Genomic DNA, 72,089 nt, shown 5'->3' on the forward strand with positions numbered 1-72,089 from the left:
ATCAACTATTAAAGTTATTGGTAAGGCCTTCAGTCAATAGTGGGCTACTAGTAGTTATATTTTTGGTGAGTAATAATCATATGCAGATTTTTGACTGCAAGGGACATCAGCACCCCTAACAACAACATCGTTCAAGGGTCAATTTTAGATACATACACATATATAAAATGTAACCAAAAGATATTTGCACTTCCGTGTTTATTGCAGCATTATTCACGACGGCTAAAATGTGGAATCAGCTTAAGTGTTTATCAAAGGATGAATGGATAAAGAAGATGTGGTGTATGTACACAATGGAATATTATTTAGCCATGAAAAAGAAGGAAATTTTGTCATTTGCAGAAACATGGATGGAACTGGAGGACATTATTTTAAGTGAAATAAACCAGGCACAGAAAGACAAATATTGCATTTTCACACTCATATATGGGACCTAAAAAAAACTGATCTCATGGAGTTAGTGAATACAATGGTGGCTACTAGAGGTTGGTAAGCGTGGTGGGAAGGGGTTATGAAGAGGTGTTGGTTAATGGGTAATACTGCTAAATAGAAGGAAAAAGTTCTAGTGTTCCATAGTGCAATAGGGCAATAATAGTTAACAATAATTTATTATATTTCAAAATAGCTAGAAGTTTTCAAATGTTCCCAACATAAAGCAATGATAAATGTTTCAGGTAAATCATGTCCCAATTATTCTTACTTGATCATTATTCTTTATGTCCTTGTATCAAAATATAACATGTACTCCATGAATATGTATAGTTTTTATGTATCAATAAAAAATAAAATAAAATAAAGGAGGAAAAAGCTACTAAGGACTAGTTTTTCCCTCCCGTCACCCTTTCTCTGCCATCAGGAATCCATGCACTGATGTATTTTTAACATGTTGAAATCTGTCAGTTCAAATGTGTTGCTCACGGCATTTGTGGCCTTGGCTGACATGAAGCTGTTCTGTGAGGTTTGCTTATCAACTAATGACTTAGCGATCAAACTGTGTGCCGTACCTTGTACATTCTGGATTTTAAAATTTTCTTTTTCACATTTAACATGTATGTATATATGGGAACCCTCAGAAAATGAAGATTCCTTAAAAGCATTTTATTATGCATTATATCAAATGTTACCACCATATGAGTGGAAATGAAGATTTTATGTAGTTTTTATATGTTGTAATATTTCTTCAAATAAATCTCTCCTATAAACCAAAAAAAAAATTTTGTAAATTATGTTTGAGATGATCTGACTTAAAATATACGCTGTTTGAATTACATCAAAATTCTCTTTTGGTGGTTCTGGGGAGCACCTAGAGAGACAGAAAACAATCTTCCAGAGTAGCTGTAGATATTGATTACTAAAATCTTTGTACCTGCAAAGCTATACAAAGTAAGCAAAGGTGTGTAGCAACAGAAGGAATTTAATTATATGTATTCTGATTTAATTTCCTATGTCAGCTTGGCTAGATGTCTGTTCTGCCAGCTAATCCAGATTTCATATATGCCAGATGCCAGAGACCGTTAAATAAATCTGTCTCAGTCTCTCTTCCTCTCTCTCTCTCCCTCTCTCGACAGATAGACACACACATATATATATATATCTATATAAATATATACTGATATCTATCTATGTATCTATGTATCTGCCTTTCTATCTATCCTATTAGTTCTGTTTCTTTGGGGAACCCTAATTAATAAATTTGAAGTTCATGATTTTCTCCTCTGATAATTTTCCTAAGCTACATGGGAAGATGAGTGTGTGCTGTGTGTGTATGTGCACATATGTGTGTGCATTACACTGGTAAAAATAGCAGAATATGAATGATATTGACGCTTGCTTGATGGAGAGATTATATATTTTCCTTTACTCTTTCCTTCAAAGTTCTAGTTTTTACATTAAGCATCTGTCATTGTTTATTTTCATTATTATTACTTTTAGAAAAATTTAAATATAAAATGATAAAAATATACGTAGGGTTGAAACCATCTTAGCAAATACACTGTCAACTTCTGTTCTATTAATTAACTCATTATCAATATTCTTTTCTTTGTGATAATCTGGGAGTGATTTTGTATTACACCATAATTTATGTTAAACAAAACAGACTAAAGAAATAATCACATTACTGATGAAACAAAAGAATAATTAGGAAATGTAAAACACTAAATAATAGGTAGTATTAGAAAGTGTTGGTTAATCAAGATTTGAACTGATACTTGATAACATATACAATATGCCACATTAGATTCTATATATACACACACATGCACTATAATTCACAATTTTAATTCTAACATCACAATTGTTAAAAAACTGTAAACCATTCCAGTAAGGCTCTTAAGAGAATCTAGAAGAATAAATATCTTTTTTTTTTTAGGGGAATTTTTGTAAACTAGAAGGCCCTGCAGCTAGTCCTCCACTGCTGTTGCTGACACTTTATTCCCCAATATCACAACCAATGCCTACATACGAAATTAACCTAAAACATTAAAACTTAAAAAACCGGGTTAATCTACTGAATGATATTTATTAAAAAAAACATTGTGTGACTTAGCCATGCTACAAGAAATCCCCAAAATATTACCCATTCTTGATTTCAACTTCACAGAGTCTGGGTGAACATCCTGCTTAATCTCACCACTATGCTCTTTGTATAAGTCATAGGGCCCTACATTCCAAGCCTAAAGGCTATTATCAAAAAATTCTTATTCATATATTCTACTTTTCCCTATATCATATGTGTGTTTGGTTAAAAATATTTCTAGAAATTAGATAAATGGTATTTAGAGGTAAAGTGAGGGTGTATCATGTATTTCAATCATCTACAATTTAACCATGAGCTCAGTAAAGTAAGAAAGAACCATGACACCCAAGCTTCATAACTTGGCCTTGATATTAATATTTTGTTTACAGAAAGTAAGCTAATAGGTGGATGCTTTAGTGTGTTTTGTGCTGCTGGAATAGAATATCTGAAACCGGGTAATTTATAAAGAATAAAAGTTTATTTTTCACAGTTTTGTAGGCTGGGAAATTCAAGATCAAGGCACTGGCAGGTTGGTCTCTAGTTCCAAAATGGCTCCTTGTCACTGTGTCCTCCAGAGAAGAGGAGCACTGTGTCCTCACATGGTGAAAGGGCAGAAGAGAATGAGTTCACTCCAATAAGCCTTTTATATAGCAGCATTAATCCTTTCATGAGTACATGTGGTGCTTGTTCTTCCATTCTTGTGATACTTCACTTAGTAGAATGGGCTCCAGCTCTATTCAGGATAATACAAGAGGTGCTAGATCACCATTGTTTTTTGTGGCTGACTCACTATCAAATTGGTACTAATGGATCAACACTTATGTGAACATATAGTAGTAACATTCATCAGGTGTTGGACAGGTGGGAGATGGGTATATTCACACCTAATGGGTGTAGTATGCACCTTCTGGGGGATGGACACGCTTGAAGCTCTGACTTGGCCAGGGCGAAGGCAATATATGTAAGCTAAACGTTTGTACCTCTGTAATATGCTGAAATAAAAAAAAATAATTAAAAAGAGTTCTTTTCATGAGGGCAGAGCCCTAATAACCTAATCACTTCCCATTATGCCCCACCTCTCAACACTGTTACATTGGGAATTGTGTTTCCAACATGACTTTGGGGGACATATTCAGACCATAGCAATAGGTATCAATTTACATAGGAAAACATGCAACAAGTTTCTCTAATAAGTAAAGACTTCTATTTGATTACAATCACTTAGTTTTGCTTTATCTGGCCCAAGTGTAGTTCATTCAGAAGACAGAGTCCAGACATGACATTTATCATTTGTTAATAAATTGAATATACTACAAAATGGAGTTACCAACTCTAGGACTCAGTGTATACATAATTTCTTTTTTTTTATTTTAGTATATTATGGGGGTACAGAAGTTTAGGTTACTTATATTGCTTTGCACTCCCTCCCCCCCTGAGTCAGAGCTCCAAGCGTGCTCATCCCCTAGACAGTGCGCATCGCACTCATTATGTATGTATACATCCATCCCCTCCCCTCCCACATCTACCCGACACCTGATTAATGTTATTCCTAAATGTGTTCTTAGGTGATGATCAGTGAAACCAATTTGATGGTGAGTACATGTGGTGCTTATTTTTCCATTCTTGGAATACTTCAGAACATTATTTGCTGTCACAAATAAATGATTTAAATTAGAATATGTTTTACAGCACAGAAATACTCTTTCCCCTCAATTATCTACTGTTATAGACTTTAACTTCTTCTTAATCTCTTTTTAAGCAGAATTAATACTAAAGCATTTGTCATATTATATGTTATATTTTGTTTTCTATATTTCTCCAAAGACCATCATGGCAATTTAAATAATAGCTCCGATTCACTTTTAAATAGTACACTTTTAAATAGTTATGGTGTAATAATTATTCATACTGTGTTGTAAAGAGAATAGTCCTAAAATTTGTCATAGGCACGTGTTCATGTCACTATAAAAAGCAGTTTGTCTTTTAGTCTTTATGTTTCACATTATAGGAAATTGTAGTTTTAAAAAAGGCTTACTGATCAACACGCTGATTTTATATCCCTGTTAAGTCTTCATTCTATAGTACAAAGGAAGCCAATCTAGAATCTCAGATATAAATTTAAATCCAGCATGGCACAGCTGCAATTTGGAATTTGCTTGATGGAGATTCTACGTGTTTATTGAGCTATTTCACACTATTTTGCTGAAGTCATGAAGAAATCAATTGCATCGCAGCTGCAATACTTGACCTTAAATGTGTAGATACTAGCAAATAGCCTCAAGCTAGCCATACAAGGAATACTTACCTAGTCCCATGAAAGTTTTAATCAATATTGAAAGTGTAACTGACAGATGTTGCAAGACTTTCACACTATCGGTACTTAATAATGGTCTCATTTCATATATTTTCAGTTACTTGTCTAAGTGCAGCTAAATTAATTACAGTGGTTACATTGAATTTCTTTTTTTTATTTTTTTTTATTTTATTTATTTTTTTTTTTGTTGAGACAGAGTCTCACTTTGTTGCCCAGGCTAGAGTGAGTGCCGTGGCGTCAGCTTAGCTCACAGCAACCTCAAACTCCTGGGCTCAAGCGATCCTACTGCCTCAGCCTCCCGAGTAGCTGGGACTACAGGCATGCACCACTATGCCCGGCTAATTTTTTTCTATATAGATTTTTAGGTGTCCATATAATGTCTTTCTATCTTTTGTAGAGACGGGGTCTCGCTCAGGCTGGTCTCGAACTCCTGACCTTGAGCAATCCACCCGCCTCGGCCTCCCAGAGTGCTAGGATTACAGGCGTGAGCCACCGCGCCCGGCCCTACATTGAATTTCTTATCTTGCATTAAAAATAAGATCCTGTTTCAATTTGTAATAATGACTATCTGGGTCTCAAAAGATAAAAAATACTTTTATTCAAGTTGTGTTGGTGTATGATAATGTTTGTTCATTAAGTAGTTTTAAAAAGGAGGGATTCTTTCAATGAGGCAGCATTAGAGGAAGAAAACGTGTAAGAGTTTATTGTAAATATTTTATGATACTGCAGATTTATCTTTCATTGTTTTTTAAAAAAATCTGAATATATAAGGTTAAAATAAGAGTTGCCCATAATCTTGTCCTCCTGATTCCATGTCTTTGCTATTGTGAATAACTGCAATAAACATACAAGTGCAGATATCTTTTTGATATAATGACTTCTTTTCCTTTGGGTAGAAACACATTAGTGGGATTGTTGGATAAAATAGTGTTTATTAACGTATTTTTAGTTATTTGAGGAATATCCATACTGTTTTCCACATAGGTTGTAATAATTTACATTATTCCCACTAATAGTGTATAAGTGTTCCCTTTTCTTGGCATCATTGACAACACCTGTTATTTTTTGTCTTTTTAGTAAGCCATTCTAAGTGACGTAAGATGGTATTTCATTGTGGTTTTAATTTGCGGTTCTCTGATAATTAGTGATGTTGGCCATTTTTTTCATGTGCTTGTTGGCCATTTGTTCGTTTTCTTTTCAAAAATGTCTATTCATGTCCTTTGCCCACTTTTTAATGGGATTATTTTGTTGCAGTTGTTGTTGTTGTTATGGTTGACTTGTTTGAATTTCTGTAAATTCTGGATATTAGTCCCCTGTCAGATGAATAGTTTGCAAATATTTCTGCCTTTCTGCAGGTTGTCTGTTCATTCTGTTGATTATTTCCTTTGCTGTGCAGAAGCTTTTAATTGAATTAAGTCCCATTTGTTGATCCATTTGTCTATTTTTTTGTTGTTGCTTGTGCTTTTTGGGTCTTAGTCATAAAGTATTTTCCTAGACTAGTGTCTGGAAGAGTTTTCCCTAGGTTTTCTTCTGGGATTTTAATGGTTTGAGATCGTACGTTTAAGTTTCCAATCCATCTTGAGTTGATTTTTGTATATAGTGAGAGTTAGGGATCCAGTTTCAATCTTCTGCACATGACAATTTAATTTTTTCCCAGCACCATTTATTGAAAAGCATGCCCTATTCACAGTGTATGTATTTTTTTAATTTTTTTTTTTTTTTAGGAATTATTTTAATGCTGTACCAGGAAGGCTACTGCTCACTGTTCAGTACACAATGAATGTAGCCTCCAGGGCCATCATGGGCATCTCCCAGTCTGTCCTCCTCAGGGAGGACCTTGATGTTGGTATGTACACCTGTGGTCCCAAGCAGTGCAAAAGGGGTGGTGGCTGTTTGGGGCAAGGGGAAGGACACAGCATGGACATACAGACTGTGGACTGTGTTGTCCACTCACACACATGTATGTGAGACCACTCCCAGGGAGGGAAGAACTGGGGTGGGAAGACAAAGGTGGGCTTGGGGCCAGAGACTGAGGCTGTGTCCCTCTCCATGCCTCCAAACCACCCCTGAAGCCAATCTTGACACCAAATATTGAAGAGTTGAGAATTTTACATCATGAATTCCTTGCCTGGGCCAATGCCCAGAAGAGTTTCTCCTATGCTTTTTTTCTGAAATTTTTATGGTTTCAAGTCTTACATTTAAGTCTTTAATCCAACTCAAGTTAATTTTTGTATATGGTGAGAGATAAGGATCTAGATTCATTCTTCTACATGTGGCTAACCTATTTTCCCAGCACCATTTAGTGAAAAGGGTGTTCTTTCCCTAGTGTATATTGTTGAGGATCAATTGGCTGTAGGTAATTAGCTTTATTTCTGAGTTTTCTGTTCCATTTCTTGTCGACTTTATCAAAGATCAGTTGGTGTTAGCTATATGGCTTTATTTCTGGGTTTTTCTATTCTGTTCCATTGATCTTTGTGTCTATTTTTATACCAGTACCATACTGTCGTGGTTACTATAGTTTGTAGTATAATTTGACTTCAGGTAACATGATGCCTTCAGCTTTGTTCTTTTTGCTAAGTGTTTCTTTTGCTATCCGGGGTCTTTTTTGACTGCATATAGACTTTTGGATTTTGTTTCTAATTCTGTGAAGAAAGAGGGTCATTTTTATGAAAGTTTTTTCTAGATTAAGTTACTTCCTATATTATACACAACTATATGTCTCTTCCCTTTCTATTTTGTACGTGTGTTCCTGGCTTATTTCACTTAACATAATGTTCTCCAGTTCTTCATTAAGGGAAACCAAGAACAGGAAAAAAAAAACAACTAAAAATTATTGAAAATCATATGTTATTAAAATCTATTTCAACTTATACAGTACCAGAGGCGACCTCCCTGTGCTATTATAGTTTAGTTTGTATTCCACAGTTTTGCAAATAATTACTATAGCGCTCAAAAGTCTTTAAATTAAAGTAATTCCATTTCAGATGAATATAGTTTAAGGTTTAGAAAATCTTATTTTTAATCATCTATGTAATGATTCATTGATCTTTTCCCTCAATAATAGAATCCTTTACCATGAAAGGAAAAACTGTGTCTTATATACCACTGAATCCCTAGCACTTTGAATAGTGGTTACCTAATAGGTTGTAAGCACTCAATAATTATTTACTGTCAACTAATTTTTAATTTTGTTTAAGAACACTCATAGAAATAATAGGTATTGTATGTAATAAGCAGATTTTCTTGGATAAAACAATCCAATTCACCTCTGGAAAAAGTTATTAAAAACTTAATTAAATCTTGTTATTATATTCCACTAGACCAAGACCAAATTAACCATTATTTCAGTTCCACTAGCTTGATTACGTAATGAGGACTGGAAAGACAATTTATTGAAAACACCTAACCTGTAAGTCATACTGAACTAAATTAAATACATTCTTAGCGCAATAAATACCATCTGTTCATTTTTTCTAAGGGCTAAACTGTTTGAGATTAAGCCAATTTCAAAGGGAAAATGATGTGATGCTGAAGAATTGAAGACTATGAATTAAGCAGTTTAAATTCCATTGCTTCTTCAAAAGAATATATAAAACATATGAATATGTTAACATTTAACTCTATATATTCTGTTTTCTTTTAAATTCCTTTTGAATATTGTCAGTACCAAGCCCCAGGAATGTAAATCAGCACAAGATCCCTTAATGGTTTAAAATATATACACATATATATATATATATATATATATATATATAAAATGACTAAACCATTCACACATACAACATCATAATTACTCAATTTTGGTTTTACTTTTTATTACTTTTATATGGATTTGACTATTATTTGTGAATAAAATGTATGTTCACAAGTAAGAAGGCAATATTTTGTAGCTGGTCATCGAAGTTCAGAACTGGTAAAATTTTTCAGTCATCTATTAGGGGGTGGGAAACCTGCAGCCTCAAGTCCACATGTGGCCCTCCAGATCCCCAAGTGTGGCCCCTCAACTGAATCCAAACTTCACAGAACAAATCCCTTTATTAAACAGATTTGTTCTGTAAAATTTAGATTTATCAAAAGGCTATACTCGAGGATCTAGAAGGCCACAATAAATGAGTGACAAATCCTGGTAAGGGTCACCCATTCTATGTTAAATATGAATTTTAATATAACTGACCCTGTGATGTATCATATCATGAGAATATTAAAAATCAGTCTTAATCCAAGTCCGTTTTAAAGATTATTCTCTTTAACTTCACTGATTTTGTTCATACCTGGCCTCTAGAGATGGGGTCTCATTATGTAGCCCAGGCTGGTCTTGAACACCTGGCCTCAAGTGATCCTCCCAGCTCAGCATCCAGAGTAGGTGGGATTATAGGCACCAGCTACCACTCCTGCCTGGTATTATTTAAAATCAGATAATCAACAAAATTATAAAGCAATTAGAAACATAGAAAACACATTTTATGTTTAATTTCATTTCTCTATCATTTCCACCATCTTCACTTCATTTAAAGTTTCTCTTTGTTATCATATAACTTATGCCTGAAGATCTCCCATTAGCTATTCCTTTAGTATAATTTTGTTCATCATGAATCCTTCTAGTTTCTGTGAATCTAAAATTTTGTTCACCTTTCTTTCTTTTTAAAGCATATTTTTGCTGTGTGTAGAATTTTTGCTTTGTAGTTTGTTTAGATTTTTAATTTTTGTCTTTGGTTTTTCCTTCCATTGTCTTCTGGCTTGCAGAATTTCTTACAAGAAGTTAGCTGTAATTCTAAGTTTTATTACTCTGTATATAATGTGTGTTTTACCTCTGGCTTCCTTTAAGATTTCCTCTATGTTAATTGTTATAATTGGTTTGGACACTATATGTTCGGCTGTTTGTGTTTGTTAGTATTTTCTATTCATGTTTTTATGATATATAATAATATTTATTCTACTTGCGATTCTATAATTTCTTAGATATGTAGTTTGGACTATTTTATTATTTTTGCAAATATTAACAAATTCTTAGTCCTTATTTCTCTTAAAATCTCTTCATTCTTTATTCTCCATCTGGGTTTCCAAATACATGTGTGTTAAACCATTTGCTATTGTCCCACAGCTATTAGATGCTTGCTTTGTTTGTTTTTCATTCATTACTTTGAAATTATGTTTAGATAAATTATTTTGACATACTTTCATGTTGACAAATTCTTTCCTCAGATATGTTGAATTTCATCAAACGCATTTTTTTTTCTTAGTTTGTGCTGCTATAACAGAATATCATAAACTTTTGACTTAAAAAGCAAACATTTATTTCTCATCGTACTGGAGGCTGAGAAGAACAAGATCAAGTTTCCTGTAGATCCAGTGTTTGGTGAGGGCACTCTTCCTGGTTTGCAGATAGCTATCTTCTTGCTGTGTTCACACGTGGGGTCGGGGGAGGGAGAGAGAAAGAGAAGGAGAGAGATCATCTTTCCTATGTCTCTTTTTACAAGAAAACTGATCCTATTAGTGAGACTGCTACTCTCATAAACTAATTACCTCCCAAAGGCTGACCTCCAAATACCATTAAATGAGTGATTGGGCTTTAACATATGAATTTGGAGGGGGCACGTGCTTTCAGTCTGCAGAAACATTTTTCATCTATCTTTCTGTTACTAACTTGCTTTTATATCTAGCATTTCCATTTGACTCTTTCTCACAGTTTCCATATCTCTACTATAATCTCCAACTGATCCTTCATGTTGCCTACTTTTCCTTGTAAATCCCTTACCTGTATTAATCATGGTTGCATTACACTCTCTGTCTGACAATTGCAGCATCTAGGTCATCTTCAATTCTGATGTTTTTGATTATTTTGTCTCTTTGCAGTGTGTGCCCACATGTACACACTTACACATGTGTGTGTGAGAGATGTTATGTTTTTGTGCCTTGTACTCTTTATTTAATTTTGTAGCATTCTCTGTAGGAAAGTAGAGAACAAGATAAACAGCATTTATACTTGGAAATGGGCATGCCACTTCTACTTTTTTCTAGGACTTTAGTATTTTAGTATGTGTATGATGGGGTTTAGTTAAGCTAGTCAAAATGTATGTTGGATTTGGGGACAATGACTATATGGTTGCCCTCTTTACACTTACCACTTTCTTAAAATATTTCTAGGATTATCTTTTGCTTAACGTGGAGGCTGGGTTTCTGGAGGAATTTTCTCAAATTTCCTGTTCTAATCTCAGCTTGTGACTTTTTTCTATGTGCCTATGTCTCCAAGAAGGTCTCTTTCCAACCTCTTGCCTCTTTAGCAGTGGTAGATTGCTTTACTCATTTTGCTTGTTTACTTTTTGAATATGTTATGGGCTGAATTATGTTCCCCTAAATTCATATGTTAAGGTCCTAACACCCAGGATATTAGAACGTGACTACATTTGGAGATCAGACCTTTAAAGTGATGATTAAGTTCAAATGAAGCTGTTAGGGCAGGCCAAAATTCAATTTGATTAGCGAACTTATAAGAAGAGGAAATTTAGACACACAAAGAGATACCAGGGATGCATGCATACAGAAGAAAGACCATATGAGGACACAGAGAGAAGGTGGCCATCTGCAAACCAAGGAGAGAAGCTTCAGGAGAAACTTGATAACACCTTCATGTTTCGCTTCTAGCCTCAAGTACAGTGAGAAAACAAATATCTATTGTTTAAGCCACCCAGTCTATAGTATTTTGTTATAGTACAATTATACACTCAGGGTTTCCTAACTTGTATTGAGGGTATGAGGATGCCTGTGTCTTCCACTGATGTAGCAGAGCCTGCATCCCTGTGCCTTTGGTGGGCAGCTTTCTCAGTGATCTTTCTTTGCTCCTGGCCTTAGGAAATATTCAATAGTCTGCATGCAGTACATTTTCTTGTCCTTTCCCCAGATGTAGTGTTTTATTTTTGTTTGTTTGTTTTTACCTATTATTTTCCCAGCTACAATAGGTCTTCACTTGTGCTATCAGAATATCAGTGTTTACTGCCCTTTTATCAAGGGATTAAACCTTTGTTCCCTCAGGGAATAGGGTTCTGAGCAGGACTTTTTGCCCTACCCAGGGCTAATCTTGGGAGAATCTTTCCATTTTTCCTCTTTGCTCCTAATTCTTCTTAGAAACAGACAACGAGGTCCTTGGAGAAGAGCCTGGAAGTGGGAACAAACTTTCATTGTTTCTGCAACTCTCAGGGATTTCATAGTCTCAGATTAACTCACACTATCTTAGAAATTGCTTAAAAGCTTTAGCTGAAATCTTCTTACCCATGCTGTATCCCAGGTAATCTAGTGCTTGCAGCCCAACTCTATGTGATGGTACCTTTCTTTCCTTCGATTTAAGAGTAGTTGGCTACAGTGCATCCTTAACTTTCTAATGGTTTTAAGAGAAATTATGATTTTAATTTTATCTTTTTGTTGTTGTTGTTTTTAGGGTAAGAAGTATACTCTTTCCAGCTTTCTGTATCCTTAATGAAAGCCAGAAAAGAAAAAAATAAATAAAACAAACAAAACAGCTATCTTGATTAAGTCCATCACTAATAATTAGAAATTAAACAATGTTTCTTTCTGAAAAAATTAATGAATAAATAGGAAAAATGGAGTTAGACTTTACCAATATGTTTCAAATCTTGACAAACACCCAAAATCCTATATTTAAACTGAGCCCTACAGAAACAGCAAGATTTATGCTTACCAGCTTACCACATTGCTTATGCAAATTACTTTGTACTTTGCTCATTAAATTTGGTATTTTGAAGTTTGTCAGAGATTACTCACCCAGGTAATTCACCACTATGTGCTTTTACATCTATCAACTATTTGATCTGTCAGAAGTTTTTATAATAGCAAATGATTCACCGCAAATATGTAGCTACCTTACTCTTTTTTTAATATGGCAAATTTCCCATTTGTTTCTGAGGCAAAGATTTAAACATACCCCAATCTTTATAAACTAATGAACTCCAAACAGCTGCATTTATAATCTACTCCCATGTATTGTGTTTTTCAAAGGTACATCAACTTTAAATTTCTTAAAGTATGAAAGAACAAATAGACAACCTATAGAATAGGAGAAAATATTCACAAACTACATATCAGATAAAGGGCTAATAACTAGAATTTACAAAGAACTCAAGTAAATCAGCAAGAAGAAAACAAACAACCCTCTTAAAAAGTGGGTAAAAGACATGAACAGAACCTTCTCAAAAAAAAAATTGGCCAATAAATGTGAAAAAATACTCAATGTCACTAACCATTGGGGAAATGAAAATTAAAACCACAATGAGATTTCACACTACCCCAGTCAGAATGGCTTTTATTACAAAGTCCAAAAACAATAGATGCTGGCATGGATGCAGAGAGAAAGGAATGCTTATACACTGTTTGTGGGACTGCAAATTAGTACAACCTCTATGGAAAACAGTTCAATTAAAAGTTGAACTACCATTCGATCTAGCAATCTCACTACCAGGAACACAAAGGAATCTACCCAAAGGAAAAGAAGCCATTTTATCAAAAAGATATGTTCATTCAAATGTTTATTGTAGCACAATTCACAATTGTGAAGATGTGGTATCAACCCAAGTGCTCATCAATACCACTGGATTAACAAAATGTAGTGTATGTACGCCACGGACTACTACTCAGCCATAAAAAAATGGGGCACTAATACCTCTTGTATTATACCTGATAGAGTTGAAGCCCATTCACCTAAGTGAAGTATAACAAGAATGGAAAAACAAGCACCACATGTACTAGAAATTTACAGTTATGAATCTGAAGAGGAACAAAGATTGGATCTTAGAGAATGTCCCTAGAATTCTGACTGCCACTCCCACAAAAGTCTTTTTTTTGTGTGCCTCAGCACATAGACTTTAAATGTCTAGTTTTGCTGCTTTGACATGGTAGCTTGGGGTATAGAATGAAAGTCAGAAGGGGAAAGGGGGAAATGTAGATTAACAATGAACCCAGATTTTTCCTATCATCAAATCAGAAAAAATATTCATATTTTATTGTCAAATATTTTGACCTTCCCTCCTTGCTTCTGTCAGGTTCAAGTTTGTTTTTCCTAGTTCCTGGTCCCCAGTACCAAAGAATGCTTGCTGTTATCTAGTGGACAGAATGAATAAGCAAGCCAAACAGGAGCAGCAAGTTACACAGCAAGATTTATTAAGCACAGAACATCCCTGAGAGGGGACGTTCTTTTTCCACAAGTGGCGAAGACTCTGTGGAATACGAGTTTTGTTCTTTTTATTATGAATGTGGGGGTTGTAGCTTTGGAGTGGAGATTGCTCCCTGTGTCAGGGTTTTTCACAATCCTTTCTGAAAACACAGGCAGCGAGGGTGAAACCATATGCAACCATGTCATAAGGTTACATTTGGTCACCCTTTTCCTACTAATGTATATGCTTTGTGCAGGGGAAAGTCACTTAATCATAACTTCCCATTGTTGTGTTTAATCACTCCTTTTCTTATTGTTTGAGCCTGTGGTGTCTTTTGTTTAATCTGTTCAGTGGACCATTGCATGTGGGGGAAACTCCACCCTTCACCTACCTTCTTGCTGAGGCATCCCCTCCCCTAACTGCACCCTAACACTTCCTTTTTTATTTTGAATGGCACAGATTGCAGATCAGTACCAAATCATATTCTAAATTAAAACCACATCATAACTTTTATTTCCTAAAAATGTACATAATAGAAATTAAAAAATCTTGTTTATAGCAATTAGCTGGGAATGTGGTTTTATAAAATTTGCACAAATTTGCTGTTTCTTTTCTTTTATTAAATTTTTATTTGTTCATGTGGCAATATTCATATGTCTGGTTATCAATTATAGAAAAATCCTATGGTACTTTACTGATACTGAGAGGAAAAACATCAGGAATAGAAGATACAAAATTTGATGTGTTATTTTGCTGTGATTTTACTATTTCTTTAGGTATAATCTGAATAAAACATTTAAATAAAAATTCTGACACTAATGTTGGAAATGTCAGCTACTATGTCAAATCAGTTTAAAAGGAAGAGAAGAGAAATAGAAATTTGGTTCCCTGGGTTAAGTGTTAACCTCTCTTTATAGAGAACATCGTATGCTTTAATCATTCATTAGTTATTAACACAAGATTTTAAAAAGTAGTTTTAAAGAAATGTGTTCAGGATATTTCTGGAAATGGGAATACATGGAAATAATTTCCCTTTGAAAAAACAGAAATTGGTATGTATTTTAATTTTATCTCTAGTAAAACTTGGAGTAGGAAAATGGCAGCAGTAGATTTTATCTCTATCCTAGTGTATCCTAGGAACCTCTCCAAATTGGCAAAATAAAATAAAAGAAAGTAATTATTCTGAGAATTTAGCCTAAAGCAGCAATTTGGGAAATAAATAGCCTAACTGCTCACCTAATCAGTGAGGTAACTTTTTAACCTAAAATTTCATTTTTTTTCTGTTCACATATTGCATACTATATTCAGGTAAAAAATATTATGTGATCTTTTATCCAAGTGAAATGAATAAAATGCAAAATATTCATGTGAGGCTTAATGATGTTCCTAAAACTGTATTCATTCATTTGTATGTGATTTAAGACAACACATTTTACTTGAGGCACCATATTAAACATCCTGCAAATCTCCTAAACATTATATGGACCTCATCTCCTCCTTTTCTTATGCACCAAAAGCAAAAGTTTGGTTATGCATGAAAAACAGAATAGAAATATGAGACCCATTTTCCAGCAGAATGAGAAAACTGACAAAAATTCAATTTCTCTATGTGATGTTCTCTTTTGTTTTACATCTTTTTCAACCACTGATGAAAGAAACTGAGATTGTACACAACCTAGGTGTTCCTTTTGTCTTTGCTAGTAGGTCAAAATATACCTCAGGCAGCATCTTAGCAGAGAAAAGCATATATAGTAGAAGCTCTAAATATCTGTTTATGATTATAACAACAACTGCTAACCTTAATGTTCATTAACTATGAAGCAGTTACAATGCTAAACACTTTATGTACATTACTTAATTAAATTCTTATATAATGCTTATAATATAACTACTGTCATTACTTGGTATCCACAGGGGATTGATTCCAGGGTCCCCCAACAGATAACAAAATCCAGGGATGCTCAAGTCTCTTATATAAAATGATGTAATACTTGCATATAACCTACTCACATTCTTCTGTATTGTTTAAATTTTTTCTACATGACTTTTAATACCTAATACAATGTAAATGCTATGTAAATAGTTATTATTCTATATTGGTTATAAATTTATATTGCTTTTATTGTTTCTCTTTTTGAAAATTTGTAATCTGCAGTTGGTTGAACCAGATATCTGGGGATGCAAATCCCACTGATACAGAGGGGTGACTGTACTATTATAGATCATAAGAAGAGAAACTGAGGCTTAGGGTAGTGAAAGATTCATATCACTATTAAACTTAAATGTAAATGAAAAGCATCTGTGAGTTATACATTGCTCAACTCAGTGCAAGTGGGAAGGAAGGAGACCAAATACAAATTCAAAGAGGGAGGCCCTGAAGTGACCCTTGGAAATCAGAATTTTTAATCTCTGGCACCAGATAATAAGAGTCCTCCTTGCTCTCTCTCATATCACTCACTTGGGAGTGACCCAACTACCATATCTTTAGGACACTCTTGAATACCTAATGGCAGGGGAAATCAGTGGGAACTGTGGCTTCCTGCCTAAGTAAGCCATAGTGGACGTCACACCTGAAGTGTGTTGCTTATGTCTAGTCTACTCGGTAATCTCATTTTGGTTGCTGTAACTGAAGAAAGCCTTGCTTCACAAAGATAAGTTGTTGGAAATAGAAGCAGTCTTTTTAGTGCTTTTGTGGCAATCTCAGGATATCCGGCATTGACTTTAATCCAGAATGTATGGAGATTTGAATTTGTCACAAATATTCTTTTAAGGTGACCATCATTTTTGATCTCAAGCAGTTAGTTGATCTTCTTCTAGCATGGACAAAATCAATTCACCTGGCTTATTCACAAATGGGTCTTGGATCCATTCCATTCCAGTTTGGGAGACCTTTGTGGTTGGGTAGTAATGCTCAAACTCTTTTGAAAGCTGAGACAGGTGATCATGCACCCAGCTGGGAGAAAGAAGGCCCTGGATCAGCCTCTTTCAAAATCTCTGCTAATTTTTGAAACATGTCAAAAATCCCAATGTTCACTTGTCACCCCCATAATTCCAGTTTGGCATCCACTTTATCTGCCGACTTGAACACAGTTGTTATTCTCCTCTGAAGTGACAGATTGAGTTTGTAGAGCAGGTTGAATATGTCACACAAGTAAGCAAGTTTTGTGACCCATTCTGTGTCACTGAAATGTGCTGCCAGTAGTGACTGTTTTTCTAACAGAAATCTCTGGAGCAGCTCTTGCAACTCAAAAACTCTGGCCAATGATCTACCATTAGAAAGCCATCTCACTTCTGTGTATAAGAGAAGACATGTGTGCTCTGCATTCATCTCCTCACAGAGCTGTGCAAACAGACTTGAGTTAAGGGCATGTACTTTAATGTGGTTGATAATTTTAATCACATCCTACAAAATGTTGTTTAGTTCAGGTGACATTTATTGGGTAGTCAGCATTTCTCTATGGATGACACAGTGCGATTCAGAAGCGACCTCCTTGGCCCGAGTAGTGACACCAGAAAGCTGTCCAGTCATGGCAGCCACTCCATCTGTGCCTATACCAACACAAAATGACCAATTAAATTTTCCTGATATGTAATCATTCAAAGACTTGAATAGTTCTGCAGCTGTGGTGTTTGTTGTCAACAAAAGTGCACATAACAAATCTTCATGCACATCCTTCTAAAAAATATATAGCACGAAACCAAGCATTGTTGCCTTGTTGTCAACTTCGGTATATTTGTCAACCTGGATTGTGTACCATGGTGACACATTAATCCTCTCTAACAATTGTGCCTCAATATCCTCTATTTCATCAATTCATCTAGGTATGGTGCTAGCCCAAAGAGGAACATGTGCCACCTTTTGAACTGCAGCCTCTCCTAAATGTTGAAGGTAAATTTCCATAGCAGCAGGAGGATCAACTCTTCACCAATAGTAAAGGGCTTCTTAACTTTAGGGATGTGGTTAGCCACTAAGAATGAAGCTCTCAGTGCAGACACATTTAATAAAGTGGTGGCCTTCAATAATTACATCTGTTCTTTGTTTTCACTTTTTTTTTTTCTTTTAAAAAACTCCAAGGCTTTTATTTTAATGCAGAGTGCTTGGTTTCCATGTGGCAAGACGGTTTTGAAGGTTTCATGGCTTTGTTGGATAGCTGGTCATTACACATTATACAAAGTGGGCTTGGAGAATGTGAATCACCTTTTGCAATGAACCTGTAATTTAAGTAGGGCTCTTGATATTTTCTTTTAAATGCAGCATTTATTTTGCTGGCAGTCTCAGAGTCTTCTGCTGTTTCATCATTGGTCTGTCCCCCTTTTCAAATAAGGTCCTCAGCAACGTTTGTTTTTTACTCATTTTTGGTAGCTTAGCTTGTGGGCTTACCATAACTGTGACTGAGACAAGTATGCAGAATGGAGAAGAGGTATGGATGGAAGTGATAAATAAAATAATGCATGGGCCAGGTGCGGGCTACAATAAGGTTCCAATTCTTACTTATAGCCTGCCACTGGATGCAGCTCTACAATTGAAATACAGCAACTCACTTGACACTATAAATCCTGCCATCAGATGCAGCTTAATTGTCACTTGTCACTCACTGATAGGGTTTTGATATGAGTCTGCAAGCAATTGATTTATTATGGTCTCTGTGCAGTCAAACCTCTCTGCTATTGATAACCTGTATTTGCAGCCACTCCCCAGAGCTAGCATCACCACCTCACCTCCACCTCAGATCATTAGGCATTAGATTCTCATGAGGAGCATGCCCCCTAAATCCCTCACATGTGCAGTTTACAGTAGGGTTCTCACTCCTCTGAGAATCCAATGTCCCCATTGATCCGACAGGAGACGGAGTTCATGCAGTGATGTGAGTGATGGGGAGTGCAGCCAAGTTCCTGATAGCCCACAGACTGATACAGTACATAGCTTGGGGGTTGGGAACTGCAGCTTTAGATGACTGCATACCAGACTCACATATTGACTGCAACCTTATTAGAAAACCAGAGGCAGAGCCTTCAAGGTAATTAGATCTTAAACTACTGATCCAAAGGCACTGTGAGACAACAAATGTTTATTGTTTTAACTTGCTATGTTTTGGAGAAATGTGTTATGCAGCAATAGCCAACCATTACAGAGGGGATTATGAATGTGGTGCCCATCTCTTAAAAAAATAACATGAACAAGAAGCTTTTAAAAATAATAAATAATGGTCAAACTCTTCCTTTTCCCTATGGTATAAAAGAGGACAAATAAAACACTGGCAACAATTCAGTGGTGACAAGTTGTATTCTAGAAAACATGTAAGACAGAATAGGAAGACAGATACATGTACAAGATATTTTACCTGGGAAGATTAGGGAAGACTTTATCGGGGAAGTAAACTGAGATACAAGTCAATTATTAAACTCTCAGAAAGTTACTAGAATATTAATAAGATGATGTGCTTAAAATATAAGTCCCACAATAGATGGCTCTTCTTGAGATTTGTGAGATAAAGATGATTTATATGTGCTTCATAAAAAAGAAATATAGATACCTGTTCTATGAACTGCATGAAATGAAATTTAAAGTAGAAATTGCCAAAGGCAAACATTTGTTTCCATTAAACTAAACTCAACTAAAAATAAGCATATATGCTAAGGAAACTGGTTAATGTGTAATAAATCTGCATTTGAATAATTGTCATATAAATCATATTCCTTTAGGAGAACTCATTCTGAATTAACTCTTATTTATCTTGATTTGCTTGGATGTAAGATAATCTCTTCCAAAGATATTCTCTTGAAACCAGTCTGCCAATTTTTCTTTCTAAAAAATAATTCTAATTAATATTAAGGATTTTTAAAATTTCATTTCAGAATATCAAAGGGGTACAAACACTTTGGTTACATATATTGCGTTTGTACCACCTGAGTCAGAGCTAAAACTGTGCGCATTCCCCAGAAAGTACACACCACATTCATTAGGTGTGAATGTACCCATCCTCTTCTCCCCCTCCCACCTGCCTGACACCCAATGAGAGCACAGAAGTATTGATCAGTTAGTGCCAATTTAATGGAATACATGTGGTGCTTGTTTTTTCATTCTTGTGATAGTTCACATCAGAGAATGGGCTCCAGCTCCATCCAGGATAATGCAAGAGGTTCACCATTGTTTTTTGTAGACGAGTAGTACTCTATGGTATACATATATCACATTTTATTAATCCACTCATGTATTGATAGGCCTTTGGATAGCTTCCACATCTTTGCAATTGTGAAGTGTGCTGCTATAAACATTCAAGTGCAGATGTCTTTATTATAGAATGCTTTTCTTTTTTCTTTTGAGTAAATAATAGTGGGATTGGTGGATTAAATGGTAGTTCTACCTTTAGTTCTTTGAGGTATCTCCATATTATCTTACATAGAGGTTGTACTAGTTTACAGTCCCACCAGCAGTGTATGAGTATTCCTATCTCTCCACCTCCACACCAATATTTATTGTTTTGGAACATTTTGATAAAAGCCATTCTCACTGAAGTTAAGTGATATGTCATTGTGGTTTTTATTTGCATTTCCTTGATGATTACAGATGTTGAGCAATTTTTCATATGTTTGTTTATCTTCTTTTTAAAAGTTTCTGTTCACGTCCTTTGCCCACATTTTAATGAAGTTGTTTGACCTTTTCTTGCTGATTTTCCTGAGTTCTATACTAGTTATTAGCCCTTTATCAGATATGTAGCATTTGAATGTTTTCTCCCCTTCTGTAAGTTTTTTGTTTGCTCTCATGATAGTTTACTGGCTGTGCAGAAGTCTTTTAATTTGATCAGGTCCCATTTATTTATTTTTGTTGTTGCGGTGATTACTTTTGGGGTCTTCATAAATTCTATGCCTAGGTCAATGTCTATAAGAGTTTTTCCAACATTTTCTTCTAAAATTCTTATGGTTTCATACCTTATTTTTTAAGTCTGTTATCCATCATGAGTTGACTTTTGTGAGAGATGAGAGGTGTAGATCCTGTTTCAGTCTTCTACATGTGGCTATCCAATTTTCTCAGCACCATTTTTTGAATAGGGATTCTTTTCCCCAGTGTATGTTTTAAGGATATCGAGTTATCTTTGGACTAGTGTTTTACATTCATAAATTTAAGCCTTTTTTGGTTTTGAGTCTAGCAATTCTAGCAATTTGATATTAATAATAATGTGGCTGCTTAAAAGCAGTCTAATATTAAAGTGATATTTAGTCAGTTTCATATAATTCAATTCATTTGTGTGTTGTAAAATAATTGATTCTTAGTTCTACCCAGAAATCTGTAATATAGTATATCATTTTAAAGTAGAACAAAATGAACTGACTACACACCAAACATTTTCTTACCTATGGACATATAGGAACATTTCTTTTTATTAAACTTCAGTTTACTGTGCTTTGCAAATATTGTGTTTTTTACACATTGAAGATAATGGTAATCTTGAAAAAAACAAATCTATCAGCACCAGTTTTTGAACCTCATATACTCACTTCATTTCTTGGTGTTATATTTTGGTAATTCTCACAATATTTCAATCTTTTATGTTATCATTATTATATATGTTATGGTCAGTTCTTTGATCAGTGATCTTTGATTATAATTTTTTGGTGTGCCACAAACTACAGCCACATAAAACAGAAAACAATAAATATTGTGTATGTTCTGACTGATCCACTTCCTGGTCATTTCCTGGTCTCTCTACCTTTCCTCAGACCTCCCTATTCCTTGAAAGACAACAATGTTAAAATTAGGAAAATTAATAACCTTTCAATGGCCTCTAAGTGTTTAAGTGGAAAGAATATATACATACCTCTCACTTTAAATCAAAAGTTAGAAAAGATTAACTTAGTGAGGAAGAGGTGTCAAAAGCCTGGATAGGCCAAAAGCTAGTCTTCTTGAACCAAACAGTTAGCCAAGTTGTGAACGCAAAGTAAAAGCTCTAGAAGAAAATTAAAAATGCTACTCCAGTGAACAGATGGTTGATAAGAAAGCTAAACAACTTCATTGCCCATAAGGAGATGGTCTTACTGGTCTGGATAGAATATCAAACCAGCTCCACATTCCCTTAAGACAAAATCTAATCCAAAGCAAGGCCCTGACTCTTTTCAATTCTATGAAGCCTGAGAGAGGTGAAGAAGCTCCTGAAGAAAAGTTTGAAGCTAGCAGAGATTGGTTCCTGAGGTTTTAGAAAAGATGTCACCTCCCTGACATAAAAATGCAAGGTGAAATAGCAAGTGCTAATGTACATGCTGCAGCAAATTATTGAGAAGACTTAGCTAAGATTATTGATGAAGATGGATACACTAAATAACAGATTTTCAGTGTAGATAAAAGAGCCTGATATTGGAAGAAGCTTCTGTTTATAACTTTTTTAGCTAAATAGAAGAAGTCAATTTCCAACTTCAAATCTTCAAAGGACTGTCTTGTTAGGGCGAATGTAGCTGGTGACTTTAAGTTGAAGCCAACATTCATTTACCATCCCAAAACTCCTAAGGCCTTTAAGAATTATGGTAGATTTACTTTGCCTGTACTCTATAAATAAAACAGTAAAGCCTGAATGACAGCACTTCTATTTATAGCATGGCTTATTGAATATTTTCAGCCTACTTTTGAGACATTATGCTCGTAAAAAATCATTTCAAAATATTAATGCTCAATGACAATGCATCTAGTCACCCAAGAGCTCTGGTGGAAATGTACAAGGAGATTAATGTAGTTTTCATGCGTGCTAACATAATATCCATTCTGTAGCCCACAGATCCAGGAGTAATTTCAACTTTCAAGTCTTGTTATTTATGAACTATATTTTGTAAGGTTATAGCTGTATAGAAAGTGATTCCTCTGATGGATCCAGGCAAAATCAACTGAAAACATTATGGAAAGGATTTGCTATTCTAGAAGCCTTTAAGAACATTCATGATTCATGGGAAGAGGTCAAAATATCAACATTAACCGGAGCTTAGAAGAAGTTTATTTCCACCATCATGGATGACTTTGAGTGTTTCAAGACTTTAGTGGAGGCAGTAACTTCAGATATGGTGGAAATATGAGAGAACTAGAATCAGAAGTGAAGACAAAAGATTTAAGTGAACCAATGCAATCTCATGATCAAATTTGAATGAATGAGGAGTTGCTTTTCATGGATGAACAAAGAAAGTGGTTTCTTGAAGGATCCTTCTTCTGGTGAAGATGCTGTGAACATTGTTGAAATGACAGCAGAGGATATAGAATATTACATAAACTTAGCTGATAAAGCAGCAGTGGGGTTTGAGAGGATTGAATCAATTTTGAAAGAAGATCTACTTTAGGTAAAATGCTATCAAACATCATTACATGCTACAGTGAACTCATTTGTGAAAGGAAGAGTCAATAGATAAAGAAAATGTTATAGTTTTCTTTTTTTGGGAAATTGCCTCAGCAACCTCAACCTTCAGCAACCACCCCACCTTGATCAGTCAGCAGCCATCAACATTGAAGCAAGACTCTCCACCAGCAACAAGATTATGACTCATTAAAGGCTCAGATAATTGTTAGCATTTTCTAAGAATAAAGTATTTTTAATTAAGGTATGTATATTGTTTTTTAGACATAATGTTATTGCACACTTAGTAGACTGTGGTATAGTATAAATATAACTTTTATATGGACTGGGAAAATAAAAATTTCGAGTCACTCTCCTTATTACAATATTCACTTTATTGTTGTGGTCTGGAACTGAAATGGCAATATCTCTGAAGCATGCTGTACTCAGGTTGCTTCCAGTATATTTCCTAAGTCATCATAGTCAGTAGACAAGTATAGCAATTAAGATAAAAAACTATCAATAATAGTAAAAATAAATAATAATGTAGAACAAGTTCTCTGAGGACAGGAAAAGACCTACACCATTTAAAAGGCATTTGTTATGCCATCAGTGGCTTTTTCTAACCTTTGTTTGTTTGTTTGTTTGTTTGTTTTAGTGGAATAGCAATGAAATTTTCCATCAAATAAGGAAATTTGAGTCATGACTGAGTCTCTTATTGATTAGGTGTTTGAATTAATTTAAGATGATTCTGAATCTCTATTTCCTCACTCATGAAATGAAAGAGTAACAATTCCTCACACTTTGCTATTGGCATTAATTGAGTTTATTTACATGAAAGTGTGAGTAGAATGTGATGCACTATACAAATATTAGTTTCTATTTCTCTAGACTTTTAAACTTTTGGGATCATGAATAATGACAAATTTATATTTACTCCCAGCACTTATCACAATGACTGACAAAAAGGAAATTGTCCTTAAATCTGCATTGAATGATTGATTAAAAGTATGCAACTTGATCTCATTTTCTAAACCATTTCTTACATGTGTGTGAATTTATATCTTTCAACTCTTATAATATTAGGAGAAGAATTATTTCTTATATACATTGTTTATCTAAATTCAACACTAGAAAATTTAAGATGATATGATTTATGTTTATAATGCTTCTTTTCTCATCCAATTCCCTCGAGAAATATTTGCATAGATTCTGACATGGTTAAAAATGAAACATAAGGGCTGGGCACAGTGGCTCACACCTGTAATCCTAGCACTCTGGGAGGCCGAGGTGGGAGGATCACTTGAGGTCAGGAGTTCGAGACCAGCCTGAGCAAGAGCGAGACCCCGTCTCTACTAAAAATAGAAAGAAATTAGCCGGACAACTAAAAATCTATATAGAAAAAATTAGCAGGGCCTGGTGGCGCATGCCTGTAGTCCCAGCTACTTGGGAGGCTGAGGCAGAAGGATTGCTTGAGCCCAGGAGTTTGAGGTTGCTGTGAGCTGGGCTGACGCCACGGCACCCTAGCCTGGGCAACAGAGCAAGACTCTGTCTCATAAAAAAAAATAATAATAATAATAAGTAAGAAAAATGACTATAAAATTAACATACTCAATGGCATGGAACAGATGTTGGTATAAATTGATCTAACTGCAGGCCAAGAAACAGACAGTATCCAGAGATTAGGATAAACACAATAGGTCAGGCCAGCAATATGTGCAAGGCTAAAAGTAAAGGTTTCCTCAAGGGGTACAGGGACAATTGCATCAAGAACTCTAGGATTAGCCAGTACTAGTAAATTCAAAAAGGCAATCATTAGAACTCTGAAAGAGGATCTATCAAGACCTGGAGTATAGCATATATTATAACCCAAAGCAGTTTATAAATTTAAGGTAACATCATTTTTATTGTTTAATGAAGTACCCATTTTAAAGAACCACTTCAGATAGTTTGAAAGAAATGTATCTGAGGCCGGGCGCGGTGGCTCACGCCTGTAATCCTAGCACTCTGGGAGGCCGAGGCGGGTGGATCGCTCGAGGTCAGGAGTTCAAGACCAGCCTGAGCAAGAGTGAGACCCCGTCTCTACTAAAAATAGAAAGAAATTATATGGACAATTAAAATATATATATACAAAAAATTAGTCGGGCATGGTGGCGCATGCCTGTAGTCCCAGCTACTCGGGAGGCTGAGACAGGAGGATCGCTTGAGCCCAGGAGTTTGAGGTTGCTGTGAGCTAGGCTGACGCCACGGCACTCACTCTAGCCCGGGCAACAGAGTGAGACTCTGTCTCAAAAAAAAAAAAAAAAAAAAGAAATGTATCTGAGCCAATTTGTACTAATGGACTTGGCTTATTGGCAGGATTCTGGTGTCAAAAATGAGTAGAAGATTTAATAGTGTCTGAATAATACTTAATTTAAGTCAATATCTGTTTTACAATGTCTACACATAGCTGTTAGTATTTATATCAGAATCTTTTGATAGGACCTTTTATGTCCTATGTTTTACTATATAAGTGATACTTGATTCTATAAAAAACAAACCAAACAACAACAATAAAAAAAAAAAAAACCTTTAGAGGATTTCAAATATCAGAATTGCACAAATTATACTTTAATAAATCCTGAAAATTGCATTTTCATATTTCATACATTTAAGATATATCACATTTTCTCTGGCATATGCCATGACATTCTCGTGAGGGTTTTGATTGTGTTGATAAAATTTAAATCTAGAGATTTTTTATTATTTTAATGTTAAGCAAGATATCAGTAAGCATGTATTTCCATCACATGTTCTTACTATGAGTGCTGTACTGACTTTAATAACATATCATAACAATTATTTAAGTAACCATGAACTTATCACACAGAATGAACAGAGAGTATTCTATCTCTCCTAACAGTTATACATTTGCTTAATGAAAAACAAATCATCCCAGCATAGGATTGCCAGAGATATGTTTCGTTAGCAACTTTTAGCTATAGGCCAAAATAATCATTTTTACCCCACGATCTGATAAAATTCAAGGATAAAGATAATTTTATATCACTTATTTGTTGTTCCTGAAAGGAAAATCATGGTGTTTACTGATCATTAAACTGTTTTTCCTGCCATCAGATATATTGTTTTCTTGTGTAGTGATTAAGAAATACAACAGCCAAATGATTTTTAAATACTACAAAACTACTTGTATGTTTATAGTAGCCAAAAATTAGAAACTATGAAAATGCACATTGAAAGTTACAGGTATTATATCTACTCAATAAAATGTGATTAACAATGAAAATCAACATCTATAACTACACACAGCAATATGAATGAATCTTATGAATATAATTTGAATTCACAAAGGCAGACATGAGAATATACACTATATTTTCATTTAGTATAGTTATGAAAAATATGCAAAAGTAATTTAGGCAGTTAGAATTCAGGATAGTGGCTATAAATGATAGGGGAGGGGCAGGTGGAAGGGAAAATGAGAGAGGCTTCTAGAATGCTGGTAATGTCCTTTTCTTGACTGACTGTCAGTTATATAGGTGTACTAAGTTTAGAAAAAAATATTGAAATATAACTTCTTGTTGTGAGACAATTATCTTTGGGTCTCTTTCATTTTTTATGTCTTATGAGAAGAAGCACTGGCTGCCTTTACGAAGACTGTTTTCTTCTGAGATATTAATACAGAAATGGCTTTAGAAGATATAGAAATAGGTCCCTTAATAATTGGGAGAAGATTTGTCTCCTGAGTAGTATACTAAAGATAACGCTTTTCTCCAGGGCAAAGTTTGAGTATTCCCTTTGTGGAAGACTGGTTCCCCTAAGTTCAGAGTTTCTCTCCCATAACAAAATCCACTGCATGTATAAATGTCCCTAGACCCTTGACATATGACTCTGTGGGAATTGCAGCTCAGGAAACATGGGAAATGACCATACTTTAACTACTGCTATAACTGTGAGCAATAAACTGTCCTTTATCTCTGCCTCAGGAGTCTCTTGGCTTCTGTCAGCATCCATGAAACAGTGGCAGGCTACTTTGCTGACTTGAGAAAAGGGTAATATCTTAGATTCTTCACAGTTTTTTTTTTTTTTTTTTTTTTTTACTTTTAGTGTACTTTACAGATGTACAAAGTACAACATATTTTTGAATCAAACGTCAACTGTAGTTCTTGACACTTGTACTTTTCCATATGTGTAGCATACTTTAATAGAAACATAAAAATTACTTGGAGCAGTCCTGTTTCCTTATAAATCATAATTCTCAACAATAAGCAAATGTAGAAACTAAAAATAATTTCTTGTTCTGTGACATACACACACACATAAAATCAAAACAAATTTAACACCTCTTAGTAAACAACAAGCAATAATCAACTTTTTGAATCCCAATCTATTAGTTATGTTTAGTGGGAAGAAAGTGTTGTTAGAGATCATGGATTTGTTAGGGCCCTGTCTTTTTAATTATTAATATATGACATTTTTTAAATTTCAGGATATTATGGGAGTGCAAACATTTTGGTTACATGTTATGACTTTGCCTTATCCAAGCCAGGATTAGAGGGGTGGCATTCCCCCATCCAATATATGACATTTTGATTGAAATTTTCTCAGAAAAGTTGCCCTGGAATATTTATTACTCTTTGACACATATTATCTATTCAAGTTTTATGTTTTCCTTCAGATTAATAATATTTAAACACTATTTCAAGATGTAAAAACATTACATCTTTATTTTATTCATTTGTTAAAAGGGAAGCAAGGATGATGATTTTACTTGGTAGTGGAGGGTCATTTTCTAAGTGACAAATAATATTGCTTGTAATTGTTTATGGGGAAATCTATTGGTAGGAGATATGTGTTGAATGGAAAATAAATCTCATAATATCATATTTGTGAAATTTAACTTTTTGAGGTAATTGAACTCATATCATATTGAATTATTAGTGTATTATAAAAAAATAAGTATAGCTAGTAATAATTCTTAGCATAGTATATAGGGAAAATTAAGAACAGACAGCTTAATTTATCTTTCCAAAATTATTAAACAATAATCCAGGAGGATAATTCAGGAGAATCCTGAACCTGGATTTCACTAAAATACCCTTCCTTCACAGTCATAAATTTACCCTACAAGGGCCTTTCTATTTAAGCAATATACTTATTTTACTAAATGGCAAACATTTCTATACATAGTCTTAGTAGTTTTAATATGTGAATATTGTGTCATTTCCATCATCTAAGCTTATAAAAAAGAATATTTTTTTTGAAAATTGAAATTATATTGAAAAGGAAACATTGAAACTGAAAGTCAGGAATTAGAAAGCAATAACCAAATATGCTAGGAAGGTAATACATTCTCAGATTTTCAGTTTCCATAGTGTGCAGTTTTCTCTAAAGCAATGTCAATGGCTTAATTCACCATGATGTTTAGAGCAATGAGAAACAAAGACATAGAAATATCCTCATAAAAAATAAGTTATATGTGGATGGTGAAATGTATTCTGTATGAAATATTCTGTACAGAACCCTATGGGTTTCCTCTCAGCTATATAGGTAGGCTGGCTTTCGTAACTGGGACTGTCTCCTGGGATTTTTGTGTTACTTTTTACCATTGATATAATAGAAGGGAAGAGATGAGGATATAGAGCCTGCTTGGTTCACCACTCTAGGAACAGGGCTTAAAAGCTGCTCGGTATGCGTTTTGAAACAAACAAAATATAGTTTTTGAGATATAAGTAAAAGAGGCTTATAATTTAAAGGGAAAATTGTTTCTGTGTGGTGATATTTGTATGGCTTTTTAATCACTGCTCTCACCTCCCTACTACTCAAATCAGATAATTTTGGCTGATAATTAGGCATAACTCCCATCCTATCACCATATTCAGAGTTAAGTTGATTTGATTAAATTGTTAATATCTTTCAACTTCAGCAAGTTATGCTATAGATCAAGTAAGATCATGGTAACATAACTACCCCAAAACTTTTCAATAGATCGTATTAATAAAAAATTCTTTTTACCAGATTATATAAAATCACCAGAAATGTCCAGTGGAAATCAAAAGTTCAATGAACCAACATAAGGATAAAGATGGACAAGGTGTACATGTGGGACCACTTTATTGACCTATATGTCATGTCTCTCACAATAATAGATTCTAGTGAAAGACTATTTACTGAGACATTATAAGTGAAGAATAACAATCAAATTTCATGGCCTATTTATACATATATTTTCTCTAATTATAAGGAACTCAAATAAATCTATAGCAACAATCAAATAATCCAATTAAAATGGGCAAAAGATCTAAATAGATAATTCTCAAAAGAAGACATAAAAATGGCCAATAGGTATATGAAAAAATGTTCAACATCACTAATCACCAGGAAAATGCAAATCAAAACCACAATGAGATGTCATCTCACCCCAATTAAAATGGTTATTATCAAAAAGACAGAAAATAACAGATGCTGGTTACGATGTGGAGAAAGGGGAACACTCCTACACTGTTAGTGGGGATGTAAGTTAGTATAGCAGGTATGGAAATCAGTGTAGCGGTTCTTCAAAAAACAAAAAATACAATTACCATATGATCTAGCAATTTTACTTCTGGATATATGTCCAAAGAAAGGAAATCAGTTAAGTATATCAAACAGATATCTTCACTCCCATGTTTATGGCAGCAATATTAACAATAGCCAAGATATGAAATCAACCTAAGTGTCCATCAATAGATGATTGGATAAAGAAAATGTGGTATGAATATACAATGAACTACTATTTAATATACAGTTTTTCATTTCTTTTGAACTAATACTGAGAAGCTTTTTTGGATTAATGTGAAAGAGTAGGACTTTTTTAAAAAAAATTAATACCTTTCACAATTTTTTGATTTTGTAATGAAAAGCATATGAATAAAATTTAACAAAACAGAAAATGAATCAAAACCATTTTAATATATCTATAATTTTACATACCTCAGCATAGAAAGTATAATATTATTTTTGCCCTAGTTAACTAAAGTTTCAAATCTATAACACAGGAATAGTCAACTGGAGTTATTTAAGAAAGTGCACACTTAAGAGGTATTGCTGTACTTCCTCCAGCTAACAATATTCTGTCAATGTATGAGGTTTGTCCCACTAGTATGATAAATATTGGAGTTTTACCAGTGAAATATTAAGTTAATAGTCAGCACTGTGTCTTGTTGTTGGTTTGAGGGAATTGCTGTTGCCTGAACTTAATGATGAGGCTATAGGACCCAACCTATGGAATGTTGTCCCATCTATGATGGTTGAATTTTCTATTCAAGAGGCAAGAGTTCATGAAAAAAGTCAGAAAATTTAGTGAACAAGTTTATGGACTGTTCATGCCTCCTTTCTAATGAATTTTTTTTCTAATACATATTTGTATGTATAAGAAAATTTGAACAGAAATTTGCTTGAATTATAACATTTGATGTGGTAAGGAGATAGTCACTCAAAAATTCAAATTGATTCTACATCAAAGGGGAAATTTTGAACAGTTTTACATAAAGAAAAAGCATGATACAATTTGTACTTCAGAACAAGAGCTACAATGGGAAATTTGAATTGAGATGAATTGGGAGAACAGATAGGAAGAGCAAACACAGAAGCAAGTAAAACAAATTTTGTCTCTATTTCTTTTGTTTTCATCCATTAAAATTTCCTCTTCAGGCATCACAAAAGAATGTTTCAAAGGTATCCTTTTTTATTGCTTTTTGATATTAGTAGAAAAGATCTTAAGCCTTTCACTGCTTACTCTGGATTACACAGAAATCTAAGTGTAGAGAAAGACATAACTGTTTGCAAAGTTCAATGATACATCGTTAGATAATAAAAGATAAGAAAACAATAAATGGCATGAAATGGGATATAGCGAATGCTCAAATGGTGAGTGAAGTTCATTCTGTTGAGTAGTGAAGGAGAAAATAACTGAAGATTGACAGAGGGGAATATTTGAGTAATAAGGGATCAAACTATTAGAGTGTTACAGTCAAAAATTAATTTACTAAAATGATTAAGATTAATGAAGCAGCCCATTTTCCTTTAAAGTCTCTGTAGCTTAATATTTCCTGTGAGCAAATAGCAGATATAAATGTTTCAGCTTTAGTTGGCTTCATGTTGGATATGGATCAAACCAGAAGCTGCCCAAACCAGCTGTGTTAATTTTGCTGAAATGACCCTATCAATGAGGTTCAACAAACATTGGTGTTATCATGGCCAGCCATGTGTAAGTAGACAATGCGAGTCTAGTTTTTTGGATCATTTTCACACATAACAGGCAAAAAAAAATAAGCTTACTGTATTGCAAAGCCTTTCATGAATGAAAGCCTGGCTCTGGGCAGTATCCCTTAGGGTCTGAGCACAAGCTGGCATGAGCTCTTCCATGGCAAGGATATTTCAGGAGTGCACTTACCCAGTAAAATGCTCTCTACTAGGGGAGGCAAGGGTAAATGGCATTCAAAAAAGGTACCATTTTTTTTTTTTTTTTAGTAACTCTAGTGATGGACCTGAATAAGGGTCGCAAAATCATCAGAGTATAGGTTTCCAAAAGTCACTACTTCCTGTCTATAACCTACACTAAAAAGCATAGTTTAGAATTTACTTTAATCTACTTTAAAGTCTCTGATGTTCAAAAGATTTGGCAGCATACCTGTTATATTGTGATTTCATTTTAGTGAATATTTAGGGAATTTTTATTTCATTTTTATTCAAAGCAGTCAGAGCCCATTATGGGGTACCTGCTTGTTAAATACAATATTTTTTGTCTAATGGTAGTTTAGAAATACTCCGATTAAGTTAATGGAAATTTTCAGTGTGAATAACAGTAGAATCACTGAAACTTATTTATATTATGAAGCACATTTAATTTCAATTGTTCCTTCTCCAAATATATGTTATGACCAAATAGAAAACACCTTAGAAATAATTATATAATGGAAATTCTGTTCTAAATTTAACTAAAACAACTCTAGAAGTAAAAACTCTCAAGAAATAGATTGGATTTATTATGCTCATATATGAGCATAATATATGGCCTATTCCTTGTGAAAAAGACAGCTAGACGAAAATCAATAATGTTTAAAATTCTGTTAGTTTAAGAAATTTTCAGGTTTAAATTTCCAGTTGTGAGTTACACAAAAATATACAAAGAAAGCTATATATCCAGCTAATTGATTACCACTGTTAGTAATTAACCAACCCCATATGTTTATATTTATTGAACAAGGAAAAGATGCCATTTAGTGTGCAATTTTGTAGAAAGTCCATGCAGTGAAATAATAATACTATGTGTATATGAACTTCTAATTGTATGTTTTATATCAGACTTAAACCATTTTTATAAAGCAGAAGACAGTGGGTAGCCACAGCTGGTAAAAGGAAAACACATTTGCTACTGCCGAGAGCTCATTCATGAACTACTTGAGCTGACTTAAAATGGAGAGGATCCTATCACAAGCAAAGAAGCCAGTGGGAAGACTTAAATATGTTCTTGGTTTGATGTTACACTAATTTTTGACATAAATATCTCAATTCTCTTTTATCTTTTTCCCTTCGATGCTATTTCTGTGAAATTCAAAGCTCTTCAAATCAAGAATCAAAGTCCGGAAAGTGCTTTAAAAGGTAGAAATGTGTAAAAATATTGAGTGTCAGGTTTATCTCTAATAATTTATTCTCTTAGTAGTCTTGAAAAGTACACTACCACTATTATTTCCATTTTGAAGGTTAAAAACATTTAAAAACCTACTGACTTTTTAAGCTTCTAGGCAAGGAATATCTCAACCAAAATAATAATAATAAAAAACAAAACACAAGAACTTTGACATTTAGCAACTCGTTCTCCATGCTCTTGTTCCTCACAATTCCCATTCATTATTCATCAAAGCACAACTAAAGAAATATTGTTAAAATGGCACCAAGAAAAAATCAATTGATTCTTAGGAACTTCTAAGAAATAAGTTTCCATGAGTTAATTTAATCTTAAATTAATTTAATTTTTATTTTTAGGTAATACATGTTCATATATTTTCAAGAATAAAATAAAAAGGTAAAATAGCAGCTGTTGCCATACTATTCTCCACTGTAATTCTTGCTCCGCCAAGTCACTCCATTTTTAAATCTTACTCATTTTTTGGTTGTTTGTGTTTCTCTTGGTGTTTAATTTAATGTTTTTAAATAGCATGACATGTTATTTTGTATTTATTTTTAAGTTTTTGACATAATATGTGGACTTATTTCTAGTGGAAGATTAAAGTTTAGCTATTTTATGTTATGCTGCTGAACTAAACATATCCCATCTGTCCAACAAGTGACACCTGTTGCCTACCACCGGGAGCAGCAGTCCCAGGATATTAACCCACTGAATGGATTTTAGGTGTTGAGTTGCCAAGAAATCCTTGACTTAGACACAAGGTGGATTAACGACTTTACTTAGTAAGAGAAGAGCGAGCAAGATCAGTTTTAATAGTGAGTGTTGGTCTCCATGGCCAGTGGGTCTTGCCCTCCAGGGGACACAAGAAGATGGTTTGCAGGCATCCTTCTTGCGCTGCAGACAAGACCCTGGTCCCTCCCTGCTGTGAACAGAATAGTGCTGTTTAGGATACACTAAATGGAAAACATATAGAACAGGTATAGTAGTGGACTTGACCAAGTGGCACATGACAAATGGCACATGCTTAAGGAGAAAAGATAAGTACATATTGAGTATGAAACAGGGAAAGATATTCCCACACAAGGCAATAAACCCAGCACAAACTGTGTATGCTCTTTATCTCTTTGTAAAGAAAGGTTTCAGGCTCAAGGCCCACTCTTATGCAGCCCTGTGGGAGCTGACAGACTGCACACACATGACTGTCATTCCCAACAATGACCAACACAATATAGCTCCATAAAAATTTCAATATGAAATCTATTATTTATATATATTGTATATGTATTGTAAATTAATCATTGTGACATATTATACAATATATAACATAACTAATGCATGTTATCCATTTATATAGTGTGTATAATGTAATTATCTACATAGTTATTATTCCCAGTTGAGACACAAATTATATATTCACTTCTTATGATTTGTCATAGAAATTTTATGTAATGTTTTTGGAAAAAAGTTATCAGAAATGGCTTAATTATTACCATTTTTTCATGATAGACTCCTTGCCAATATCATGTCCTACTTTTATTACATAAGTAGTCATTTATTTAGTTAATACAATTCCTTAACACAATAAACACTAAGACTTGATCAATCTAGTTTAACCATTTAACCACTCCTCTGCATTCTCTGAAAAAGTCATTCTTAAGTCCCTTTTCATCATTCTACTATTTTTTAAAAAATATATTCTAGGTAATTTATATAAACCTTAAATAAATATTTCATTTTAGTTTTTTATCATATAAAGATATATATAAATTGATGTATGTAATAAAACTTTGTTTTTCACTATTATATTTATAAAGTTCAACCATACTGTTGTGTATTTTGACAGTTATTTTTTTGAGTGCTTTATAATATTCACAGTGTGAATATGACACAAGTTGTTCATCTACTTCTGTTGTTCAGCAGTGGGTTGTTTTCAGGTTTTTATTGTTTTGCCCAGTGTGGCTATAAATAATCTTGGGCATGTCTCCTGTTCTATGTGCACAAAAGATTCTTTTGGATATGTGTCTCTGGGTAGATCTGATGGATCATATACCATATGTTCAAGTATAGGAGGTGGTGTCAAATGGTTTTCCAATGTAGTTGACTTTACCAGAAAGCTCAGTTATGCATCCCTGAATAACCCAGGGAAGAAGATACAGTACTCTTACATGAAGACCTATCTGGAATATTCTACAAGAGAAAAGTTAACTTCAATTGTCTAAACTATGACAATTTAGAGACTCTATGTTAATGAAGCCGAGGCTACCTTAGCTAACAAACACAGATGACAGATATCTTCATAAGGGCGTCATGTGGACTTACCAGTGCATATCATGGTATATTTTACATAATCAGAACTTAATACCATACATGAATGGGACTGTATTGTGTACTTGCATATAATAGTTTCTTTATCTCAACTGAAAACCAAGGGCATCAAAATCACTAATAAGCCCTCACAAAATACATTTTTTAAGCTCCAGTTCTGGATGTCATCATTCAATAGGTCTGGGGAAGGCCCTAGGAGTTGGTAACTATCTTTATGTAACTATATATAAAGATAAATAGTTATGTTACACAGCTGTGTTTGCAAACAAGTATTTTTAGGGTTCCTGAAAATTCTGATAACATAAAATCTGTGCCTATATATAATATCTCTCTAAATATGCCACTCAGAGGACTTGGAATTACAGCTGGTTTTGAAGAGTGAGGAGGATATTTGGGCTTTACCTACCTGAGCACAGAAATCTTGATTTACTAAGTCTCAGTTTAGCCACAGGGCCTTTTATATATTGAACTACCATCTCAATGCAAATTTCTATAATTACCTGCTCATAAAACCATACTCCCCAGTGAAGAAAATTACTTCTGTTTTTCAACTCGGAGTCTGAAAAAGTGAAGATTGTAATACAGCTTGCAAGAAAACAATTATTTTCCTTGTGCATTCATCAGGCACTGTTATTTTATAGCCAGCAAGTTGAATTCCATTGGTGGAGCATGTGCATAGCATCCAGTCCTTTCAAGGGTCTCTTATAGGAGCTGAGGATTCAAAAGTAGGGATAGCCAAAAAAGGATAAGGATATTAATATGATCCACATTTCTAACTTACTATTATGTGACCCATATAACTAAGAACATATAATTGCCAGTCTGAACAATCATCCAGTCATCAAGCCATGCTTTGATACCTTAAATTTATAAAATATCTGGTCTCAAACTAAATCTCTAACCACAATTTCTTCCAAATAAGCTAATTCCTGCCTTTGTTCTTGCCATATCCTATTTGTTCAATCCTGATTTATTTTAATTTCAGAATATTACGGGGTACAAAAGGTTTGGTTACATAAATTGCCTTTGCATCACATGAGTCAGAATGACAAGCATGTCCACAGCAGTGTCCACTGTACACAGTAGGTGTGAATTTAACCATCCCCTCCTTCCCTATCCCACCTGCCAGACATCCAATGAATGTTACTTACATATGTGCACATAAATGTTGATCAATTAGTACCAATTTAATGGTGAGTACATGTGGTGTTCATTTTTCCATTAATGTGATAATTCACGTAGAAGAATGGGCTCCAGCTCCAACAAGTATAATACAAAAGGTATTAGTTCCCCATTTTTTATGGCTGAGTAGAACTCCATGGTATACATATATCACATTTTATTAATCCACTCATGCACTGATGGTCACTAGGGTTGTTTCCACATATTTGCAACTGTGAAGTGTGCTGCTATAAACATTCGAGTGCAGATGTGTTTTTTATGGAATGTCTTTTTTTCCTTTGGGTAAATACCTAGTAGTGGGATGGCTGGATCAAATGGTAGTTCTACTTGTAGCTCTTTGAGGTATCTACATACTACTTTCCATAGAGGTTGTGCTAATTTGCAGTCCCACCAGCAGTTTATGAGTGTTCCTATCTTGCCGCATCCATGTCAACATTCATTGTTTTGGGACTTTTTGATAAAAGCCATTCTCACTGGGGTTAAATGATATATCATTGTGGTTTTGGTTTGCATTGCCCTGATGATTAGAGGTGTCAAGCATTTTTTCATGTTTCTTGGTCATTAATCTACCTTCTTTTGAAAAGTTTCTGGCACAAGAATATTGACATATATAACAATGAAACAGGACTGAGAACCAAGATATAAAACCATCCTCATATAGCCATCTGACTTTTGACAAAGCAGACAAAAACATACACTGGGGAAAAGAATCCCTATTCAATTAATGGTGCTGGGAAAATTGGATAGCCACATGTAGAAGACTGAAACAGGATCTGTACTTCTCACCACTCACAAAAATCATCTTGCAATGGAAAACAGACTTAAATCTAAGAATAATTCTAGATGAATGAAACCATAATAATTCTAGAAAAAAAATGTTGGAAAAACTCATATAGACATCTGTCTGGGCAAAGAATTTGTGAAGAAGATCCCAAAGCAATAATAGCAAAAACAAAATTTAATAAACTGAGCCTGATCCAATTAAAAATCTCAACAGCCAAGGAAACTATCATTAGAGTGAATAGACAACCTATAGGATGGGGGGAAATATTTGCATGCTATATATCTGATAAAGGGATGATCACTAGAATCTATATAGAACTCAGGAAAATCAGAAAGAAGAAATCAAACAACCTCATTAAAAAGTGGGCAAAGGACATGAAGAGAAACTTTTCAAAAGAAGATGATGACCTGGTGTATTCTTATTAAACAAATCTTCATGGCCCATTCCTTCACTTCCTCCAGATGCCAGTGCAAACATCCATTAATTTGAAAGGTCTTCCATGAAACTCTTATGTAAAATTGAATTATCTTGCCTATGTGCTTAATCTCCCCTTATCATTCTTCATAAACTTAATAATTTAATATTACACAATTGTTTGCTTAGTTTTAGTCTTCCTGTATTAAAATGCCAGCTTTATGATGGCAGGGACTTTGAATTACAATCACTGTCATATCTCCAGAACACAAGGAAATAGTTGCTCTTAGTTATTATTTTATAATGAATATATAATAAATGTTTAGTAAAGCTCAAAGTATCATTAATCAGATTAAATATATATATCCTCCCTTGGAAGAATGGCTAATAATTTTAGTGTTTGCTGTGAAGATAGCCCCAGTTTTAATTGAAAATAACTTCTAGATCAATCACTTTTTTCTTCTTAGGTATTACTTTGCTTTTCATCCCTACTATGAGAAAAGTGTCCAAAGGTAGTATGGTATTTTAAAGCCTATAATGTACTCCTTTAATAGCCTGGTGGCTGAGGGACAATAGGCAATCAGTGAAATCATGAAGTATTTATTTTCTAGAACTCCAAAAGAATAAAAGAAAAAGCCAATACAATCTTTTTTTAAGCTCTCCAGAAGAAATCATTATCTGTAATACCCTGTATTACCCATAATACTCTGTAATATCCACATAACTTTATAAGACAAATAAAGGAACATAATAGAAAAAATATATTTGATTCACAGGATACTCTGAAATGAATTATCAAAAATAACTAAATATCCTCAATACCAGAATGCATCTTTGAAATTTTAAGAGGAATTTTATTGATAATAAGGTCAACTGTTGATAAAAAATTACAATATTTTAAAAACATTTAGGAAACAAAATTATCTTATTTTCAATATTGTTGAGGGACACATTTTTATTAAAAGCCATTTGTATCAAAAATAAAACAAAGATGTTATATTATGCTATTCTGCAAGAGCTTAGGTAAGCCTTGGGCTCATTTTTTCCAACTTTGCATATCCTGTAGACTCTATTGACTGGTATTTTTCTATTTATGGATATTTGAGACTGAAAAAACTCATAGTTCAAATCACACATCATTTAAGTATGTGAATATTTATTTTTTGGCCAAAATTTTGTTATAAGAGAAAACTAATATGCCTTATTCAAAGTTAAGATCCAAGATTAACTTCAATATAATCTTTGGGAAATCCCAAAATTTCTCTTATTTTTCAGAAATGATGTATTGAAGCATCTCTCTTGGTGAAGTAATCTATAAATCTGCATTCTAAGATCCAAATAATACCAAAGAATCTTTTTAATTGGGAAAATTTGTTCATCTCAATGTAACACAGTCTGTCATTAAGGCAGCCCTATTGATCAATCATAATTACTCCTCCAGGAAAACTGTCAAAGAAGAAACCCATTTATTTCTGGGCTTTCTATCCTACTACATTGATAAGTGTGTCTGTTTTTGTTTTATGCCTATACCATACTGTTTTGATTAATATAGATTTGTTATATATTTTGAAATCAGTGTGATTCCTCCAGAATTATCCTTTTTGCTGAAGTTTGCTTTGGCTACTTGGTGTCTTTCGGGGTTCCATATGACTTTTAGAATTTGTTTATTTGTGTGAATAATGGCATTGGAATTTTGATAGGAATTGCTTTGAATCTGTAGGTCACTTGGAGTAGTATGGATATTTTAAGAATATTAATTTTTCTAATTCATGAACATTAAGTATGTTTCCATTTATTTTGTTATCTTTAGCTGCTATCATCAATGTTTTACAGTTTTCAGTACAAAGATCTTTCGCTTTCTGGTTAAATTTATTTGTAAATATTTTTGATGGTATTGTTTTTCATTTATTTTTCAGATAGTTTGTTGTTACTGTATAGAAACATTGCTGGTTTTTGTATGCTTGTTTTGTATTCTGCAAATTTACTGAATTAATTAATTAGTTCTAATAGCTTCTTTAGGATTTTCTTTATATATGATCACATCATCAGCAAACAGAAAAATTTACTCCTTTTCCTTTTTGGATGACTTTTGTTTTATTTCATTTTATTTTATTATTATTTTTGCTTAATTACTCTGGCTAGAACTTCTAGAACCATGTTTAAAAAAAAAGAGGTGAAAGTGGGCATCCTTGTCTTATTCCTGATTTCACAGGAACAGCTTTTGACTTTTTTCTGTAGAATACTATGTTAGTAATGGGCTAGACATTTGTGACCTTTATGGTGTTAAGAATTGTTTCTTCCTTCAATACCTATTTTGTTATGACTATTTATAAAGAATGAATGTTAAATTTCTCAAATTCTTTTTCTGCATATATTGAGATGGCAATATGAATTTTGTCCTTCATTCTGTTAATATGCTGAATCAAAAATTTTAATTTGCATTTATTGAACCAACCTTGCATCCCAGGGATAAATCCTCCTTGATCATGGTGAATGATTCTGTTTATATACTGTTGATTATGGTTTGCTAGTAGTGTGTTGAGAAGTTTTGCATCTGGTTAATCTGTGATATAAAACTGTAATTTTCCTTTCTTGTAATATCTTCATCTGGCTTTGGGACTAAGTAATGCTAGCCATATAAAATGAGCTTTGAAATATTTTCTTCTCTTCAGCTTTTTGGAAGAGTTTGAGAAGGATTGGTATTAGTTATTCTTTATATGTTTGGGAGAGTTTAGTTGTGAAGCCATCTGGTCCTGGATTTTTCTACAATGGCAGATTTTTCACTGCTGCTTTCATTTCTTTACTGGTTATTGCTCTGTTCAGATTTTCAGTTCTTCATGATTCAGTCTTAGTAGGTTATATGTTTTAGAATGAACTCACTTCTAATAGGTTAATTGATTTGTTTGGCATGTAATTGTTCATAGTAGTCTCTTAAACCAGTGATCCGCAATCTTTTTGGCACCAAGGTCTGGTTTCCTGGAAGACAATTTTTCCACGTACCAGGGGTGGGAGGTGGCTTCAGGATGATTCAAGTGCTGAGAAAATTGGATAGCCAGATGTAGGAGACTAAAACAGGATCCAAACCTTTCACCTCTCACAAAAATCAACTCACAGTGCATAATAGACTTAAACCTAAGGCATGAAACTGTAAGAATTCTCAAAGAAAATCATGGAAAAACTCTTGTAGATATTGGCCTAGGCAAAGAATTTATGAAGAAGACCCCAAAGGCAATCACAGCAACAGCAAAAATAAATAAATGGGACCTGATAAAATTAAAAAGCTTCTGCACTATCAAGGAAACTATTATAAGAGCAAATAGACAACCTACAGAATAGGAAAAAATATTCACATGTTACACAAATGATAAAGGGCTGATAACTAAAATCTATATAGAACTCAGGAAAATTAGCAATAAAAAATCAAACAACCCTATCAAAAATGGGCAAAGGACATGAACAGAAACTTTTTAAAAGAAGATAGACTAATGGCCAACAAACATGAAAAAAAATGCTCAACATCTCTAATCATCAAGGAAATGCAAATCAAAACCACAATGAGATATCATTTATCTCCAGTGAGAATGACCTTTATCAAAAAGTCCCAAAACAATGAATGTTTGCATGGATGTGGAGAGATAGGAACACTCATACTGCTGATGGGACTGCAAACTAGTATAAAGTAATATGGAGATACCTGAAAGAGCTACAAGTAGAACTACCATTTGATCCAGCAATCCCATTACTGGGCACCTACCCAAAAGACATTCTATAAGAAAGACATCTGGCCGGGTGCAGTAGCTCACGCCTGTAATACTAGCACTCTGGGAGGCCGAGACGGGCGGATTGTTTGAACTCAGGAGTTTGAGACCAGCCTGAGCAAGAGCGAGACCCCGTCTCTACTAAAAATAGAAAGAAATTATCTGGCCAACTAAAAATATATATAGAAAAATTAGCCGGGCATGGTGGCGCATGCCTGTAGTCCCAGCTACTTGGGAGGCCAAGGAAGGAGGATTACTTGAGCGCAGGAGTTTGAGGTTGCTGTGAGCTAGGCTGATGCCACGGCACTCTAGCCCAGGCAACAGAGTGAGACTCTGTCTCAAAAAAAAAAAAAAAAAAAAAAAGACATTAGCACTAGAATGTTTATAGAAGCACAATTCACAATTACAAAGATGTGGAAACAACCCAAGTGTCCATCAATACATAAGTGGATTAATAAAATGTGGTATACGTATACCATGGAGTTCTACTCAGCCACAAAAAACAATGGTGATCTAGCACCTCTTGTATTACCCTGGAAAGAGCTCGAGACCATTCTACTAAGCAAAGTATCCCAAGAATGGAAAAATAAGCACCCCATGTACTCACCATCGAATTGGTATTAACTGATCAACACTTAAATGCACATATAGCAATAACATTCATCAGGTGTCAGGCAGATGGTGGGGGAGGAGGGGATGGGTATATACACCCCTAAGGGGTGCGGTGCGCACTGTCTGGGGGATGGACACGCTTGAATTTGACTCAGGTGCAGCAAAGGCAATATACGTAACCTAAACATTTGTGCCCCTGTTATGCTGAAATAAAACAAAATAAAAAATAAATAAAAAATAAAACATAGAAAGAATTCTTAAAAACCAAATAGCAAAAATTAAACAACTTTTTTTTCAAAAATGTGAAGAAATATGAAAATATTATCCCCAAAATACAAAGATGGCAAATAAACATATGAAAAGATGCTCAATGTAATTTGTCATTTGAGAAGGAAATATAAATTACAGCAAAAATGAGATAACACTGTACACCTATTAGAATGAATGAAACACAAAAATAAAACTGGCAATATCAACTACTGGCAAGGACATGAAGAAATTTTTATGCATTATTGATGAGAATATAAAATGGTTCAGCCACTTAAGCAGACATTTAAAATTTGTTCCAAAGCTAAAAAATGAGATCCGGGAACTGTACTGCTAGGTATTTACTCAACTGATTTGAAAATTTATGTCCAGAAAAAACAAAAACAAAAATGTATATAATCATTTTATTCATGTCCTTATTTGGATCCTTCAATACATTGTCTCAATAAAGGCTAATGTCTAGTGGGACTTACTTCTGGAACAGTGATAGGTCTCACATCTTAGCATTGCCTTTTTATGAACATAGTCTTATGTTTCACTTAGGCTTTGGGATCTTTATTTTTTAACATGTCTTCTCTTTTATTTCAACATTTCACACATAAACTGTTAACAGATTTAATATATTATGAATGAAATACCAGAAAAAGATTTGAATCAGTAACGACATGTTTGAAAATACAAAAGACAATGAAGCTTGCAAAATATTTCCAAAATATCAAGTTGCATTAAATATAGAATCACATATGAGTTATATCATTATCACCATGCCACTGTAAATATCCTATTTAGAACAATTTTGTTGATTTACAAAGAGAATAAATATAATTGTTTTGTATGCTTTAAAATGAAATAATATTGTGGGCACATCTGTGTGCATGATGGCTCCAAATATACAAAAATATTATTCCTAATTTTCCATTCCATGCATGGCAAAATACCAGATTAGAAGCCAAAATACTGTGTTTTCCAATCTGAATTGTCATCAACGTCCTGACATGTGGTAGAAGTTCCATTGCATCCAATAACACTTTGAATATAAATTAACATGAGAGATTAGGATTAGTGAGGAGTATCTATTCTAAACTGAATTTGTAAGAGACATTTTATTTCTGTTGTTTGTGGTGCTGGTGGCAGGAAATCCTCAATCCTTTCAGAACAATCTGGTTCTGAGTTAGCAGAATTACAACTCTTTGTCTGGAATAGAAGCAGCATGATTTTTCAACGAGTTGTTTCTGGCATCTAATCCCAGAGCCTATTCCTCTAGCCCTACAAAGATTTGATTAGATCTTTTAAATCCCAAAATAATATCTTTCTGATCAAGGTAGCTGAGTTTTACTGTCTGTAGCCAAAAATCCCAATCCATATAGGTGTCATAGGCAGGCATCTTCTTAATCTTCTTACCCCAAAACATATATAAAGAATAATAGTGATAGAATATTTGCAACTAGTAAATTAAAATTAAAACTCAAATATTTTATCAAAAATTTCAGTTTATATTCTCAAATCTCTTCCCTCATTCTTCCATGGTAATAGAACCCTTAATCTTTAGCTAGGGAATTGCTTTTCTAAAATAAGCACTAAAATTCTTAGCATTAAAGACAGGCGATTTTTCATATAATATGGGGTGGTGCAATTCTGTCTATAACAGTCCACTGTTTTGTTCTTTCCTCTACTTTGTTCCCTAAAACTGTAGTTACCCTTCAGTTCCTCTACAGCATAACCAATGGCCTTATAATCTAGGAATAACCTTTCAGTGAAGAAGAAACCTGGATTACAGAAGACCTGGTGAGACATTGCCACCATACCATCTCTAAATTGTCTACTTTCTGTCTTTTATGTGACAAAGAAATACCATGCTTTGTTGTATCTCCATTATTTACAGCCAGTCCTGATCCCAACTAACATACATATGTCAAAAAAACCTTCTGAGGAAAGCATGCAAGTAATTTACATATAACTAATAATTATTCTAACATGCAGTTTTGTCTACTAAGAAACAATGGAACTTTTGGCTAAATATAAATGAAGTAAGTGAGATAAAATGCAGGCATTTTTTTCTTTGGCTATTATTAGATAATCAGAACAGAGTGATAAAAAATGCTTAAAAATTTGGAGTAGAAAAAATGCGATTGAAATTCTAGCTGGCTAGTCAGAATTTAGGCAAGTACAAACATCTCTAAATTTCATTGTAATATCTACTTATGTGGTGGTTGTGAGGATAAGAGACTATGGAAAAAAGTGGTTTGTGAATGTTAAGGAATTGTCCATGTGCTGCTCATTAAATTTACTCCAGGAATTCAAAATATGTACTTGCAAATTGGGAAGAAAGCGATTAACAGACACACACTAAAGACAAACAAGACTTCAAGAGTTTAACTCATAGAATCTGAGTAAACGATCAAAATATTAAATATATATGAGGAATTTTTCTAGTATTTCATGACCCAGAAAATGTCTTTGATATTTTGTTTTCCTGAAATTATTCCAAATTAAAATGCATATTATTTTTACTATCTTTTTAAAGAATTACTTTTTTATATTAATATCAAATACATAACAAAAATCGTATCAGTTAAGCATATGGTTTATTCTATTTAGGCAGCTATAACAAACTACCATAAACTGGTATCTTAAAAACAACATAAATTTTTTTTTCACAGTTCTGGAGGTTGTCAAGTCCAAGATCAAGACACAGGCAGATTTGGTGCCTAGTAAAGTCCCATTTCTGGTTCACATAAAGTCCCTTCTTGCCATATCCTCACATGGTGGAAAGGGCAAACTAGCTCTCTTGGCTGTCTTGTATAAGGACTCCAGTCTCATTCTTTATGGCTCCTTGCCCATAAGCTTATTATCTATCAATGATTCCATTTCTAATACCATCATTTGAAGGTTAGGTTTCAACATATGAATGTGGAAAGGGCATAAATATTCAAACTGTACCATTCTGCCCCTGGCCTCCAAAAATTCATGTCCTTTTCACATATAAAATACTGCTTTGGAGTACTGGCATATTGAAATATTACATTCAAGTAATCCCAATTCTTGTTCCACCGTTGACTCAAAAGTCTAAGTCCAAAGTATCATCTAAATATCATCTAAATCAAATACTGGTAAGACTCAAGGTACCATTCATTCTGAGGCAAATTCCTTTCCTGTGAATGTGTGAAATTAATCAAGTTACGTATTTCCAATATACAATGGTAGGATAGGCATAGGACAATCATTCTCATTCCAAAACAGACAAATAAAAAAGAAAAAAAGAATGACAGGTCCTGAGCAAGTACAAAACCTTAATGCTTGAGAACAAACCTCCTTGGCTTCATGTCATGCCTTTCTGACACACATGGGAAGTGGTTGGGCTCACAAGGCTCTGGGCCATCCAACCCCCTTGGCTTTGCTGGTTGCAGCCCATCTGCAGCTGTCAGGGTCTGAAGTCATTGTCTGTGGTTCTCCCAGCCTGAAATTGCACATGTAGGTGGCTCTACTCATCTGGGATCACCAGGGTATCCCCATCCCCACAGCAGCTTCCTCCACAGTGGCATGTCCTTATAGGGACTCTCTGTGGTGGCTCCTCTCTTGTGGTGGTTCTCTGCCTGGGTGACTGGGCTGAGGATCTTGGAAATCTAGAAGGAAATAGCCACGTCCCCATGGCTCTGGCACTCTGACCAACAACAGAGATAACACCTCTTGGATTCCACCAAAGTTTAATCTGTGTGCCCCCGGAGGGGCAGCATATGACTGGTTAAATAGTAAGTCAGTATTAGAAATGAACACATATTTGATTGGAAATTGTAGGGGACTTTATCACAGTATAACCAGGGAAGGAAGGTATTTCCAAAACAATATTCTTATTCCAATAGACATTACGTGATTTATTAAAATTTTATTTTCATATTAAATGGTGATCTATGTACTTGTATATATTTAAGGCTTTTTTGTTTAGGTGGGAAAAAAGTTCAAACTATAAAACTTCAATGTCACTTTATTTACTTATTTTAGATTCTTATTCAATATATTCTACTCATTGTGCCTAAAATTGTTATGAATACTATTGTGTGTGTTAGCAATATTATCACTCCAGACTGACGATTTTAGTAGCCAGGTTTTGATACCATACAGAAAACCTGTTCTGTATTTCTGTATTAGTCTTCTACACACACACTCTCATTCCACCCTTTATGACTCGTTATAAGCTTCATTGTGTGTCAATTTCTTTTCAATTAATTTCTTAGTCTCTTCTAAGTTTCCTCATTTACAATTGGCTTTCCCTTTTAGAATGTAGTTTTGAATATGATATTGTCAACTCATTAAATATATTTTATGTGTGTGTTTATATATACACACATATATGTATGTATGTATGAGAAAGAGATACATATATCATATATATATATTAATATGTCTACTACGCTTCCAGTATGCTCAGCGACTCTTTAGGGCTTTTAAAGGTCTGTTAAATTTCTGCTTTATTTTTTTTTTTTTTACTTCCAAATTAAATCTTTAGTTTGCAATCTGGCTCATAGCTTATTTCCTGTAAAAATTTGCTTTTCTACTAATATTCCTCTATTTCTGCTTTTCTAATGTTATCCCCAGAACTCATGTAATCAAAACATTTGTACCCCCATAATATTCTGAAATAAACAAGAATTTATGCATTTAATTGTATTAAATTGATATTTGCTTGTATATCATAATACTACAATCCATTTATAATGAATACCTATTGGTACCTTTGGAAGAGGTTATTTTTAACCTCTTCTCATCATTGGGTCAATTACTATAGTCTGAATACTGTATTGATTTCACTGAGAAATCCAATGTTTGTTAGGGAGAATTTGAACAAAACTTGTTTATTTATGAATTCAGTCAAAAATGTCCTTGTATAAAAATTTTGAAATTGAGCAAAGGGTGTGATGATTATGTCTAAACTCAGTTAAAGAAAATCCATAGGAAAATAAGACTATTTTTTATGGTTCAAAATAAGAAAACCACAGTCTGTAGTATAATAGAATTGAGCATATAAAACAGAGCTAATAGTTACTTTCTGAAAGTATAGTTTGAATCACTTCTCAAACAAGTAATATGATTGTGTGTGAGTGTGCATGTGTGTGTATTCCACTGGAGTACATTAAAAAAATTCAGACTTCACTAATTAAGCTTCAATATGAAGCACATATGATTTCATGCCTTTTATTTAGTTTCCTTCAAAAGGGCTATATGGCCATGCAGTTTACTTTCATTTGGTAAATGAAACTTGAAGCCATGTTTGATTCAGTAACATAATTTTTCCTTCCCTCCCTCCCTCCCTTCCTTCCTTCCTTCCTTCCCTCTTCCTTCCTTCCTTCTTTCCTTTCTTCCTTCCCTCCTTTCTTCCTCCCTTTTTCTTTCACCAACTGTTTATCAAATTTCCACCTTTTGCTAAACACTATACTACATAAAAGTTTAAAAAATAAGACTCTCCATCATCAAAAACTCTTTCTTCAACACAAAAATGAAAAATTTCATAATTGAAGTGACAATAGAATGACTATCATTTTCTAGTTATTTTATATATTTTAAAATAATGCTATTAAATTTTAGAACTTTGTCAAAATAAATAAAATATTTAATAACAGAGGTAGAATGTAAGTATTTCTAACTTGACTTATTCTGAGTAAAATGAAAGACTCTAAAATCCTGTGTTAAAAAATAGTTAACTAAATTATAGTTACTAAATTGCCCCATATCTTCAGGTCTCTTTCATTATGATAAATGGTAATAAAACTAGATGAAGTATTTGTGAAAATTTAATTGGTTTTCCAGAATAATATACCTGCATTGGAAATCTCTTTATTATAAGATTTCATAATGAATATATTTCAAAATAAAATATTAATATATTTGACAACCAGATATGTCATAGAATGTTAGACTAGAAAAAGGCAATTGCAGATCACGTAGTATAGATTTTATTCCATCGTCATCATCATTAATCATCATGAAACTAAATCTCAAGGACTATAAGGGACTACTTCTAGGAGCAACACACATTGGTGGCACAGAAAGTATAAAAACTAGATCAGGTTGTGTTGTTCTATAAATATCCTGAGGTGCATTAATTGGACAAAGAGGAATATATAAACGTTATGACCCATATAAAAAGACACTTTGAGTAAATATATCTCTTTGATCTTAAAATCATTGGTGAAAGAAATCTTGGTGTGTTCTACAGTAGCAATGCTGTTAGACCGCTCAAGCAGTTTTTGGTTTTGTTTAGTTTTGTTTGTGTGTTTGTGTGTCTGTTTTGCATAAGGAATATCAATTTGTAGCAAATAGTGGAGTAATTGCTGTAAATGGTTTCATCCTTCTTTTAATTTCCTCCTCCTGTTAACATTATTATGCTCTTTTCTAGATACCGTCTTGATCTTTAATTATTGTTCTATAATTGTCCCTGCGGGAAAACATCTGCTATTGCTTTCTGATTTTTTTTTTTCCCCTGTTGCCACAGATTCCCTGTGGACTATATTATATCTTGTTGACATTGCATTTTCTATTTGCCTTTGATGATTTTCTACCCAAAAGACCCTACAAAGATCAGAATTCTTAGCTACCTATTTCCTATGGCAATTTAGATGTTTTCTTTCTATTTTACTACCATGTTATTGGAGCCATAAAATAATTTTGGTGAGTGAAAGCCATCAAATTGTTTTACATTAACACTTTTGTTCTGTTAATAATTTTTTAAAATTAAATGCCAAATATAGCAACTAGTTGTATTTAGTCCCTTTTTAACATTCCAATTTTTCCATGTCTTTCATAACCTCAGTTATTTAAATTTGTTTCTATCATTATTAAAATACTATTATCTGAGAATAAGCATTAGTTTCTTTGTCTTACATTTATTTAAAAATCTCAATGATTCATTATCAGAAACAGTTTCCTTAGAACAGAAAAATATGTTAGCTTCTTTAAGTAGTCTAATATCTATTTACTAATATTCAATTATAAATTTGTATGATTAGTTTTATTCATGGTGCATATTTTATATTAACATAATTATGTTTATATTTTATATTGTAAGATTATATTTATACTAAATTATATTTTATATTTTTATAAGTTTATTATTACTTTATAAGATTAATGTTATAATATACATATATGTAAATTATGTCATGTTAATTATTGTTCTTTTCTCAAAATAATTTTAGATGAACTAGACATTTAAAATACAATGGATATATGTATTTAATTTCTGTATTTCCACAGAAATTATTTCTATTTTTATTTTATTTCTATTTTTACATTTTATACTTAGATGAGAATAAGTAGTTATTGAAGTTTAGAATATAAAGATTGAGCAATATAAATTATTTATGTTAATAATTAATATATACAATTTTTAATCTAATTGTATGTAAGGAAAATTTCTTTCCCCTTCTGTTCTGTCCTACTGTATCTAATGAAGAACACAATAACTAATGTAAGATCAAAACTAAAATGAAACGGTCTTATAAAAAGTATATTTTATTAATAGGAAAGTTTTAGGTGTGAGCATGAGAGTATGAACTTACGCTAAGAATCTAAATAACTAACATGCTAAACATTATCTGGATGAAAATAACATTTTTTATAGCTGAATTTTAACAAAACTTTGAAATATGAATAATGTAAATTAAAACAATTTATATTCTTATAGTTTATATGTTCATCTCCTTTCTGGGTAAAGCCTACCTCTGTGTAATTTCTAATTGTTGTTAACTCTTTATCAATAGTATCATTTGGCATTTTATCAAATTTACAGGAATGTTGTTAGGATTACTATGTGTTCCATATGCATTTTCAAACTTAAATATTATTTAATATGCAAAGAAATTAATAAAAAATATCTACCAGTATATCTGTATTTCTATTTTATTATAAAAATGTTGTAATTTAAAAACCTTCCATTTATATTAGAATGGATTGATAGCTGGACAGTAAGTTGAGGAAAATACAGCAAAGAAGGAAAAACACATTTTTTTCTGAAGATAATTCAGCATTTTCTATAACTTAAATAAACTTAGTTATTTGCCACACGATCTCAGAAACTCCTGTAATCCATCCTAAATATGAATACCCATAAAAAAATAACAGTTGTATTAATTTATGAAAGTCTTGTCCAGTTGCATCAGTTCCCTAAGGAAACTATATTCAGGTAATATTTACCCCGTTAACATTTTTTTACAATGTAATCAGAAACATTTTTCTACAATGTAACTGCAAACATTTTTCTTCATAACCACTGAAGATCCCACATATAAAAATTGTTAGTGTACTTATTCTTTAATTAAAATGGTCTTTTAAAGATGCTACTTTATTCTGTTTATGCAAAACAAAGTGATTATTTTACGTTAGCTGTTTATGTCAAATTAAAATAATTCAATGCCTGAATTGCACATTTGGTTTTATATCTTTCCCTTTTACATTAAAAAAATAAATACTTATTTTCTTTTACTAATTCAGTTTCTCTCTTTCTTTCTTTCTTTCTTTTCTTTTTTTTTTTTTCGCAATAAGCAGTATTCTGCTCCAACATTTACTCCTGAGAAATATATGGGTATAAAACACATCCTCCCTTATTCAATTGTCTACTTGTTCTGATCAATAGTTACAGACTCAGAGCTGACCTACTAATGATCCAACAGTGATTAAAATATATTTGCTTCTAATTGCAAATGTTGGTATTTATAAAAGTATACGGATGCATGCAATATTGTTATCTTGATTTTATGAACTTATTAAATTGACCAATTTCTCTCATTTTGGTGTATCAAAGCTCAAACCAAAATATATTGGCAATTTCAACATATTGATAATAGCATGAAATTATATCATTGCCAAGAGCGAAAATTATCAGAAAGATGACTTTAAGTTTAAGCTTTTGATATAATGTTATATTTTAGATTAGACATAACTGCTGTTGATTTTTCCTTTATCCAGTGTATTATTTTATGTCCTTGTATCCTTTATAATATCTTTACCAGAATCTTTTGTTCTACATATTTAGCTATGCTAAAAAGGCAAATATAATAAATATTGATAAATAAAATATTATGTGGCAATATCTGAAGTAATAGTGAAATGTCAATTCCTGTCAACAGAGAAAAAGCTGAATTTTACATGATTATATATTTTTTTCAAAGTGTCTTGAATAGCTTCAGACATTGGTGAAAACATTTATAGTCCTTGTGAAATAGTCATCTTTTATATGCTACGATTAATGCTTTTAGCTGGTCTTAACTGTAAAAAATTAGATCAGAAAAAGTTTATTGTACATCCTTTCTACCATATCATGAGCCATGCATTTCTTCTCTTTGGTTTCTAAATTTGAAGTTATTTCTCATCCAAAACACATATGGTATGTCATAAATATATCTAGAAAATAAAAATCATGTGTGTTTAGCACAATTTGATTAAAATATCATTATATAATATTTTTCTAAAAGTTACAGATATGTTTGATCCTAGGGAAATAATCTGTCATGTAGAATGAAATGTAACATGTAATGAGTAAATATTGATGGATGACTAGAGCTAGGCTCCTGCTCATATTTACTAATGAGCCATATCTCACATGGAAAAACACACTCTATCCTTTAATTGTCTCATCAAGTGTTGTTTTGTAGGTCTATTAAAATATAATCAATATTAGGTCCTTCAAGATTAAGTCTATAAAATAAAAAATTCAAAAGGAAACAGAATAATGGAATTTTGAGAAATAAAATAGAATAATAAAATCTTAGCTTATATATCTTTGATTATGGAACTACCACTACAATTATTATTTATATTTAACCTGAAGCCTCAAGTTCATCTTATAACATGAATTTTATAGAAATAACGAGCTAGTCAATTGGAATTAAACAGGAAACATGTAAGTGAAATGCATATAATATTATGTTCGAAGGTGATATTATTTAAAATTTCAACAATAATTTTAACTTGCAATTAAAATCACCTTGGAACAAAACATAATTCCATTTTTGTAGCAAAATATTTACACACTAGAGACCTGTATTGTTCTAGATGGTATCCACTGGTGACATATGTTTTTGAGCCATTGAAATTTGACTACAGGGTTTCCCAAAAGTCCCCATACATAGGGAAAATGGAAAATTGTAGCTAAATGTATCTTTATTTACAAAATATTCGTTACAAAATTTTTCCTTTGTATAGAGACTTTTGAGACACCCTGTGGTATGACCGTGAACCTAATTTTTAAAAATTATTCAATTTGAATTAGGTTAAACTTAAAAAATTGATATTAGGGGTGGGGATGGGTGCATACCTACATGATGAGTGTGATGTGCACTGTCTAGGGAATGGACACGCTTGAAGTTCACACTCCGGGGGATGAGGAGGCATGGGCAATATATATAACCTGAACTTTTGTACCCCCATAATAAGCTGAAATAAAAAAAATTGATCACAGAAAAAAAAATAAAAGCATAAGTAAATACACATAAAAAATTGATATTAATGCAATCATCAGAAACTTTAAAGTTGTTTGCAAAACCTTTGGTATGTGAGTGCACTTTTTCAACTGTAAATTTTTTTAATAAGTCATTTGTTTTCCTACTGAGTTGTAAGAATGCTATATAAAATTTAGATATTAAGCCCTGATGAGAAATGTGGTTTGCAATTATGTATTCACAGTTTATAGATTGCCTTTTCATTCTGTTAATCATTTCCTCCTTTACTGTACAGAAGCTTTTTCCTTTGATGTGATTCCATTTGTTTATTTTTTTGTTTTTGTAGCCTGCACTTTTGGTGTGATAGCCAAAAAATCATTGTCAAGGCAAATATCAAGGAAATTTTTACTCTATATTCTCTTCCAGGTGTTTTATGTTTCAAGTTTCACATTAAGGTCTTTTATCCATTGTGCATTGATTTTTGTGTATGGCGTAAGATGTGGGGAGTCTAAGTTAATTCTTTTGCATGTGTAATCTGTTTTCTTTTTAATCTAAACAAATGAATGCATGTGGCAAAAAGTACAAAATGATCCAAAGAGAAAAAAAAAACTATGCCTCCACCCACCAGTTCTAGTCATGGGGAGTAATTATTAGCAAATTCTTGTGTACCCTTGTGTCTGTCATATTTGCACATATGCAGAATCTATATGAGTATTCTCTATACTCTAAAAATAAAACAAAACCAAGATAGGATCAGACTATGCACTATTCTAACCTTACAGTTTTCTCTTCATTATATATCTTAGGGATCTTACTTATCAGCACATATATTTTTAATGAGTGTGTAAGTATCCTAAATATGATGATTTATTGAAATTAATCCTTTAATAAACATTTCAGTTTATTTTCTTTCTTTCTTTCTCTCTCTCTATTTTTTAGTAGTGGATATCCAATTTTACTAGTGCTGAAGTACATAAAAATTAAAATCTAAATGCAGTATTATGACTTACCTAAAGAATGGCTAACATAAAATCATTTCAAAATACCAAGCATTTGTGAGGATGTGGAACAACCTTCGATCTTACACACTGACAGTAAAAATGGAATTGGCATTTCACACTGTAAAATTGTATGGCAATATCTACTATAGCTGGACAAACAGCCCTAAGACTCAAAATTTCCATTCCTAGATTTATACCCAAGAAGAATGTGTGAAAGACCCAAAAACATGTACAAAAATATTCACTGATGTATTATTTATAATAACAAAAAATTGAAAACATTCAAATTTTTATCAAAATATTAGATCAGGAGATTAAAAACTTTCCCTTAAAGAGTCAGGTAGTGTATATTTTAGGGTTTGCAGGCCATAAACAATTACAACCACTCAGCTTTGTCCTTGTATCACAAAAACAGCCATAGATAATAGATTAATAAATTGATGTTTCCAAGTTTCTAAAACAGAAAATATATTAGTAAATTGGTGTTTCCAAGTTCTAAAAATATACTTATGGGCCATGGTTTACAGAGCCCAGGTCTAAGTTAGATAAATAACCTTATGGCATGCTTTTACACTGGAATGCTACACAGCTTTGCGAATTTATTCACAGCAGTGAGAATGAATGAACTACCTCCATATCAATAACATGGAAGAATCTCACAAACATAATGATGAGTAAAAGAAGCCAGACCAAAATAAGTGTAAAAACATATGCTAGTATATACCTCAAAAAATATACAAAACTATCTAGCATATTTGACATCAAGCCCCGGACCAGATGGATTCATAGCCAGATTTTACCAGCCCTACAAAGAACTGATACTTATGCTACAGAAATTATTCATAATATCGAGAAGGAGGAAATCCCATCTAACTCATTCTGTAAAGTCAGTATCACCTTGATACCAAAGCCAGGAAAGGATACAACAACAACAACAAAAAGAAAATTATAGCACAATATCTCTTATGAACATAGATGTAAAAATCCTTAACAAAATGCTAGCAAACCGAATGAAGTAGCACATGAAAAAGATAATTTACTATGATCAAGTAGGTTTCATCCCACGGTTCTAAGAATGGTTTAACATAAGCAAATCAATAAGCATGATTCACTACATAAACAGAAGCGACAATGAAACCATGTAATATAGTTTTAAATCAAGAAGAGTAATGCCTCCAATGTCCCCCCACTCTTCAATGTTGCTTTGGTTATTCGGGGTTTGTTTTTGGTTCCATATAAATATTAGGATTTCTTTTTCTAGTTCTGTGAAGAATGTCATTGGAATTTTGATATAAAGGATCATAAGAGACTGTTATAAATCTATAATATAGGTAATTATGGAAAGTAAAATCAATTTGATATGTACATAAAACTTTGTATACATTCAGACTTTTTCTATTTTTCTAGATTGCAAGTTGTATTTAAGTAGCAAAAATGGTGAAAAATAATAATTGTGAAGATATGAGGAGTTATTTTGCTTGCAAAGACTTTTCTTTCTTTTAATAAGATTCTAGGATTTGATTCTAAAATGTAAATGTGTGAGAAAGCTGTGTAAGTCACTGTGAAAGGCAAGATATTAAATATGTCTACTAATGTATAATGGTTATATTAGGAGAGCACTATGCCCAACTTGAAAAAAGATAACCTTCAAAATTGAGATACATGAAACTGTATTAATTAATTTTCCACTCAATCATATTTATTACGGAATTTTAGCCATGACCTGAACACCTTTTTCATTTTTTTCTTATTAAAAGTGGCTTTTCAAAGTAGAATGTAACATGAATACAAAGTCATTCTATGATTGACTTTAAGAGCATTAATGTAATTAAGTTAAAACTTGCAAATTCTTGATTGTATTAAAATTTATAAAGTATCTTTTTATAGTTCCTTTCACTAGGGCACATATAATATCTATATCAAATTTGTATTGCTAATTTAAAACTAATGTAATCTCAAATTCTTCCGTGAATCTTGGCAAGACACATAAATAGATTTAATTGAGTGAACATTAGAAATAAATTAATCTTTTTTTCTTTTGTGACTTTATTTAGAAAGCAAGAAGAAAAGACAATGGCATTCAATTACCATAATTAAATTTGTATTAATATATTACTCTTAATTAATTCTGTACGGGTATGAATATGAATTAGCAGCATAATCTAACATTTAAAAGAAATTTGTTCTCTTCAACACAAAGAAGTTTCCAAATATAACAACAATGACAAAAGACACCATGAGTAAATCTCCTTTGAACTATCTTGTTTTAATAACACAAGATTTATTACAAACCTTTTATTTGCAAAGCTTTCTACTAGGTGTAGGAGCTTGGAATTAGATGTAATAAAATGAGATAGCAAATGCAAAGAAGTTCTTGTCTCCCAAACCTTTTATTTCTCAGAGATTATATCATTCTTTCACAGAAGGGGAAATAGTGCCTGCAAAAAACACACTGCGAGTTGCTAGGGATGTGATACTGACCAAAGCACAAAAAGGGCCATGCGTTCATGAAACATAATGAATAATGTTTGACACCCCTATTACATTTTGTATGTCAGATAAATATATACTACTAACTGGTAAGTGAAATGAGAGCAGAGAAATGTCTAGGACAAATATAAAGAAAAATAAGACACTGTTAAAAGTTCTAAATTGTTCAGTAACATAGTAACACCAGATGATTTACCAATCATTAAAGAGTAATGGCATGCATTAAGGGACAGCTTTATATTGACATATACTATTTTGTATTCAAAAACAACTATTGCTAATGTAGATTTTTTTTTTTTAATTCAGGATACTATGGGGGTAAAAACATTTTGGTTACATGTAACGTATTTGCACTGCCCAAGCCAGGGCTACAAGTGTGTCCCTCCCCCATACAGTGTGTTCCTCTCCCATTAGTTGTGGGTTTACCCCCCTCCACCCCTGACCAGCACCCAGTGAGTATTACTACCATGTGAACACCTTAGTGTTGGTCAGTTAGTACCAATTTGATGACAAGTACATGCGGTGCATGTTTTTCCCTCCTTGTGGTACTTCGCTTCGAAGGAAGGGCTCAGTCTCCATCTAGGATAAGAGGTGCTAGATCTTCATTGTTTTTTGTAGTTGAGTAGTATTCCATGGTATACATATACCACATTTTATTAATCCACTCATGTATTGATGGGCACTTGGATTGCCTCCACATCCTTGCAATTGTGAATTGTGCTGCCATAAACATTCAAGTGCAGATGTCTTTATTGTAGAATGTCTTTTTATTTCCTTTGGATAGATGCCTACTAGTGGGAGGATTGCTGGATCAAGTGGCATTTCTATTTTTAGCTCCTTGAGATATTTCCAAATTACTTTCTAATCTTTAATCATTCTTCTTCCTATAATATTTTTTTTAAAGTTTCCTTTATTAAGACATTTTACATCCTGCAAGTTAAATTATAGAGATGCAATCTCCTGCCCTTTGCTTTGAATTCCAAAAGGAAAACCTAGTGTTCATTAAGATAAAGAAATCCAAATACAAAAACACTTCACCAAGCTTTCAGCATTGCTGTCATCTGTCAACGTGCAACAGTTAAGAGAAATCATGATGTTGCACAGGAAGCTAAAACTAACATTCTCTTCTGTAGCTTGTAACATACCTGGACAATGTCAGCCATGGTCAATGGTGATAACGTATTGGGACAATATCAGCCACCATCAATGGTGAGAAGCAAGACAAACTGGTTGCTTTTATAAGTTCTTACTGTTGATCTGTATATAACCCAGCATTGTAGTTTGAGGAGGGAAAAAGAAATGATGAAAATATTTTAAAATGACACATATCATTTGATATTCTATTATTTACTTATTTTAATAATAAAATTTTTTTTTTCAATTTAATTTTACAGAATCAAAGAGTCTAACAGTATATCTTGTTAGATACAGTATGTCCTCATAATGTATACATTATTTCTTGTACAATGATATGAAATAATATGGGAAATATTCATGATAAATTATTAAGTGAACAGTGCAAGTTAAAAACAATAGTTTCATATTTTTTTCCCCACCCCTCCTTTCCCGAGTCAGCACCTTCAAGTGTAACCACTCCCCAAACGGTGCGCAATGCACTCATTGTGTAGGCATACCCCCCATCCCCTCCCCCACCCCCCACCTCAGTCTGATGTCCAATTGGTGTCATTCCCAGATTTGTATTTAAGTGATGATCAGGGAAACCAATTTTCTGGTGAGTACATGTGATGCTTGTTTTTCCATTCTTGGGATACTTCACTTAATATAATGGGTTCCAACTCTCTCCAGGAGAACCATAGAGATGTCGTATCTTCATCATTCCTTATAGCTGAGTAATATTCCATGGTATACATATACCACAGTTTACTAATCCAATCATGTATTGATGGGCATTTGGGTTGTTTCCACATCTTTGCTATTGTGAATTGTGCTGCTATTTTTATACAATTAGCTCAGGGAGGTGGGAAGTTTCAAGTGAGATGATTAACATTCTGTTTTATATATTATACTGTATTCATTCAAAAAATATTGTTGATTCCTATTATAAGCTGTTTACTCTTCTATTTGCTAATACAGCCATGAAAAAATGACTATAACAAGATAAATATAAAATATGTATAATGTTCAGTACTAATACATGTATGTTACACAGTTGTAATATAAAATATGAAAAAATATATCTGTGTAACATACATGTATTAATACTGAACATTATACATATTTTATATTTATCTTGTTATAGTCATTTTTTCATGGCTGTATTAGCAAATAGAAGAGTAAACAGCTTATAACAGGAATCAACAATATTTTTTGAATGAATACAGTATAATATATAAAACAGAATGTTAATCATCTCACTTGAAACTTCCCACCTCCCTGAGCTAATTGTATAAAAATAGCAATGTATCCTTCCACATTTTCATTCATATACATGCATAGAAATTTCATGGGAAGTTTATTTATCTTTACTGTAATGTAATAATCAATTTTGTCTCTAAGCTGCTTTTCTCTAATTACCAGTACACATGAACAACTTTTAATGTTGTCAGTCTTTCCTATTTGCTATTTTGTAAATTTCATAATCATATATTTTCTTATATACTTTTGGATATTTTATTTATTTACTTATTTAAATTTATAAAAGCTGTTATGTGCATTAAAAATATATTTTTTAACCTTATCATTTGTGTTTTGTTTTTATAGTGGCATATATTGATTTCCAACCACACAAAAGCTTGTCATATAATTAAATCCATCTATCTCTCAACTAAGGTCTTCATTCCTGGGTCATACATTTACTAGGTAATTTTAATAAATGTTTTTTACATTTAAATCTAAAATTATTTACAATCAATTGTTCTTAAATAGGGTAAAATCAGGAATAGTATTTACTATTTTCCTAAAAGTGTCAATTTGTCATCATCATATACTATTTTTCTTATAGATAAAATCACGATTTCTGGCATATATTAACATCTCATTTATAACTGGATCTGTTTTTGGATTAGGTAAATGATCTATCAGTATGGCAATACCATTTTTGTTGCATTATAGGGATTAGCTCTCCATTCTTTGATTTTGTTCATAATTTCCTCAACTTTTCTAAAGTTTCATTATTTCAACAAAATTTAAAATCTTTGTACAAAAGATAAAATCTTGTAATTTTTATTGCAATTACTTATACTTAAATATCTGCATGCAGAGAATTAACAGTCTATGCTAATAAATCCTTGTAGCCAAGAATGTGTATTTTTCCTTTATTTTCACATTTTATTTTATATTTTTCAATGAAGTATTATAGTTGTTTTACATTTTATATCTGGGCATTTCATAATTTTGTCACTGAGTTGAAAGAAATTTTTTCCATGTTGATTTGTATGTCTTTATTGCTAGGGAGAAACAGTATCATTGAATTTTACACATTTACCTTAATATAGAATTTACATATTTTGAATTTATCTCAAATGTTAATCCATTTCTTTTGTTACTCTTAGAATATTAGAGCTTTCTAACAGACACAAAACCATATTATAGACAAAATCAAATTTACTTCTCCCTATGTACATTATTTCATTGTATGAAATCATATCTTTATGACAATCTTAATAATTTTAATAAGAAGGAGTACTCTTTATTATCTGTTCAATTAAAATTTATGTGCTTTGTATTTGGAATGAATTTTTTTTTAATTTTTAAAATTCTGTTTATAAACTAGTTTCCTCTTTTTTGCCTTGTATTTTTAAATATGAAATATTTCTAAAGATTATCAGATGCCATTTTCACATTCATGGAGATGATCATTTGCCTTATTTTTAAAACTTTTTAGGAGATAACTGTGTTATAATTTTTATTAACTACTGGATTACTATTAAAGTTGTCAAGGTTTAATGTTATATTTGTTATATTGCTTAATTTATATATTTTATTTAGAATAGTCTGCACACTTTTTGTACAGTTTGTCCCATAATATTTCCATATTTTACTATCAGTATTGTGTTGTGACATTAATGTTATATTATTTTATTTTCATAAAATTATGTTTGAGGTTTCATCTTTTTCTTTAGCTTAAAATAATTTCTAAAACATTGGTATTATAGCATTTTTAATAAGTTGGGAACTCAACTGTGAAAATACCATTTTAATGTCACTTATTTAATCATGTTTCTCATACCATATGGCACAATTGCTTTATTAAATAGAATTAATTTTGGTAAGTTATGCTAAAATTTCGACTTCTCAATTTTAGTGATATATAGACTATGCAAAGCTGAAACAGAAAACCCCTATCAATTGTCTTTAAGAAATATAAAATGCATTGTATCATATAAATGTAAATAAAATCCCAGTTCCAGTTTAAAATACATTTAAAACAGTATAATTTCATCACCTGTCTGTGCATTAACACTCTCTATAAATATTTTGAATATTTTTCAGAAGGTTGAATTCACTTTTAGCATGTTTGGTCAGAATCTGCAGGGAGGAATCATAGGTTCTATATTATAAATATACTCTAGGTGATGCTGGTTCACAGCATGTATAGAAAATATTATAGAACACTTAATAACATTATATTTATTATCAATCATTTGAAGATTAATCACAAGAAAATGAGTTTTCTTTGATACTGAACAAGATTACATTTTGCATACTAATTTGCAAGACAAACATAAATACAAAGTAAATTCTCAATAAATATTTATTTACTTTAAACACAAGATAATGTGAAATAGGTTGATCTAATGCAGTCATATTCATCACCATAAATAATAACCTAATTCTTCAAAAGTTTAGTGGTCTTCAGAATTTTATTTGTTATATTCAAGCATAAGTTTCAATTTTTCCATTGTCTGGAGAAAATCATAACTCAATTTAATGGGTCTGCCCTTTTTTTCTTTTTAATTTTTACATCTTAAATAGTAATAACCAAGGATCAAAGAATTTTCTATGGATTGCTGACTGTCTGGATAGAGGTAATAGTTTGCAATATAGCCAAAGGTTGTTAACAGTAGTTCTTGGGAGTGCCCTTTTGCAAGGTTAGCATGGCTTTTGTTACTACACCTCCCTGTGAGACTCTCAGAGCACCCGGTTGGAGGCAACAGGGTGCATCCAAATAGGTGCAATATAATGCAGTTAATCTTAAAGAGGAAGCCAAGTGTGGCATGACCGATAATTGAATATGTTTCTCTAAAAAAGCACCAAGGCTGCAGAAGCTGGTTTGGTTACAGGATTATCATTCCTTTCAAATCAATATGAGCTAATAACCTTATGCTTTCTCTAGACAACTCAGGAATTGTTGTGTATACCTTACTTAGGGTGAACTTCAAAGAGAGATATTTTTATTTACGCATCACAAAATGGTACTTTTTTTCCAATGTGGAGTTGTTAAAACAGTATTGCATTCTTATCTGAATAATGATCTTGTCATTTCTTTTTATAAAATATTTCATCAATAAGCATCATCTTAGTAAAAAAAAAAAAAATTAGTTTAACACTGAGCCAGAAGGTGAAAAATGTACAAAGGTTTTTGAAATCTTTTACAAATCAGACAATTTAGACACATTTCCAAAGAGAAATATTTCAATAAACTTAGTGTTGTTAACTCTATTTCACAATCTTGGTAATCTGATTCTATAAAATAATTGAAAACACCCTAAAATTATACTAGCAATTCCAAATTTCTAAAATATATTATCGAAGCAATCATTAATTTTAGGAGACAAAATTGTTTTTATTCACATCTCAGTCTTTTTTATGCTCTAATTGGAATTATGCTAGAATAGATTCTTCCATACTTTTTATAAGACATGTTTGAAACAATACAAAGGTATATTTCTTTAGTTGAAACCATAGGACATCTGTGTGTAGTAGGCAGAGTGAGAACTTATGCTGCTACAGTGCACAAATGAGACCACTGGGTATGTTGGAGAAATTCAGTAATATTTAAGATAAATCTTCCACTTTTACAATTTTCAGTGGTATATACTACACCAGTGAAGGAGTTGAGAAAAAAATCCTTAATTAAAATTTCTGCATTAGTCAGGGCTCTCCAGAGAAATAGAACCAATAGATACTGATATATACAGATATATGAGAGGAGATTTATTAGGGGACTTGGCTCACATGATTTTGGAAGCTTTGAAGTCCCATGAGAGGCCATGTGCAAACTGGAGAACCAAGGAAGGTAGTAGCATTGCTCTGTTCAAATCCAAACACCCAAAACCCAGGAAACCCAATGGTGTAACTCTCAGACTGAAGCCAAAGGCTTGAGAACCTGGGGGTGGGGGTGGGGGGGCGCTGTTGGTGCAACTTTTGGAATTCAAAAACCAGAGAATCTGGAGTTCAAATATCCAAGGGCAAGAGTAGTGCCCTAGTTTCAGAAGGGAATGAGAATTCTCCTTTCCTCTGCCTTGTTGTTCTGTGTGGGCCCTGAACATATTGGGCGGTGCCCACCCTCATTGAATGAAGGCAGATCTTCCCAAATCAGTCCACTGATTGAAATGCCAATCTCTTATGGAAATACCCTCTTGGACATGCCCAGAAATAATGCTTTACCACTTGTCCCTTAATCCAGTCAAGTCAAAACCTAATATTAACCATCACAGTTTCTTTTCTGTTTATCCTATTATTCAGCAGTTTTTCCTAACTGGAGGTACATTGAATATTTTTCAAGTCATATTATTTATTATACATAGTATTTTGACATTCGGAATATTTCTTTTAAGAGCAGTCAAGTAATACAATGTGAACTTGAGCAGCCTCCAACTCTCATTATCACCCACTAGCTACACTTGATTGCCTAGAAATAAGCCTCAGCTTACTGGTCTACCTATTTATTCTCTTTCTCAAACTTTTGTTGCATTGTCTAGGGGGAAGCACAAAAATTCTCTCTCAAGTGGCTTATCTGCAGCTTCTTCAAGCCCTATCAGTTATTTTGTTTTCTGTTTGAAGGAATAAGAGGACAATAGAAACTCAAGATGAAGAACGGAAGAGGAAAAGCAAAAGAGAGAAGGAAAGAGGAGTCGGAAAAAATGATGTAAGATAGAACAGAAGAGAAAAAATTAGGGCAAAAACAGAAACATAAAAAAAAAAAAAAAAAAAAAAAAAAAAAACAGAGAAAGCAGGCCAATTTACTGACCATTGTATCCCAAAGGTCTCATTATAGTCCCTGGAGCAGAAAAGAGCCACAATAAAAATGTATTGAATGAATACATAAAAAATGAATGAGTAAAAAGAGTAATGACAATGAGCTTCTGTGTTCTAATTTTCCCATTCCTCTCTACTTAGGTTCTGCAAGTGCCCGAACAAGCTGATTGGTTTCTGTTGTTTAAATATGGAATTCTAACACACACCTAGCCAAGTAGATGTCCACACAAACCTCGTAAATCACAAAGAAAAGCATAAGGTGAGGTATATTTAGAAAAATCTTCTTCGCTGATTCTAATTGGCACTTCTATATAAAAATGACTTCATTAGAATGAAAACTGTATGATATTATTGCACGTCCTCTTTAACATGTAGATATATTCAAACATTATTCTATGAGTTTCTTCAACCACATTTTTTTTGATAAGTAACATTTATTAATATAATGTCTCTACCCAGAGATACTTGTTAACACTTTGTGAAGTATCCCAAGAATGGAAAAATAAGCACCACATGTACTCACCATCAAATTGATTTCACTGATCATCACCTAAGAGCACATTTAGGAATAACATTGATCGGGTGTCGGGCAGATGTGGGGGGGGAGGGGATGGGTGTATACATACATAATGAGTGCGATGTGCACTGTCTAGGGGATGGACACGTTTGAAGCTCTGACTAGGGGGCGGGGGGAAGGGAAATATACGTAACCTAAACTTTTGTACTCCCACAATATGCTGAAATAAGAATTAAAAAAAAGATGTATTTTCCAAACGACAGTCATTTTATTCAAGGTAAAACATAATTACTTGATATAAAGTCCACTGAAATAAACAGAATGGTCATTCTAAAAATGTAAAGCCAATTTATATTTGGTATAAATGTGGCACAAACCCTTTGGAAAAAATTAGATGAGCATTTTGTAAACTGCTTAGAAAATATTTTCAAGAAATGTTAATATCTGTTAATAGTAGATGTGATCCTGGAGTGATCCTAAGTTGAGCAGGGAAAATGCTACTTACTAAATTCCCATTTTGGATATTTAAAATATACTTTTAATATAGTAAATGTTCCAAAAAGCCATTGAAATTAAACAAAGATTTAATATATTTAAACATTCAACAAAAACTTTGTTTTTTTCTCCATAGAAATGTTTATTCATAACACGGTATCCTACAATGGCATTTAAAATTATAAAGAAACGTATTTATGTATTTGGCAGAAATTATCTCTATTTTCTTTCTTTTACTTTGTGAAGATTTTATTTGCTTTGAAGTAATTGAAGAACTGTTTCTAAAAAATGTTTTTTTCTATTTCATATAACATTATTTTTCTACTGTGATTGATGGTTTTGAACAACTGACTTTAAACTTCATTGGCATCAAGCTTATTTAAGAATATGAATGTTTACCTCCGCATTTCAAAATTCTAAAAAGACCTTAAGTAAAACATTTGCTTTCACTTTATGATATTTATCTCTATTAACATTGATTTTAAAGATTCTATCACTACTTTAAACATACATATATGTACCATGTATCTGTTTAGAACTATAGCTTCAATTATATTTAATGGTTTTTCTCTGTAGTAAAGGATTAAGAGTATTTTTTAAGTCAACAAGATTTTATCAAATTTTATTACTTCCTCCTGTAGATGACACATAGTGATACAGATGAGGCTACCCAACAAGGCAGGCTACTACTTTTATTGCCTAAATAAAGGTTGAGGTGTAGACTTTTAAATAAGGCTACTTATATTTTAAATTAAAATACACAATCAGAATTTTTTTTTCTAGTTGTGACCTTATTATTCCATTTCTTTATTTTTGACCAAATTGAAGAGAAATAGTAGATTACTCTTTTGGGGACTTAAACTAGAAATCTGTTTACTTTGTTTTTGGTGGAGGCGGAATGAGACAGGAGCTCATCGGTGGTACCGTGAAGCATAATTACACCTGCTTCTTGGTCTGTGTTTTTTTTTGTTTTTTTTTATGGCCATATCTTATAAATAACTGTAAGTTGCAACTTGGTTGAGTTACACTCAGAAACAAATTAAATTCACTAGAATTTAAATTCAGTCATTAGTTGAGACCTGTTCTTGGGGCACATTAACTGCCCTTTGGAAGTGCAATGAAAGGATCAGATAAATCACCTGACAAATGGCTACAAGTGTTTGAAAGTGAAAGTCTGGTGTGGTATATGCAGAGATACACTAAGGGCCTGGGGACATGGCCAGGTCACTGAGAGTGTCTCCTCCAGTTACCGAGTAGAGTTTCTGCTCTGCATAGTGCAGTATTCAGTAAGGCTCTCTTTCAAGGTAGTCGTAAAATAGAGACTATTAATACAATAAAAAAACTTATCAAAAACTTTTATTGGACATCTATGCCACCATTGCTGTATTGATCTCATTTACATTTTTAATTGAGAAAGATCATGCATAAGGGTAAAAGAAAGTAGTCTGTTGAAGAGGGTGATAAAGTACTACTGGATTTTGAAGAATTACTTATGAATATAGAAATCTTTTATGTCCTCTAAACATTGGCACATGTTAATGTTTCCTGAGACTTCTTTGATTTTTATTCCAATTTATTCTGTCAGTAGTAGGTTTCAGTTAAATATCATTTCAAAGCATTCAACTGAGGAGTGTGTTTTACCTCACATTGACCTCTATGTCTGCTTTTTTTTTTTTTTTTTGCATATGCTATATTCAGTTTTGTAACTCCAGGTCCCAGGAATGATGAATGGTTAAAAACACAATTAGAGTTATAAGCAATCTGAGTTTGGTGATTTATAATGACACTAAGAACTAGGTAGAATATTGCAAATTAAGACAATTTAATTAGATTAAAAAAATTGAGATTGGTGGGGGGAAAGAAAACAGAATTTCCCATGTAGTCTCAATGGCAGTAGAAAGTGAGGTTATTTTCAAAGGTCAATTTAACAACATCATTCAAAACCATGGCTCATCTATTTCACTGATAGCAATTTAGCCTAATGATTTATATGCATATGTCCACAAAGATGTATTTTGAAAGATGTTCTTTGGAATATTGTTATATAGTTAAAAAAAAACTGGAAACATTGTGACTTAGTGGTAGAATAGGTAAAATACAATCAAATACCATGCAAATTAAAAGGAATGACTTATTCATAAAGCCAGATAAATGTTCAAAATGTATATACTATTATGTGTAATATTAATGGATATCTTATTATGTAAAAAAGTACAGTGCTTAAGAATATATTTAGGTAATTTTTGTCTGTGTATTTCAGAGAGAGATAAAATCATGTCCATGTCTGAATTGGCTCAGAATCAGGATAGGAAATAAAGACTTCAACTCCTTATGTTAAAACTTTTGGTATTGATATGTTATACCATATGCATTTGTTACATGTATAATTTAAATTAAAGAAATTGAAATTTCAAAATATTACATCAGTTTTAATGAATTTCTATGCAAGTCACAATGGTAGATAAACATCAGACCAACACATGAAATTCAGAGTATTTAAAGTTGCAAATATTTGAAAGGGCAATTCAAATTCTGATGGAAGTTTTCTTTTACTGCCAAATAAAAACAACATTATATGAATTTTGAGAATGCATGATAATTAGGGAAAATTTAAAAAATTACTTTTGGAAATTTTTATTTAAGTTGACTTGGTGATAACAATGCCAAGATTTAAATTTATAGCAAAATATGTACCATAAAACTGTATATCCTAACTGGGAACTTAGACTACTATAACTAAACTAAATAAGCACTCAGCATCATTACCACTTTGTGCATACTTAATTCTAAACAGAGGAAATGGGTCTAAAAAAAATCATCAACTACTTTTATGCTTCCATCATTTTCATTAACATTTAAATTTTGCAATAATGAGGGTTTTCTTATTTCTGTGATTCATTTATACCATTTTCCTCCTGAATTATTAAAATATCATGGAAAGATCATTTATTTAGATTATGTTGCCTCATTACACAAATATAAATGTTGCTTGAACAAATTCAACCAATCCACCTGCTTCCTGCTTGTGTGCATCCAGAAATGGTCACATTGGCTGAGTCAACATAATATACTAATGAAACCAAATGCATGGCCATTTATTATCACATTGTTGAGATCACAAATAATACCAGTCAAGCATTCATCATCATTTATAAAAATGACAGCAAAAATGTGAAACATATTATTTAATATCATGTTTCTTTCCATTAGAGACAAATAGGATTATTGAATCTGTGCTGAGAAATTACATGCTAAACCTCAGATATTACTGTATGACCAAGATGATTGTGGAATCATGACTCAGGGATTCGGGAACTAATAGAGAATAATTGTGAATTTTATGTGGCCCCTGCTGTTTCATGCTACAGAAATTATCTTATAAAAACCTGATTTGCTTGATTGATTACCCTAACTGTAAGATTTTAAAAGAGCATACAATTAGATATTTTAACCCTAGGAAGAACAGTTATAAAAATAAATAGATAAAATAGAAACATAAGTAAAGAAAAATATGTGTAATTGCTTGAATATATTTCTTGAATAAAAGTGTCAAGCCATTTTTTTATATAAGAAGCAAATTATAACATTCCTAGTTCAACAATTTTAACTTCTGATAACATTGTGATGTGTATTTTATCTATTATAAAATTTGTGATGTGTCTTTCTCATGCATTTATGGCACACTTTTTTATAGTATATATACTCAAATACATGCACACACAGAATATCTCTTACTATTTATTTTTCTGCAGCTATTTTTGTTTTACTTAATATGTTTTATATCTTTTTTCCCTCCAAAAGAGGTTCTAGATTCTTTTCTTTTTATTCTCATATAGTGTTAGATTAAAAAATAAAAAAGGTAAATTCCTGGACTCTTGGATCTGTAAGTTCATGGTCAGTGAGAATGATAAAAGAGATTAGAGATTGTCCATTTTTAATAATTGTGCTAGGTGATTATTAAACATAATTTAGGTTTAAATATATCCCAATTTAAATATATGAATGATTTAGGATGACTTTATATACTTGCAAAGTAAACATTTAAAAAATTGATCTCTTTATATATTCTTTAAAATATCATAATTTTGAGAATATTTGTAATTTTTGTGGAGTAATAAGTAAGATGTGAAATGGGGAGAATCTACCATTATTTTCTTCAAAACTGATGATGATTTTGTTATCATAAAGGGCATCTTTATCAAACTAAATGTACAATTTTACATTCTTTTAGAATTATCTATTAGTTTATTCTTAGGTCTTTTTCTGTTATTATTGTGTTTGTATGGTGGTCAATTTTTCCTACATTATTGTCTTTCTCAATTTTTAAAATATTATTTTGTATTTCTTTCCATATGAACTTGAAGATAAGATCATCATATTTACCTAAAAAATTTATTAATATTTTGATTGAGATTTCAATGAATTTAAAAATTAAAATCAATTAAACTCAATTGTCAAATTGAGTTATTTGACATAATTAGTGTGTTGCCTTCCTATATATGAATATGGATTTAAAAGCTTATTAGAACTTCCTAAATATTTAATAATAAAGTTAAAAATATTTTAGTTATTAAGTTTTATTTCATGATTTTCACTCGTAACTTGAAGCATGATAAATGCAAACAATTATAATTTTAAAATATCAATCATCTTGTAAAAATTAAAAAATCTATTTATATATTTTAGTCTGCTTTGTCACAGATCAGATGATAATATGAGGATGAGTTTATATCTTGGTTAGCAGGCCTGTTCCAGTGGTCTATATCTCTATTCTTGCACTAATACCATGCTGTTTTGTTTACTATCCCTTCGTAGTATAACTTGAAGTCTAGTGGATTGATGTCTCCCAATTTGTTCTTTTTGCTAGAAACTGGGATATTTTTAATGTGTCTAAATTGCTGTAGTCTGCCAACTAACAAGCAGTCCCAAACTAATGAGGCAGTAGGAACTCAAATATTGTCAAATAATAAAGCCTATTCAACACCAAAAATTCTTATGGAGAATAATATATGTGAACCAAAAAATACTTTGCTTGTAAAGATACCCGAGAAATTTATAAATTAGAATTTGAAGTTTTTACTTTTGAGGTGAGGCTTCTATGTTTGTTCCAATGCAGTAAGATTGAGCAATGCAATATTTGACACATAAAGGTGCTTCATGATAGCAGTAAGCAGTGGTGGAGGTAGGTAGGTAGGATGAGGAAAATATGGTAAAAAATAAAATAAAATAAAATAAAATAAGGTCAGGGAAGGAGAGGCATGTTATGGTTTCAAAAAATCCAGGTACCCACCCTCTTATGTGATTTTATAAAGTCCAAGATCATTGGTATTTTCTAATCTAAGCAAATGCCTCTCTCAATGAATATTTTGGTTTTAAAAATTTGTAGATTCTTACTAGTGAAAGATAATATAAACTATTCACCTTCTTGGTGAAGCCTATTATTTCCTTTTAAAACTTTCTACCTTTATTTTCTTTTGAGTTAACATGGGGTAATAAAACATCTAAGCTTCATAGACTGCCTACTAGCTGTCTATCTTTTAAGCTTTCAGTTGCTATATCATTCCATTCCCTTCTCATCAGTCCACAAGACAAATATTCATACATTCTCCCTACTTCTTTCGTTTTTCCTTCTGGTGAGGAAAATCCCTTGCCAAACATAATCCTTTTTAAAACTTGGTATGTGAACATAATTCTACCTAACTCATATCTCTTATTAATGACATATTAAAAAAAGTATTTTTAGTCTATCTCATCTGATTTACCAGGTTGAATCCAATTCATGTTAATTTTTTTCTGTACATGTTTGTGGATTTATAATTCTGTCCATATTTAAATTCAACACACATTGTATATATGATACATATATAAAGATACATATTATGAATATAGTTATATGCATATGTCAGATTCAGACCAATAGACTCTTATAAGGGACATGCTCTGTTTTTAGTTTGAAAGGATAATTTCACATACTAAGTGTATTATTTTGTTAGCCAGATTTAATTAGATAAAATTGAATATAATTTTATTGCAATTTTTCTATTTTAAGTGGCTATGCCGCATTAATTCAACCTATTACAATGAGTAACATTAATTATGATGAAGCCTTTGATTTTCAATATACTTTCAGGGCAGGGTTATTATTCTCATTTTACAAATGAGGTAAGTCAAGCTCAAAGGTTAAGTGTTTAAATTACACAAGCATCAGATGAAATTCTAGACCTAAGGGGCCAAACTTCTAACGACTTATCCACTACTCCACAATTCAAAATCCATTTTTGAAGATATAGGTACCTAATACTCAATGCAAAAATTATTTATTTTTAGCTGACTGTGAAGTAATTTGTTCAGGGTGATCACTTTAGGGAAGGGATTTTCAACATATGTCAACATAAAAGATGATGGTGACATAAATAATTTTGATAGATTGTCTACATATTTGATCTGAATTTAAGTTTCAAACAAACTCATCTTCCTGCTATTATATTTAGGGAATTGTTTAAACTGCTTGTGGTATGAGCTAGCTATTTGTAATCAGCTGTCTTCCTATTTGTTGAAAAAGATAAATCACTCTCAGGCATTTATCATTTCTTTGTGTTAGGAACATTCCAATTCCATTCTTTTAGTTATTTTAAAGTATACACTTATTGTTGATTTTAGTCACTTTGTCACATTGTATGCCTATATCAAAACATCATATGTACCCTATAAAGACATATAACTATTACGTACCATAATAATTAAAAATAAATAAAAATAAAAATAAAGATAAATCATTCTATCATTTTATGTGCTTTTCTTTCTAACCCCTCCTTAATCTCCCTTTGCAACCAAACACATCAAAGATCTATCATTACAAATGATAATCAGCTGTAGGACACTTTAATGTACTTTTATATTATCTTTCATTAAAATGTTATAGAATAAATATATTTTATTTTCTGGACATTTTCAAACCCTCATTTATCTTTTCTATGCCCAAACTTTTGCTCTACAATCCTGCTCTATTTCTTCTGTGCTTTTACATCATCTTCTATTTCACCTTAGTTCACGCCCCTCTTTCTTAGATACAGATCCAGGAACTGTCAATAAAGTAACTCTTTCTTGTCATCTTTCCATGTTTTTATATAATGACAGTATTTGACAATAGTATCACTTATAATGTAACAACAAACACTTTAATTAACTCTTCCTTTATCTAATTTGCTCCAAAGTCATCAATATACTAGATTCACACAATATTCTTTATTACTACTCCCATCAATCCGAACTAATTGTTAGTCTCTTCCTAAGTGTTTTAGGAGCTATATAGGTACTTAACCTGATATTTTCATTCTTCTCCCTCAGTAATTCCAAATGTTCTGGTTGATTATATAGCTTGTAACTTTAATTTGAAGCCAATGTTCATTTGCCATTCCAAAATCCTAGGTCCCTTAAGAATTATGTCAAATTTACTCTACCTGGGCTCTATAAATGGGAAGAACAAACAACACCTGGAAGACAGTGCACCTGTTGCTAGCATAGTTTACTGAATATTTCAAGCCCTCTGTTGAGACGCACTGCTCAAAATAAAAAAGATTTCTTTTAAAATATTACTGCTCATTGACAATATACCTAGTCAAGGGCTCCGATGGAGATGTACGGGAAATTAATGGTGCTTTCATGACTACTTACATAATTTT

Source organism: Eulemur rufifrons, chromosome 2 (genome assembly GCF_041146395.1).
Source record: "Eulemur rufifrons isolate Redbay chromosome 2, OSU_ERuf_1, whole genome shotgun sequence".
NCBI lineage: Eukaryota > Metazoa > Chordata > Mammalia > Primates > Lemuridae > Eulemur > Eulemur rufifrons.